Source organism: Vulpes vulpes, unplaced genomic scaffold (assembly GCF_048418805.1).
Source record: "Vulpes vulpes isolate BD-2025 unplaced genomic scaffold, VulVul3 Bu000000626, whole genome shotgun sequence".
NCBI classification, from domain to species: Eukaryota; Metazoa; Chordata; class Mammalia; order Carnivora; family Canidae; genus Vulpes; species Vulpes vulpes.
In genome coordinates this window covers 1,944,672-2,015,909 of record NW_027325669.1, presented here as the reverse complement: position 1 = coordinate 2,015,909, position 71,238 = coordinate 1,944,672, and the positions used below count along the sequence as shown (strand labels likewise).

At 51.9% G+C, this 71,238-nt stretch overlaps 2 long non-coding RNA genes across 4 annotated transcripts; one reads left to right on the top strand and one right to left on the bottom strand.

Moving 5' to 3' along the window:
- The first annotated feature begins 480 nt into the window (after positions 1-480).
- Positions 481-4,755, top strand: LOC140596447 (uncharacterized). Its single transcript, XR_011998418.1, has 2 exons — positions 481-784; positions 1,307-4,755. It is a non-coding gene; the product is annotated as an uncharacterized lncRNA (long non-coding RNA).
- An 18,803-nt stretch (positions 4,756-23,558) lies between these two features.
- On the bottom strand, positions 23,559-50,231 carry LOC112935838 (uncharacterized). Of its 3 annotated transcripts, none has more exons than XR_011998413.1 (10): positions 49,507-50,231; positions 47,685-47,828; positions 46,839-47,009; positions 44,949-45,136; positions 41,181-41,421; positions 34,080-34,841; positions 33,832-33,955; positions 33,055-33,168; positions 27,500-27,721; positions 23,559-26,653 (listed from the first exon to the last, which is right to left on the bottom strand). It is a non-coding gene; the product is annotated as an uncharacterized lncRNA (long non-coding RNA). The 3 variants fall into 3 exon arrangements; XR_011998415.1 differs by having other exon boundaries at positions 49,781-50,105; XR_011998414.1 differs by lacking the exon at positions 41,181-41,421 and having other exon boundaries at positions 49,507-50,105.
- Positions 50,232-71,238: the final 21,007 nt, after the last annotated feature.

Genomic DNA, 71,238 nt, shown 5'->3' with positions numbered 1-71,238 from the left:
GAGAAGGAGGGACAGTCCCTCCTGCCCCCACCGCATGAGGAGAAGCCGCCACACCTCCCGCGCTTGTGCATGTGAACCAACCCTTGTCCCAAACCACCCTCCCCGGTTTCCTCCTAAAATCCTGGGGAAAGCTGACTGTCCCTTTGCCTCCGGGCTTGCTTGTCTAGAATCACAGTTCCCCTGCTGTTCCCCAATAAACGCATCTTGCTGGTGAAATTACTGGTATTTTATATGAAAGCCTGACACCGTGTAGGTGGCCCCAGGCAGGTGCTCCCGGGGCGGCAGCAGGAGCAGGTGAGGCGGGCCCGGGCCCAGGGCGGGGGGGCTCGGGTCTGCCCCCCACTCCCTTCCGCACACTGACCCGGCCCAGCATGTGCAAGGATGCCACCTCGGAATATGCTTCTTTGCCATAAGGAATATTTTGAGCTGCTTATTTTAAGAAACAGCAGAAGCAAGAGAAGCTCTGAAGCCAGAGAAGCGGTTCCCTTCTGTGGGGAGATGCACGTTCACAAGGGGCCTCTCCCTTTCGGAGGCTGCCTCGTTCGGGGACAGGGAAGAGGAGGAGGACGCTCGATCTCGGCGGTTCCTGCCGGTGGGGCGGGCAGGGTGTCGCCTGCACCCAGTCTCACCGTCTCCAGCTTCTTTCCTGGTGGCCCTCCAGCGCTGGCTCCACCACCCTCAGATCCTCCTTCTGTCTTTAGCTGGAGACAAAGGTGACGGTACGAGGCCCGGGGCATTTTGCAGAGTTACTCCCTTTCCCTGGGTCTCTGCACAGATACACGAGGTATCTATATTCATAAGCTCCTGTTTCTCTTGTGTTAATCACTTTTTTTGTTATGGGGTCTGGGCATGGCGAGGGGGCCTCCACCCAGAACTCCAAAGGGCCCAGGAGAAATTATTTTTCCTGCTCTACAACGTCATGTCCCAAGCCTGACCCTAGGACATGAGTTTGGGTGGGTCAGTCGGGATTATGAAAAATAAAATGTAGGCGCCCCTGGGTGGTTCCGTTGGTGAAGCCTTGGGCTCGGGTCATGATTTCAGGGTCCTGGGATCAAGTCTCGAGTCGGGTTCCCTGCTCAGTGGGGAGTCTGGTTCTCCCTCTGCCCCTACCCCCTACACCCCTGTTCATGCTCTCTCTCTCTCTCAAATAAATAAATAAAATATTTTAATAAGAAAGATAATGTGAATGATAAAATCGACTGATTTTTTTAATCGGCTCTTGAAATAGTGATGCGCATGGCAGTGTCTAACAAAGCGGGCTACGAGCTCTGATTCACAGATTCACTAACGCACAATCTGCTTTCAGGGGTCTCCTTGCACGACCACCCCGGAAACATCGAGCTAGGACTTTGCGCTGTGAAGCAACACGGTGCGGGGCTGGAGCCCTCCCCGGACGGGGCTGGAGTTCAGTTGGCCCCTCCGCGGCTGATGCTGACCTCCGACCTCAAACTCCCACTCTGGAATAAAGAGAGCAACCTGTGCGCGGTGGCCCGGACGTCGGCGTGCAGAGGTGTGTGCACAGGGCACAGCAGGCCCCCAGGACGTGGCTCTCCCCCGGGGCTCCGGGAGCACGAGACAGAGGGCTGCGTGATCTGTCTTCCAATCTCCCCTGCATCCTGCAGAAGCAGTTTCATGAACTCCTTTCCCAGTTCTGCTGTTTTTCTTTGAAAGGGATCACGAGTAAGAGAAGAAGCACATTTACCCAACAGAGATTGTGACTCCATTCTATCAAGTATCTGTTATTTTATTAATTCCTTTGAAAGAGCCACAGGGAGGTCCCTGCTATGCCCGCTGGAGGGGTCCCTGGGGGTGGGGGTGGGGGCGTCGGGGGCCGGGTTCCAGCAGGTAGCAATGAGAAGGAGCAGAAACATCTCCATGCTGCTTCAGAGACCAGGGTGGTTTTTTTTTTTTTTTTACCTTTTTCTTTTCTTTTCTTTTCTTTTTTTTTTTTTGTTCTTTTTTCTCTTTCTTCTTTTTTTCCTCTTCTTTCTTTCTTTCTTTCTTTTTTTTTTTTTTTAGGAAATAAATCTTCAGAAGTGAGAATTATAATTGAACCAAGTTCAGGATAGCCAAGTGTAATTTTAGCAACAAAAGTAGATGGCTCCAAAAAAAGAAACTCAGGAACAGTCCGATTAAGCTGCAGGGAGATAATTGGATGAAGTTTGGTGAGGCATTGCTTTGAGTGTTAAAGGCGGAAAAAAAAAGAAAAATCATCTTTGGGCAGGAACAGATAACACGGTGCCTTAAATGGTGGGAATGAGGAAGAACCCAGACCAGGTTAATTCTGAAAGTGCGGCGCTGGGAGTTTTTATCTGAAATCTCAAATTGAGAGCCTGCAATCAGCTGAAAATTATGCACGAAAACGTGGTCCCTTTATTTTTCATTTATTTATTTATTCACAAGAGACACAGAAAGCGAGGCAGAGACACAGGCAGAGGGAGAAGCAGGCTCCCTGCAGGGAGCCCAATGTGGGACTCGATCCCGGGACCCCGGGGTCATACCCTGAGCCAATGGCAGGCACTAAACCGCTGAGCCACCCAGGGTCCCCCAAAACATGGTCCCTTTAAACCTGACACCACCTTGGAAGCTCTCCCTTGGGCACACCTGCCCCCAGTCCAGGTGGCAGGAGCAGCCCGGGGTCCTGCCCAGCAAGCTCGCAATCTCCCCCAGAACCCCCAGCTGGCCAGTCGGACCCTGGCCCCTGCCCGCATCTCGCTGCCCCCAACAGAGTCCTGGCACACAGCAAACCTTCCAAAGACACTTCACAGATGAGGGACATGGGTTTTTATCATCAGCTTTTTGTTCAAGGTATTGGAAGAGGCAGCGTATTTCTCTTTACCAGTTCTGCTGTTCTTATTTTAAGGTCCCTGGGCTTGGGGGAGGAAGAAAATTTCCATACAGAGATTATATCTATTGTTTTGCAGATTTCTTTGCAGCTAGCTGCATTCTGGAGCCAAAAATGAATACTTTGATACGTGGTGCATTCATTTCCTAAGGTTTTCGTAACGAACGGCCACAGATGGGTGGTTCCAGAAGCTGCATGTCCAAAATCAAGGTTTTCTGTGACACCGTGCCATCTGGACCCTGAAGAGAGTCTGCTCCACGTCCCTGCAGCTTCTGGTGGTGCCACCGTCCTCGAGCTCCTTGTGGTGAAGATGCAGGGCTGCAGGCTCTGCCCGCTGTCCACAGCCTCCCCCCTTCTCTCTCCTTCTTGCCTCTCCCACCACTTAGACACCTGCCATTGGCTTTAGGGCCCACCTGGATGATCCAGGATGAACTCAGCTGGAGATCCTTAACTTCGTGAAATCTGCGCAGACTCCTTCTCCCAATAGGGTCGCAGTCGTGGGTTCCAGGTGGACATACTTTCGGGGGCCCCCGCCATTTCACTCACTGCATGTGGCTGTGTCAACTCACTCATCGATTACACCACGATTTAACAAGACAACCAGAATGAGGGTCCAGGGACAGGGATTGTTTTTGGCAATCTAACCTCATCTCACTAATTCAGATTCATTGTTGAAATGATTGCTCTCAGTGACTGGAGGGTCTGAATTATCACATTTTACAAAGAAATATAATCTCATTATTTTGAGCTCCATAGAGCAGATCTGATGGGGCCCAGAGGTCATTCTTCCTGACTTGTGACCTGTTATCGTGTCATCCACATCTGCACGCTACTCTAGCGTGGCCCACAGGGAAGTGCCAGAGGATATTATCTGCTCTATGATTGCCCCAATGAGGCATCACTGATGAAAATGTTTCAGATCTGAATGCTAAGTGAGGATTTGCTTTTCTTAACACACTGGTGTGTTTTCTCCTACTAGGAAGTAAGGAAACGTAACTGGCCGCCTTTCCTTTTTCTACCAAGAAGCTCAGAATGAAATGTGTGCTTCCATTTGTTGCAGATCCAGAACTCAAGACCTAAATAGCTTCTTTCTCATCTTCCTACTGGCCTGACATCTAATTCTGATATTTCCCCAGATTCCAACATATTGGTTATTTTATTTACTACATTTTCTTCTAAGTGAGTTTAAACTTTGTGGAATGAATTAGGGACTAAAAAAGTGGCTAGCTGGCTGGATCAACAGATGGTGGATGGTTCGATGGTTGGATGAATAGATGGATGGATGAAAGGATGGATGGATGGGAGGATGGATGGGTTGATGGATGGTGAATGGATAAATAGATGGGTGAATGGATGGATGGAAAGATGGTTGGTCAGACAGATAAGAGGATGGGTGAACATACAGATGGATGGATGGGTGGGTGGCTAATTTTCCAGAATAGGATATTTTTAAACCATGTGGACATTTGATCCAATTTTAATAAATATCAATCTTAGACATAGAATTACGACTATTGGTCAAGTTTTGCCAGAACAGAATTTTTCAATCTACCATGAGCCCCCATTATTTTTTACACGATTCCGAGAAATAGTTTTGTTTTCATTTTAATTTTACTGAAATTAATTCTGTGGGAATCAATTGTTTCATGTGAATTATATAACAGATATCTGACTCAAAGATCCATTTGGCCATACAAGGTTTAGCCCATTATACCAACGATAAATACTGTTTGCTTTTCAAGTGCATAATTTCTACACCGTTCAGATTTCCCTAGTTAAATTTTGCATATTTAAATTTTGTGGAAGCGATAATAATACATTTTACTGTGTGAAGTTTTATTCCTTGTCACATTTATTTTGTGTTATTTCTACCAGCAGTGTTCAGTATGAAATAAATAAAATGGAGAGTCCATATGTCTCTTTTATTTCAAAGGAAAATTGTGAGACATTCCCCTCAGATATTCTAGATTCACTGTTTGCTTCAGGATTTCTTTACATTGTTGCCATTTTTGTGAAGACCAAGAAGCAAACAGAGGAGTTAAAATCCGTGATGTCCACACAAGAGGGTCAGAGGGCAGGTGTAGGGTCTACCCGGAGTTGGTCATGGGCTGTCCTCTGGGGCAGACTCCAGGAAGGAAGAGGGGACCCAGGAGGTCCTCGTCAAGGCCCCCACAGGAGTGGTTCTGGGAAGGTGGTGGCACCTGCAGGGCGGGAAGCGCTCGCTGCTCCGTTGGCCGTTGGCCGTCCGTGCCCTACACCCTCTCCTCATCCAGCCCCCACCCTGCAGCCCCCTCACCCACCCAGATGCCACCCGGAGGCCCGTCCACTGTCCCGGCCTCACTTCTGTGCCCTCTGTCCCCTGCCGGGGGCTGGCTGACAGCTCACCTGCCCCCTCGGCATTCCTGAAACGCATCGCGTCCCTGGGCAGCCTTAGAAATCCATTTTTCCAGGCTGAGTCTTGTCTCCAAGAACTGAATGACCAGTCACACATTGCTTGGGCGTGCACTGCGTAAGACCGTCCAGCTGGAGCGCCCCCGCACGCCAGCACCGTCGGCCAGAAGCAGCATGAGCAGGGGAGGCTCTTCCGCCCCAGCCTGTCCCCTCTTCTTGGCTCTGGCTCAGCAACTTCCTCTGCTTTCTGTTCCTCTTACCCATCCCGGCCTCCCTCCCAGAAGCCCCAGCCCTGCCAAGGACGGGGTTGCTCTGAGCCTCCACTTGCCGTGGACTCCAGAAGCTGCACTCTGGGGTCTCCCAGAGCTCACACATCATAACACACAGGCCACAGAAGTGTTTCCGGCCATGGCAGCTTCCCCCAGCCCCTGGCAACCACTGCCTAAAACCCAGTCTATTCCTCTCTGGGCTCTTCTAGAACAAGAACAGGACGTCTGGGAGGGAGGCAATCCCAGGAGAAGCTGGGGAGCGGGGAGAGGGGAAGAGGGATCGGGAAGAGACGAGGGGTGAAGGTGGCCGGTGAGGCCGTTATGTGTGTGGGTGCTGGGCACCATCGCACTGGGTACCCCCACAGAGCTGCCCTGCCCGCGGCCTGGGCCTTGACCACCCACCACAGATGGGTGTCCCCTCCACCGGGCACAGCAGGCTCCAGCGGGGGGTACGGGGGGACGTCTGCCCCGGAGACAGGTGGAGGGGAGCCCTCTGAAGCCCCCTGGAGAGTGGAGAGGAGGGAAGGGGTGTGAGTAAGAAAAACTCCTGGCTGCTGGGACAGGTGCCCTCAGCCTGGAGACAAGCAAAGCTTGTCTGGAAGAGTCCCTCAGGCAGGGGATCATGTGCACAAAGACTCACCAGGTGCAGCAGGGCACCTTCCCCACCTGCCTTGCAGTGTCACCAAAGAGACAGCCCAGCTGTCTTCGGCGATGGCCAGAGAGTGAAGATCGTAGCCTTCTGGACCCCACGGGCTCCGTTACAACTACTCATCTCCATCTCTGCAGCTCGAGAGCAGCTGCAGAGAACCAGAAAGCCAGTGGCAGGGGCCACGATGTGCCAATAAAACTTTATTTACAAAACAGGCAGGGGGCCAGACCCAGCCATAGGCCAGAGCCGTGCCGTCTCGGCTCCGGAGGGCCCTGGGGGCTTATTCAGCACAGGAGAAATGCCACCAAGGGCCCTTCTGCCTTCTGAAGGGGGAACGGGGGTAGATGGCATGTAGACGGCAGCACATCCGCCCTCCGGGGCCGCGGCAGGGAGGGCCAATGGGAAGGGCAGTTGCTCCGCGCACAAGGCTGTCTCCTGCCTCTCCCCGTGGGCCCCTGTTGTGATTATCCCCTGGATATGCTGCCCTGGGGACAGAGCCAGGGACAGCGGAGTGCTGGCACTCCGGACAGAGAGGACGGTGGGACCGGGAGACAGGAGAACGTCTCTTCCCGCGGACGGGAGGCCTGTCGGGGTGTGAACTGCGCTGCGGTGTGGCCCCTCCGATGCACGGCTTGCCTGCTCTTCCGTGGAAGGCCCTGAATGTTTCGCAGCCACTTCGACTTGGAAATGCAGCGTGTGCAGTATCCCCACTTGACCAGGGTCCCAAGCCACGTTAGAATAATGATCATCGCACATCCCGCATTTCGTTGAGAAGCATCCTGGAAATAACACCACTCACACTGGTTTCGCAGGCAGGAGTGATTTAGGAGCGAGGCTCTGATTTGGGGGGAGATGGCGGTGGGGCCTCCGTCTCCCTCCCCATAAAAGGCCCGAGGGGAAAAGAGGTTCATTTACACCACACAGCCCTGCTGTCTGGAGGGAGCCTTAATTCTCCTTTATACACTTTCAGAAACTCTGCTGTTGGCTAAATTTATGAACTGACGAGACGGGCCCTCGGCGAGCACCGAGACACGTGAGGCACAGAGCTTTCCTCGGGGGCAGGAGAGGGAGCGGGGTCCCCTCTGACATTTCACTTGGCAGGAACCGGCCCTGGGTTCCACCCGAGGCTGGCGTCGGCCTTCCAACACCTGAGACCCAAGGAGGAGCCACTGTTGATCCTGTCTTGGGCAAAAGGTGCCTGTTCATCATCGTGTCAGGCCTTCCTCCCCCGGGGGACTCGGCGAAGCTTTGCAGAGCGCTCGGATGGGCCAGGCGCACTCACTTCCAGGCCCCGGACTCCGGAGTGAATGAGCAGACCCGACACCCCTCCGGAGCCATGCAGTCCGGGAGGAGAGAGACGTGTGTGCGGATGGAGGAAGATGATGCAGGCTGCAGGATGGGCGAGGCCTGCTGGGGCATGCAGGCATGCTGGGGCACACTGGGGGCATGCTGGGGTATCCTGGGGCACACTGGGGAGTGCTGGGACATGCTGGGGCACCATGGGGGTATGCTGGGGCACGATGGCACACATTGGGGTATGCAGGGGCATGCTGCGGCATGCTGGGGCATATGGGGTATCCTGGGGCATGCTGGGGCACACTGGGGTACACTGGGGCATGCTGGGGTATGCTGGTGCACGATGGGGCACACTGGGGTATGCAGGGGCATGCTGGGGCATGCTGGGGTACACGGGGGGATTCTGGGGCTCGCTGGGGGATGCTGGGCAAGCAGGGGGGATGCTGGGGCTCACTGGGGCATATGGGGTATCCAGGAGCACACTGGGGTACACTGGGGCATGCTGGGGCATGCTGGGGTATGCTGGGGCATACTGGGGTATGATGGGGCACGCGGGGGGATGCTGGGGCATGTGGGGGAATGCTGGGGCTTGCTGGGGCACACAGGGGCATGCGAGGGGAAGCGGGACATGTGGGCAGCAGGAAAGGGGTCAGGAGCATGGGGTCAGGGGTCTGGCTCAGGGAGGACAGTCTGAGCCCCTGGGAAGGTGGGCTGACCCCTGACACAGGCCCTGACAGGGTGCGCATGGTGCTGGACCTGCAAGCTCTTTCATGGCAGAGGCACCCTCCCCCCAGGATTCGGGCTGGTGCCCCCTGAGGGCCGGCCTCACAGGGGAGGTCAGGTTGCAGCCCTTTGCCAGCCCTGGGTGAAGGCGGCCTCCCCCTGGCCGGGCAGCCGGAGGAGGCTCCGCGGCCCCACGCTGATGGCCTTCCTGGGAAGGCCTCACCTGCTCGGGTCAGGACAGGGACCGGGGAAGCGGCAGGGAGGGAGGAGGGGCAGCGCGGCTCTGGCAGGCCCTCACATCAGCAGGCTCCCCAGGGGCTCGTAGGTCCAGGGCAGGGGATGGGGAAGGGGGGGAGGCTGGGAGGGAGTGTCCCAGCCAAGCCTGTCTGCACCCTGGCTGCCCCCCAAATCCCTGGGCATTGTTCCTGTTTCTCGTCCTCCAGGCCGTGTCTGGAGGGGGTCCGCGTGTCTGCGGGCACATCTGGGGCTGGAGGGCTCCTTCCACCCGAGGCCCTGAGGCCCCCGCTGGGTTCCCCCCGCCCCACTGCCTGTGTGCCCCCAACAGCAAGGGCAGAAGTGGTTTCTAGGCGTCAGACACGGTGGCCCAGCACTGACGGGGCCTGGGCCGGTATGGCGGGAGGCCGGGGAGGCTGGGCTGCGTGGGGAAGCCCATTCCTTCCACGCCCACGCGATTCACATTCTCACGGAAGGCTTGAGGTCAGACACCAAACGGGATGTAAACCCAGCTCCCTGGGCCCTGTCACCCACCGAGGCAGTGGGGTGGGGGTCAAAGAGAGGGGGCGGCCCTGGGGCGCTGTTCCCTCACATGCAGCGGGGACGGGTGGCTGCAGTAACTCACGTCCGCAGGCTGAGTGGCTTCAAACAACACGGATTTATTGTCTCCTGGTTCTGGAGGCCCAGAGTCCAGATGGGTCAGCAGGTAGCATTCCTTCCCGAGCCCTGGGGGTGACTCTGTGACAAAAATTGACAGGCCACGGGATCCCCGGTGGCTCAGCGGTTTAGCGCTGCCTTTGGCCCAGGGCATGACCCCGGGGGTCCTGGGATCGAGTCCCACATCTCCCACATCGGGCTCCCTGCATGGAGCCTGCTTCTCCCTCTGCCTGTGTCTCTGCCTCTCGTTCTCTCTGTGTCTCTCATGAATAAATAAATAAAATCTTAAAGAAGAAAATCAACAGGCCAGTGATCCCACTGACTCCCAGGCTGGGACCAGCAGGTGGAATTGCTGGGCTTTGGTCCCTTGGGTTCCCAGGAGTAACCTGGGTCCCTGGAGCCCTGTGGAGGGTCGCGCGGGTTCTCGTCCTCCAGGTCCGGCTCTCAGAGAGCACGCGGGCAGGTGGTGTGTGATCAAACAAGAACAGGAAATCGAGGTCCATTCAAAGGCCCAAATCTGTGTGATTATAAAATCAGCAAAGCATGGAGCAAGAAGGGTTTTTACCTGAGGAAGGCTGGCCCAGCCCGGGGGGATTTCGTCTGGGAAGGAAGAGGCGTGAGCGGGAGAGCCCGTCTCCGCTGCAGGAACCCGGCCAAGGGGCTGAAAACTGAAATGCAGTTTATCACAAATGCACAGCTGGAGGTCAGAGGTCAGGCACTGCTCTGCACCCCAATCAGACCGAGCGGCGACACGCTCCTTCGGAGGCTCCAGGGAGGGCAGGTGCCGGGCTGTGCCTAGGGCATTTGTAGTGAGAACGGTGGATTTGGTTTTCCTTCGGTCCTGGCCCTGGGCTCCCCAAAGGCTGGGGTTTCCCTGGGGGATGAGGCACCAGGAGAGGAGAAAGCAGATCCTCCCCGAGGTAGGGGAAACCCCGCCCACCACACCTGAGCGCATGCTAATGAGGGGACTGGAGTCCAACCCCTAGGGCCCAGACTGGTTGCCTGGAAACCAACCACCTGGCCCAGGACCAGCTTGGGACTTTTAGCCCCCTCCTCTGACCTCTGACCTCTGACCTCCAGGGAGAGGGGAGGGGATGGGGCTTGACTGTCACCTGGGGCCAGGAGTCACGCAGGCTTGCAGAAGTCTGGGAAGGCCCTCGCGGGAGCTCCGGGGTGGACAGCAGGTGCCCCCAACCCTGCCCCGTGCGTCCCATCCGTCTGGCCGCTCCTGAGTTACGTCCTTTATAAAAACCCAGTAATCTCGTCCGTGAGGTTTTCCTGAGTCCTGGGAGCTGCTCTAGGGGCTCCTGAACCCCTGGGGAGGTCCGGGAACCCCCGATTTACACCTGGACTGCGGTGGGCCTCAGGTTGGCAGTGCTCGGGGTCAGGATTGCTGAGTGTGGAGAGCGCACCCCCCCACCGGGTGTCAGAGAGGAGCGCATGGTTCCCTCGGCTGGTATGGGGGAGGCCCTCCTGTCGGCCTGCATTTCTGGAGGGGCCCCCACATCCCCTGCCAGCACCCGTGTGGTTACCTGGGGGCCCACGGACATCACCCAGGGTGAGCCCCTTCACCTCCCGCCCTTCCTGACCCTCAGAGCCCCTGGACCATGCAGGGTACCTTGTCCGTGGGTCAGATGGGGACGGTGATTCAGCCGGGTGCCCAGGGGCGGCCTCTGCCCGGGGCGGAGGTGGTGGAGGGGTGGGGCGGTGCCCCAGGGCAAGTGGAGAGGGCACCCGGGAGCCTGGGCTGGGACGCATCTGCACAGGGCTCACCATCTCTCCCAGTTGCATTTTCCATCCTGAGAAATCCCTGAGATTTGCACGGTCGCAGAGCCAGCCCGAGTGTGACGTGTGTCCTGCACCGCGTGTGGCTCTGCGCGCTCTTCGGGCAGGTCCACCCTGCTTCCAGCTGCCTGCCGGCTCTCCCCACACCCACCAGGAGGGTGCACCCCGGTGTGGGAGGGGCGTGAGCGAGTGTGCGTGTGGGCAGCATCATGCTACACCCCTGATTGTCACCTAGAAATGTCACAATGCTCTGTGGCCACAGAAGCACCTCAGAGCTCGACTTCCTCCCCCCACAGAGCTCCATGTCCTGCATCTGCCCTCAAGCACACCCCAGAGCTCTTATCTCCGCCTTCGGCCAGGCACCCTGGACCCCTCCTGCCCACTTCCCAGGGGACCTCAGGGCCACATGAGGAAAGCAGAGATTTAACCCCCCAGAAGCCCACATGGGAGGTGCCCAGCTCCCCCCCACCCCCCCCCACCCCCGCCCCTGTGGCATCTGTGTTTGCAGCCCTCTGGCCTGTCCAAGGCCTTTTCAGGATGAGGGCAATGTGGCCTCCAAAGGGTCAGACACGTGCACTGGGGGCTAGGCCCTGGAGACAGTGGCCCCCCGCCCGCCTCCCCGGGGAGGGCCCTCTGGCACTGAGCAGGGGGGCATGTGTAAGGACACGGGGCGGCACGGACCCAGGGTGCCCGAGCCCTGAGCCACTCGCCTGGCTGGGGCAGGAGGGGAGGGCGCCCCACACCCGCCTGGGGCCCTGGCCCCAGTTCTCTGGGCCGCGGGAGGCGGGATTGCCGGGAGCCGTGGGGGAGCTGCGTGAGTGCCCACCTGTCCCCTCCCCGCGCGCCCGGGACGGAGAATCGGTGCACCCGAGGAAGGCAAACAAGAGGAACGGGCCCCCATCCGTCAGGCAGGGTAATGAGCTGGATTTATAGAAAAGGAAACACAATCTGATTCCGCGTAATGGCTGTTGACAGAGATTCAGGCTGTTTGTTCTAGGATATTAAATTGACAAACAGCGAAGGTTCGCTGGGCTCCGGTCTCCGATTTGCGGGTGTCGATCAGAGGTGCTTCCCCCGCCCATCAGGGCGCAGAGATTTGCAGGGAAGGAGGTGTGCAGGGCGAGCCTTCCCAATGCTCCCCAGAAACTGGCTCCGCAGAGGAGCTAATTCAGTAGGAAGCAGGGTGGAAATGCTACCCCGTTGTTCCAGAGAGAACAGGCCACATTTTTAAAAATTTAATTAAGGCCTTAGATCAGGTTTGCGTAATTAAATTTATGCTGCGGGTAAGCAGGATGATAGATGAGCTTCCTTCCTGGACGCCGGGCGAGGTGAGGAAGCGTCCTTGTCAGTGCCGCTGCAGCCACCCTGACGGCCCAAGTCCTGGGGCCGCGGCTCACCCGGGGAAATCGCTCCCGCCCCACGTGGTGTCCTCTGGTTTCGTCTCCTCCTTCAGCCTCTGAGGGATGCTCTCCTGGGGAGAGTGAGCCAGGCGCGGCGGGTCCTCAACCCTGCCTCCTGGCCTCATGGTCCCCGGGTGGGCCCCGACCCGCCAGGAGCCTTGCGGTTTCGGGGGCGGTGGCAGCTGGTGGCTGCTGCTGAGAAGTCAGACGCTCCCCCAGGCCCCATGCGCTGGAGAAATGGGTCATTTGCATGAAAAACCCTCCCTTGGCAGGTAACAGGTGACCAAAGAGATTCGGCAAGATGGGAAGTTATTGTTTGGTGGCAATTCACGTTGGGAAGCACCAGAGAGGGATAGACCCTGGTCGCTGTAGAGCGTTTCTTTCTTTTTTTAAAAAAGATTTTATTTATTTATGCCATGCATAATGTCATGCCCTGGCCTGAAAGTAGGTGCTCAACTGCTGGGCCACCCGGGCTGCCCTTGTCGTGTGTTTCAAATAAAATACAGGACGATGGCATCTGGTATTTTTAAAAGAAGGACACTTGTCCGTGGAAAGGGGAAGACACGGGAGGGAGGCGGGTGGGAGAGTCTGGGACCCCACGACCTGCACAGAGAATGCCCCTGAGGGGTCTGGGCTCTGTCCCCGGGGCTGTGGGCTGTGCCGGCATCGGAGCAAGCGTGACCAGCTTCGTACGGGCAGAGCTCAAGGCCATCAGGCAGAGAACAGGACCCTGCACCCTGGTGGCTTCTGCAGCTGTGGTCCCTGCCCGCAGGTGGCTGATGCCTGGCTGAGCAGGTGAAAGGCTGTGAACGGGACACACACAACTGAAAACCAGCCAGGGATGTTCTGGGGGGGCGGCTACCCCGGAAGCCCTGCCGTCCCAGCTGGACGGCTCCCGGAAGGTGACGCCCCTCACCCCGCCCAGGCCCAGCTGCGCACCTGGCTGCCCCCCCGCCCCGAGGACCCCCTCCGCCTTGAGCAGCTGCGCGGTGGGAGCAGCACCTTGGGAGCCAGGAGCACACGGGGTGGGGGCAGTCGGAACCCTTCGGTGATGACCTCCATGCCCGGACAAGGGGCCTCAGGGAGTCAGGCCCGTGGGCGACAGGGCAGGCACGCCTCACTCTGGGCTAACGCCCCCATCAGAGCCCACGTCCACGCGACTCTGGCCCGACATGTGGCAAGCCGCCCCCTCACCGAGGTCCCGCCCCGATGCCCCCACTTCCCCGTGCGCTCAGTTCCAGGGGGTGCGTGGCAGTAATAGTCATTCATAGATCTGCTCCATGATGTAAACAGGGTGATTGTGCCTTCGTGAGATACTAATATCTTAATGAGTCTGTGCCATTTGTTTATGTAAATGGATAATGGGATCTCCACGGGGGCCGGATACAACCCTGCGATCTGGTAATTCAGCGACTGCTCTCAGACACCCGCAAGTACTGTGTCTTCGGAGAAACTAAGGGCAGGGCCGTAAATGCAGCCACCGGCTCGGGGGCCATCCGCGCGTGGCTCCCAGGGCAGAGCGGCGCCGGAGGTGACCGGCCACGGATGGAGTCCCCAGCTGCAGGGGCCCGTGCCCTCACCTGCACCGTCCTGCTCTGGCTCCTTCCCAGCTCCCGGCCCACCGAGCGGGCATGACCCGCATCCTGCTCCTGGGGACACCACCCGTCCCAGCACCGTCTGGTTCAGGTCCAGCTAGGGGGTGAACTGTGTCCCCCAGAATCCCCTGTTGGCATCCTCACCCCCCCGGGACCTGATGGCACCTGTCTCTGGAGCGGCCCTAGGAACGCCAAGATCCTTGGCACCATCTGTGGGGCGTCCCTGTGAGAGCAGAGCTCAAGACACAAACGCATGCAGCGGGATGACGGCCTGAGGACATGGGGACAGCAGGTGGGGAGGCCGTGGGGAGATGCCAGCTAGGCTCCACTCCCCCCCCCCCCCCCCCCCCCGGATCTGGACTCAGCCTCTGGAGCTGACAGGGCCGTGACCCCACGTGCCGAGCTGTGTGAGCGCAGCCCTACGGACCCAGACGGCCCCCCACCATACCCAGCCTCGGCAGCCCCGGGGTGGTGCCTCGCTCCTGGCACCCCCACCACCCCCAGGAGGCAGAATGAAGGCCGTGCACGGAGCCACATCCCCCCTGACTCCAGGGTCAGGCAGAGGTCACGAGCAGGGCCGCCCTGGGCCTCAGCGGCCTCACCGACCTGCGCCACCCACGGACCCACATCAGCCGGATGGGCTGGGTCCGGCCACAGCGTGGGAACTGGGTCCTGCCGCGGGACTCCCACCAGTCTGGCCGCCGGCGTGGCACGTGGGCTGTGGGAACCATCAGGCCGGACGGCCGGCCCCCAGGACGCCTGGAGCAGCAAGAGACGTCTCGCCACGGTGGAGCCCAGGACTGCGGAAACCTGATGCTCCCAGCGCCCTCCCTGGCCTGTGGGGCCCCTGCGTCCCTTCCGCTCCCCGGGCAGGAGGTTCTCAGCCCTGTGCCCCCTCAGCAGCTCCCCTGCTCCTGCCCATCCATCCCACCCCTTGCTCTGCCCCTCAGGGAGGAGGGTCCCACCACCCCCACCCCAACCCGGCCCTCCCGGGCCCCAGCGGTCACGGGGTGATGGCTTCCATCAGTGGCAATCATCTGAAGTTAAAAAGAGAAAGAAAAAAACCCAAAACACCTGCTTTGCCATTAATCTGAGGACGACAGGACTCGTAATTAAACTCTGGAGATGTGCAATCCTTCACCGAGCAATCCTGTCACTCAGGTATGTGCAGAGGGGCTGCACTGTCTGGGCGATGACGGGTCCCTCCTGGCCGCACCCCGCTGCCCCCCAGGGTCCCAGCTCCCCCCCAGGTGACGGCTGTCACTCGCACTACTGACCTCGGAGCTGGGGTGCTACTTGCCCCGCAGGGTGTCATTTGCCCAGGAACACCCCCCACTGAGACCTAAGGACCAAAAATGCTCCCTGGCATTGCCAAGGGTCCCCGAGGGCAACATGCCCAGGTCCCCAGGCATCCTGTCCCCGCCTGTCTCTGGTCCCTCCCTCTCCTGGCCTCGTGAGCCGGGTGTCACATCCGTGGTGAGGCTAACTCAGGTCACACGCATGCACCCGCATGCACACACACAGGGGTGCACATGCAGCGCTTCACCCCCGAGCCTCGGTGTCCAGAACGACCCGCTTTACAGAGTTCAGACGCAGGTTAGCAGGTAGGCCCATGGGGACTCGAGAATGGCTGTGCCCCAAGTTCAGAGGTTTCGGCTCTAAGGCCCCCAGGGGGCGTGGCTCAGGAGGCAGGGCCTTGGGGAGATGAGGTCCTGCTGGTGGAGCTCCGTGATGGGGTCAGCACCTCGGGTCCAATGGGGGAAGGGAGCCTCCCCGGACCCCGCATTGTGGGCTCCGGCATCTAGACAGCAGCAGCCACTGGGGCTCCTGGGCTGACCGGGACGCGGACCTAGCGGGGTGGGCATCCTGGGTGTGACCCCTCCTCACTCAGGCCCTGGGAGCGCCCGGTGGTTACTGGTGGTCCAGCTGCACCAGGACCAGCTCTAGGGTGACTTACGTTGCCTTCCTTCCCCTCTGGGCTCTCGGGCTCTGTAAGCCAGGCAGCGCGGTGGGGCCCTGGGCTGGGGCGCCCACCTCGGCTCCACACGCCCCTCACTCGGCATGTCCCGTGCTGGCCTCTCTGGGCACGGCCTCCTCCCCCCCTTTCTCCGGACCACCCGCCTGTGTGACAACCCCGGGGCTCGTCATCTTTGAGAATTTCTGTTGTGTTGTCTTTCCGTGTTTATTTGTGAGCTACAGTGTGAAACGGTTACTAATTCAGATTTTTACTGTGGATAAACAAATACAGAAAATTAACAGATGTGTTTTGCAGATGTACTTCACAAAAATAACATCCCTCGTGACGAGGAGAAGCATCCTCCGGGGCTGAGCCACGGGGAGGCTCTGAGCGCCTCTGGACGCCCTTCCTGACTCTCACCGTGAGAGCCTGAGGGCTCACCTGAGACCCCAGGGAGGCTGGCAGGGCGGCACCGGGGGTGCGGAGGAGTGCAGCCCCCCCCAGGGGCCCCGGCTGGAGGGAAGGAAGCAGGAGGCCCCTGGAGTGGATTGGGAGGTCCCACGGAGCACGGATTGCAGGACGCACCAGGGAGGACGAGGCCCCGGGGGGTTCACTTCCAGGAGTGGAAAGAACATGACGCCCAACACTGCACCTCCATTCAAGGAGCCCGATGATCGTGGGGTGAGATGATGCTTCCCAGGGAAGGAGGCCAGGGAAGAGGAGCGACAGGTGTGTCCCCGCGCTGTCCTTGGCCAACGCCTCTGCCCCGCACTTGATCGGGTCTGGGTCCCTGTCTGGCCCCCGCAGCCGGAAGGGGCCTGCCCAGGACCGCTGGCCCCATGAGGGGGCTGCCGGGCGCCCCCCTCCCTCGTCCTGGCGGGAGAGCGGTGTGCTGACAACCGCTGCGGCACCAGCACCCAATGCTGCGGGGCGCAGGCCCGTGGGGAGGACACAGGTCCGTGGGGAGGACGCAGGCCCATGGGGACGCAGGTCCGCGTCCACCCCGCGTCCACAGGCGGCTCTCCCATGGAGCCCCGGGTGCAGCCCTGCAGGCGCTCGCCCGCCGCGGTGATGACACCCGTCCCTTCGTGGATGTGGGGGTTTGCACGTGGACGTTTCCGTTTCACGTATTTATTCTATTTATAGAATAATGTGTTTATTCCGTTTTTTAAAAAAGTGCTAGAATCTGCGAACTTTAACACGTGGGATTTGTCTGTTCTTCTGTTAAACAGGAAGCACAAAGCTTGTGCCATTGAAGCTTCTTCTCCGGGTCTGTTTTCCACAGACATCGGGTCTCTCCCCATCCTGCCCGAGGTGGCCGAGCCCCTCCACGGGAACACTCGCACACACCTACACACTCGCACATGCACACACATGCACAATCACAGGTGCACGCATGCACCAATGCACACACATGTGCGGTGTGCATGTTCCCACAGGCACACACACGTGCAGTGCACACAATCCCCCTACACGTGCCATATACACACCCCTTGCACACACACGTGCAGTGCACACACTCTCCCCCACACACGCCATGCACACACTCCTTGCACCTACACATGTGGTGTGCACGCTCCTACAGGCATACATATGCAGTGCACACACTCCTTGCACACACATGTGTAGTGCTCAGGCTCCTACACACACATGCAGTGCACACACTCCTCGGACACACACCTGTGCGGTGTGCACACTCCTACAGGCATACACGTGCAGTGCACACACTCCTTGCACACACATGTGCAGTGCGCACACTCCTAGAATACACCCGTGTGGTGTGCAGGCTCCTACACGCACACACGTGCGGTGCACACACTCCATGTGCGGTGTACACGCTCCTACATGCACACACCTTTCTCCCCGGGCCCAGGCAGCCGTCCATCCACACCTGCAGTGAATGAGCAAAAGGCCTTTCTTCCTCAGCATGCCAGGCTGGTCCCGGGGAGGCAACGCTCTGTACAAATTTTATTTCTTCTTACGTGAAAGGAGACACACTCCCATAGGAATAATTTAATTTGCCTTTTCTTCAGAAGTGACTGTTGCACAGAGGAAGCTTTCTTCTCATCGAATTTTACTCAAAAATAAAATAAAAGACTCAAAGAATATTAGAGTTAAAAGGGAATGGTGTAGTTCAACCCCATCTGATACTTGGGGGAGGGATGGAGACAGTCAGGTTCAGGGCTGCCTTCAGAACTGGGTGGGGGCCTGGGAGAGGGGTGGGGACCTGGGAATGGGGTGAAGGCCTAGGAGAGAGGTGAGGGGTCCAGGGAATGGAGTGGGGGCCTGGGAGAGGGGTGAGGGCTCGGGAATGGAGTGGGGACCTGGGAACGGGGTGGGGACCTGGGAATGGGGTGAGGGCCTGGGAGAGGGGTGGATGTCAGGGACAGATCAGGTCCCAGTGTGCTGGGTGGCATTCCAAGGTGGGGGGGGGCAATGACGAGTGAACAAATGTGTGCACAAGGGACTAGACTGTGAGTGATTAATCTTCAGCGGAGATAACACAGCCTCCTGTGATAAACGGAGGGCAATTAGGCCATGTTTCCCTACCAAGTATTGGTGGCGTCACTATCTCTGCTGCGAGGAAATCTCTGAGTGCATCTCAGATCACGTTCTGAAGACCGAGCCCCAGGCATGAATTCCTGGCTCAGAGGCAGGAGCATCTGCCGCTCTTCCCGCACAGTGTTCAGGCAACTCTCGCCCCGTCCTGCGCCCTGGAGATGGCCGCGGGTAAGGGACACGCTCCCCAGAACCGGCTTCCCTGTTTCCATGTGTCCTCAGGATTCCCCGCACCTCATTGCCCACACGGAGCTGAACCTTCCACCGTGGACGCTGCAGCACGAGTTCGACTTCACCCTCTCTGCAGACAGGCTGTTCTCCCTGGGGGAGCAAGCAGGGAGGGGCCTCGAGGACGAGGCCTCACATTGACTGGCAGGTGCTCTGGGGGAGGGGGAGGAGGGGAGGAAGGAGAGATGGGGAGGAGGGGGGAGGAAGAAGGAGATAGGGGAGGAGGGAGGGGAGGAGGAGAGGGGAGGAGGGAGGGCATCTACAAGCCACTTCCACGGACCTCGTGCTTGAACACTTGCCTCCTCTACTTCGTTGGCTCATTGACTCTTTCTGACCATCCTGGACAATAATATTCTTACTCCCATTTATTTCTTATTTTTAAAATGTTTTTTATTTATTTTTTTCTTCTCATTCCCATTTCAACTTGGAAGAAACTGAGGCCCAGCTGGTGACAACGGCCCAGGTGTCCCCAGGCCACACAGGTGCCACGGGAAACTCCCATGGCTACACAACTCGGCTCTAGACCCACGCTGGGCAGGACTCGTGTGGGCAGAAGGACAAACAGCGGAGCGCCCACCAGTGGGAAGCCGTCACAGACCACCCCACGCTGCCTCCGTGGGACCCGCTTGTCCCCTCCTGCCCTCCCCATGCTGGGTCCTCCCAGCTCCTGAGGAAGGTTCCCTCCTGTGACTGCAGGGGGTGGGGGTGGGGGATGGAGGAGGGGAAGGGGAGGGCAGGGGCTCAGTGGCTGCCCTCGGAGTCCTACTCTGTTTTGAGAAGAAGATGGGCTCAGGTTGGCTCAGGACGACCCGAGCGACATCATCATGTCCTGGGGAGAGCCTGTGTCCAAGGCAGTCCCGCTCCGCATCCACACAGGAACAGGGGACACGCCGCTCAGCCCCTGGCCCCCAGTCCTCCCATAAGCTCGTGCCCGGACGATGAAGGGTCCCGTCTCAGATGACTGGACTTTGGGCAGAAAGCGGGGGGGGCCGGTGGGGGAGGACAGTCAGGGGCGGCCTAGGGAACACGGGGTGCAAAGGGGTCCACACTGAGACCCCAGCTTCCTGTGCTAGGTGATGTCATTCTCAGAACCGCTTTTGGGCAGAAAACGTGCATCGGGGTCCACGCACAGCAGCGGAGGGCCAGCCCCATCTTGCTCCATCCTCTCCCGTCATCGCTGACCACCCCACGGCCCCGCGAACGCAGCAGGTACCCCCTGGGCCCCCGCACGGCACCCCAGCCGCCGCGCCTCCACGAGCCGTCTGTAGGCCCCGTTCCGAATCCTGGCTCAGGCCCTCCCAGTCCCGAATCGTCCTGCGGGGATGAAGGGTTCACTTTCCACGCGACAGACCGGCGTCGTCCTCAGCTTCCTGTTTTTATAACATCGCTAAACTGCCTATTCCCCGTCTCTCATCGCCGGCGTCGCTGTGAGGTACCCGATCCCACCAGCGTTAAGGTCTACAGGGGAACCCGAGTCCCGTCACCCGGGTCACAGAGCGACACCTCTGTTCCGATCGCTCCGCACTGCGGCCGACACAGCTTTATTGGCGTGATCGAGGGAGGCGCATAATTCATCACGCAGTCTTCCAAAAGTGGCTTTTGAGAGTAAAATAGATGCGCTTTACGTGGAGTCGCATCCCCCACTGTGACTGACGTGCACAGACGGCAGCATCGCCTCTCCGCGGCGGCCTTATAAAGGGGTCCCGGGGCTAGTGCATCACCGGGGTCCCCAAAGAACATACAAATGAGCGTGTGATGAAACCAGCCGCAGCGTCCCCGCCTGCACCCCCATCCCCAGTGCTGTCTCTTCTGGCTCATCCGCTCAGTTTCCACAGGGTGTTCATGGGACACGCGTCCCGCTTGGCCCCACTGCGGCCCCTCTCATCAGCCCCACGTCCCCTCCCCACCCCGTCCCCCTGTAGCCCTTCCTCGGGCGCTCTGCTAATGGCATCATTAGGTCATTTCCACCTGCTGCTGCCCCCAACCTTGGTCACCGGTGCCCCGAGGGCAAGACCCCATGCTTGGCACCAGCCATTCCCACCTGTGTCCCCCCAGGTGACAGCGGGGTTCCCTGCCCACCCCTAGCAGCTGCCCGGCTCATCAGCCTCCCGTGTCTGCATAGACGTGTCCCACTGGACCCCTCCAGCCGTCCCCTGGGCTCCCAGGGAGGAAGGGCCCTCACCAAGCTGGGGTCACAGCAAAGCGGGAAAAGTCTCAGCCCCCTGGCACGTGCACCTGCATGGGCTCCATAATAATATAACGTCCCCGTACTATTTTATTGATAGATAAGATTGTCATGCTCTATCAATACCCATCACCAATGACCGGCGCCATTACCCTATGACAGCAGAGACACAGATCACCGCCGTGCCACGTAAGCAGGGGGCATCCTTCTCTCTGTCTCCCAGATGCGAAAGCCACGCCAGTGGAGGCCAGGCAGCTTCCCGGGTCATACAGGAGAGGGCACAGCCCAGGGGATGGCCAGGGTGGCCCCATTCAGCTCCATCCTCCCAACCCCGGCCAAGCCTGGAGAGAGAGGACACTGCCCCGCAGCCTGGGGCCCGGGTCCTGAGCCCTGCAGTCCCTGTGCTGAGGCGCAGCCGGCGACACCTGCAAGGGAAATCCGCTCGCGTGCTTCACATACAACCCTCACCTGTTCCCCATTTTTCCCCATGGTGAGTGCAATGGCCACCCCCATTTTATTCACTTCTTTCTTGATTTGATTTTAAAGTAATGCCTATGTCTACGAGCATGGGGCTCGAATGCCCAAGCCCGAGGTCATGAGTCACAGGCTCCACCTGCTGTGCCAGCTGGGTGCCCCCTGTGACCACCCCACCTAAGGACGACTAAGGGGCAGGCCTCGGCGTGGTTTCCAGGCCCAGCTCTGGCACGTGGCCTGGAAGGGAGGAGTGTTCATCCCTCCTTCCTCGTACTGGCCGCTGGACCCAGGATGCGTGTGTCCCCCGAGCACAGGGGAAGGTGGGGAGCACTGGGGGCGGGGCTTTGTGTTCTGTTCCCAGGTGCATCCTCCGTAAAAGAGCGACATGAAGCTCCCTTCGTGGCGGCTCCGGGCTGAGTTAAGACTGTCCCACCGCGTCCCTGAGCCTGGCTGGTGCCCGCCACGGACTGGGAACCGTGACCGGAGGGACGGGTGCACACGCCGCGAGGGACAGGTTACCTCTGACTGCGTGACATCGTGGTGGAGGGACCTTTTGTTCCTGCCTGTTTCCCCAGGACTCAGAGGAAGGCCTGAGGGACATGACATTAGGACAGGAAACAAGTAACCACAGGGAAGGAAAGGAGGGGAGAGGAAGGGTGGAGAGGGAGGAGGGGGGGGGGCGGGCTCAGTGGCCGCCCTTGGGGAGCCCCCTGCCTGCACAGGGAAGGGCATCTGGCCAAGCATCCTCCCCCCGCCCCCACCCCCCGCCTCTGTCACCAGCCTCATCCTCCCCCTTCGGCCCCTCCGGGGTCCTGCGTGTGGACAGGACGCTGTGATGTGTCTGGTGCCAGGGCGATGGGAGCAGTGGCCGTTGGTAGCTCAGCTCTATTTAAATTTTTTCCGTGTAAATAACTGATAGTCATAAAAAGGAAAATTGCATTTGCTTCAAGTGGGCGGAGGATACATTTAAGTCAGAATGAGGAATGTTCTGGGAGCGCTGCTTCAGCCCATGAATAACAAAGCTGTGTTGCTTCTCTCCGTGGTCTTGCGGGTTGGCAGCTGTTGGGCCTCGCCTGCCCGCCGGGGCAGCACGGCCTGTTATCGCCCCGCCGATGACCCAGCCCCGCCCCTGATGCAGCCCCTCTACCAGTGGGGCTGTCCCGGGCCCGTCCTCGCCCCTGCAGCCCAGCGCCCAGTCCTCCCTGATCATGGATCTCAGAGAGGATTGCGGGAACCAGAGGCAGGGTCCTGGGCGGTCGGCGAGCCCGGGCGCCTCCTCTCCTTTACGTACTTACTCCGGCGACACACCATGAAGACCTGGCACAGTTGGGCGCTCTTCAGGGCAGCGGCCTGCGGGGTGCGGGGGGCACGGACAGGAACGCGTGCAGAAGGGGACTGCCGAGTGCCCGGGATCGGGGACCTTCAGGTGTCAGACAAGCAAAGCCCGGGATGCGCTGAGGCAGGTTGGCCGTCCTGACGCGGGAGCTCGTGAGACACGAAGGGTCCAAGGCGATGGGAGTCGAGCTGCAGTCCTACGCCAAAGAGCGAACACAGCCCCCTGACCACGGAGACCGACCGTGGCTGCGGGAGGCACCCCCGGGGCCCCAGCTGAGCTGGGACCCCGCTCCGAGCACAGAGGTGCCGGGGTCCTGGGCCGTGCGGGGCAGGAAAGGGGCCGGGGCAGCCGAGCAGGAGCACGTGGCCTTCTGCAGCAAAGACGCTCCGAGGCCCCGGCCCGCCCGGCCCCCGGGGGCAGCTCGAGGTTGGGGGACTTCGTGGAAATGAGGAATGGGGGAGCCTACGTCTCCCAGCCCCCACCACGGCGCTGCCTGTCTCCGGCCCCGCTGGCCCACAGGCTCCTTAGAGCCCCAGCCGCACCCACATCCCTTTCACCCGCAGCATCGGGGCGGGAGGGGGGCGACCGGGACCCGCGGCCAGCAACTCGGAGGCTCCCAGAGGGCGCTCGGCGTCCCTGAGCCTCTCCCGGGCTGGGAGACTTCACACACCTCTGGCAGCTCCATGTCGGGTCCTAAAAATTTACACAGTTGTTCATAAATTTCCACCACAGATTTTTTTTTTCTTAAATAAGCTCTCAAATTTATGGGTGATCATGAAAATCTCTCATCAGATGTGAGTCAGAGCCGCACAAATGATTAAGCAGAAACTCTAATTTTTAATGAAATAGCTGACCCAGGCTGAGTAATAAAATCAGACGCTGACCCATCGCGGGTCTCGTGACACCGTCTCTGCCTCTCTCTCTCTCTCTCTCTCTCTCTCTCTCTGTGTCTCTCATGAATAAATAAATAAAATCTTTTTTTTTTTTTCTTTTAAAAAGGTTTATTATAAGAATTGGCTCATGTGAGTATGGAGGCCGAGACCTCATCCCAGGAGATGACGCCTGCCCAGGGGGAACCCAGGGGAGCTGATGGTGTGAGTCTCAGTCTGGGGCAGAAGACGAGGGCCCAGCATATTGATCAGGAATAGACAGACAGACAGCACACATCTCCCCCCTCCGCCTTTTTATTGTATATGGGATCTCAGTGGACGGCAGGCCGGGGTGGGGGAAGCACCTGCTTCAATCAGTCACCATCCACATGCTCGTCTCACCCAGAAACACCCCACAGAGACACCCCAAGTATCTGGCACCAAGCGACACATAGAATCGACCCAAGCAGCATGCATAGCCACCGGGCCGGGCGCTGCACCAGACACAGAGCATGTGCCCATGCACACCACAAGGGGTGATGGTGGGACTTTCTCTGCCTGGGCCACCCCAGCCACCCCGCGTCCTACCACAAGGACTCGCCTTACCCCTCTGAGACCGCATCTCCTCCCCCGAGGGGCCAGGCTGGCCTGGGATGCTGCAAGATGGCAGCAGGTATGAGCAAGGCCGTGTGTGTCCGGGACCGGCCTGGCACGGCCGCGGGGGTAGGGCTTTGAGGACGCGCGAGCATCCTCCCTCACGTTTGCCCACGTGCAGGTACAAGGTGCATGCGAGCGTGTTCCTCCACCCGGATAATCCAACCCCAGTGCCCCACGCTGCGTGCCGAGGGTCACGTGCTCCCTCAACCCCACTGGTGGGAGCTCAGACGCCCGCCAGGCACGCCTGCCGACCACGTAAAGGAACAGAAGCAGATCCGAATGTAGTGACTGGCTATGGGGCTGAGCCGCACCTGCACACAGGTGAGAGGCTGGCTCCGGAGATCTGCTCACCAGCCTGAGACGGCTAGGGGCAGCCGGGGGTGCAGCCAGGCCGGCCCAGCCCAGGTACCTGTGCCCCCACCGGGCCCCTCACCTGGGGCGACCAACGTCAGAAGGGTGTGAGCACTGCACCATCCCTCTCAGGCACTCAGCCACACAGCCTGCTCCTCACCCATCCTTCCGAGGTTGCTCTGTCCTCCCGTGTGGTCTGGGGTAGCTTACAGGGACCTGGCGTCTGCTTGTTCGCGTCCTTGCCGGGAGGACAGACACAGAGACAGTGGAGGGGCAGGGGCCGAGCTTCCATCCTGGCTTTGCCGCACGCTGGCTGTGTCCCGCGGCACGTCCTAGAGCCTCAGGTGGCTTCTCTGTAGACTCAGAGGCCCACAGGCCCCAGAGAGTGGGACAGGCCAGAGAATGCACCCAGGGGAGGCAGGGCGGGGGCACAACCCAGTGCAGCGCTGAGCAGCGGCCACGTGGTCTCCACAGCTGCTCGCGGGGTTGAAGGACCAGGCTGGCTGGCTGACCACGTGCAGAGGCAGAGAGCAGGTGTAGGCGCCTGGCAAGGGGGCTCCTACACCGCATCCTGGGGTGCAGAACCAGGAGCCGCACAGGGACCACGAGACAGGGCAGAAGGTGCACGGAGGAGGAGGGTGCATGCCTGTGGGTGCACGAGACGTTTGGGGGCCGGGGGCTGCAAGTGTGAGCAGGGGTGGGTCTACGGCTCAAGGGGGCAACTGCGCTGGAAATAGCCATACCTGAGGGCCCTCAGCAGAGAAGCCAGGGACGGGGCTGCCGAGGAGGACGAAGGCCTGGGGATTACGCCCCACTCGGGCCACCTGGGCCACCAGCACACTCTGCCAGGGGAGGGGGCTTGTAGCTGCAGATAGGAGCATGGGGGGCAGTGGTCCTGCCCTGGGAGGCCCGGCCCCCACGCCCGGCTCTGGGCAGCTAGCTCCCACCCTGCGGAAGCCACCTGGGCTCTCAGCCGCGGGGACCTTGAGACAATCCAGGTGGCCACCCTGCCAACACCGCTGAGGCCCACCCGCCCCTCGAGGGCCCGGGGACAGCTGTCCCGTGTGCAGGAAGGAGCCAGGAGGTACGCGGTGACAGAGCTGGGCTTGCGGCCACCTCCCCGCCGGGTGTGGGGCTTGTGGCCGCCCACACCCCTTGCCGCCCAGGCTGCCTCCGCGGCCGTGGCTAGTGGCTCAGCACCACGTCCCGGAGCCTCATCATCCGTCACGCTTGTGTTTGTCTTCTCAATCTATTTTGGGCAGCAGACTCTTAGATCGGCAATTAGAAATGTCACTTGTACTTTGGGGAGGATGGGGAGGGGGTTGCAAAGTCTATAATTCAGAATAGTAATCAAACTCGTTGACAACTTCAATGGTATGAAGATGGTAATTAATTGTAAATCTTTGATGGAATGTATAATATTTATCTATTTTTGAACTTTTTACTGATCAGCAACAAGCTCTGGTGTTTTATTTCCCTTTTTATCTGATTTCTATAGTTAGAATCCTTTCCCCCCCCCCCCCCCCCCCCGTTAAAAGTTTCCATGGGGAAGGAAGAAGCTCCTTAAGAATGAATGTCCGGGTCAGCAAAGCCTTCAGTGTATAAGGAGCGGGACATGGACGTGAAAGGGGCACCCTCGCTGTCCTGGGCCTCAGGCTCTGCGGGGAGCAGGTGAGAGGTGGGAAGGCAGGCGGGAGGCACACCTGCTGGTGCTGGGGCGCACCTGCTTCCCAGCCCATGAGCCACCTGCTCTGGCCCTGACACACCTAACAGCTGTTCCAAGCAGGTCACTGCGTGGGTGACAAAACCACGTTGGAGGTGGTGGTGCAAACGACGGCCACAGGCCAGGCGGCTTGACCAAAGCGGTTCGTTGTCTCCAGCTCCTGGAGGCTGGAGTCCGAAGATCCAGGGGCTGGCCGGGCTGGCTCCTCCCAGGGCTGCTCTCCTGGGCATGGAGACGCCGTCCCCTCCCCGTGTCCTCATGTGGTCAGCCCCTTGAGTGTGTCCGTGTCCTGACCCCCCCTTCTTCTAGGGACCCCAGTCATTTTGGATCTTGTGACCTCATGTTACCTCAGTCACCTGAGTAAGGATCGTGTCTTCAAGGTTGAGGATGTGGACATGTGAACCTGGGGTGCCGTGGCAGGGGGCCACACGAGGTCAGACACCTGTGTCCTTCGAGGCAGCTGTGGGAACCTGGTGGGTGTACCAGAGACAGGTGCTGCGGGGGGACCGTCCCCAGGGCTGCAGGCCACTCCCGGGGGAGGCTGGAGGCTGTGCCCCGGCTCCAGGGCAGCTCTGGGCTGGAATGCTTGGTTTTCACTAGTTTCCCTCATCGTAGGCACAATGTTCCATGCGGGGGTCAGAAGGAAGGAGGAGAGAGCCTCTGGCCGGGGCTTGCCAGCCTGGGGGGCGGGGGGGGGGCAAGCTGGACGGTCCCGTGCAGCTCCCGCGGTGGTTCACACTCAGGGGTCCTGGACGGTACCATGGATCCCCCCACCTCATGGTCCAGGAACCCGAGTGGGGGCCTGATTGCCACCCCGACGGGGCAACTGATCCACCAGGAGAACCGCAGGAGCCTGGGGCATCGCAGTGCATGTCAGTGTGGCAAAGCACCTGCTCCTCCCTTAGGGCCCCCGGGTCTCTGACCCACATCAGGTTGACCCTCCACCCTCCAGCATCTTCCTCATGCCCCCCCCACCCAGGATCCCTGCTTGGCACCTGCCCGACCTCAGCAGGGATGGGGTTGCAGGAGCGGCAACCTCAGCCCCTCTGGAGATTGTCCCAGCTTCCTTTGCCGGCAGCATCCCTCCAGGCTGGGACACGCCAGGGCCTGAGCCCCCGCCCGGCAGCCTGGACCCAAGCGCCCATGTGCAGTGACTGCAGGCAGCAGGTCAGGCCGCCTGGTGCACAACCCCAGCCCTCAGCCCAGGGTTCCCGTTCCCCAACCAGCCCAAGGCACCCTCCCGTCCCCGCCCCCCAGCCGGGACTCTCCACCTTCCCACTCACACCCCTGGAGCCCCAAAGCCCGTCTTCACAGACCTCTGTCCAGGGCCACCTGATGGTCTTCAAAAAGTAACAGGCAAGGGGATCCCTGGGTGGCTCAGTAGTGGAGTGTCTGCCTGCAGCTCAGGGCGTGACCCCGGGGTCCTGGGATCGAGTCCCACGTCGGGCTCCCTGCATGGAGCCTGCTTCTCCCTCTGCCTGTGTCTCTGCCCCTCTCTCTCTCTCTGTGTGTGTCTCTCATGAATAAATACATAAAATCTTAAAAAAAAATAAAAAAGAAAAGAAAAGTAACAGGCAAGTCACACAGATCGGTTGTCCCCAGGCAGGAAAGCCGCACGTGTGTCCACGCACACACGGGCACGTAGATGGCAGGGCGCGCTCGCCGGCCACAGCCCGTAAGGGATCTGTATTGTGCTTTATAAATTAAGAATGTTCCTCAGTCGAATTTTTAATTACGCCCTCCAATCCTGTCTGTGCCTCCCCCATGAGTCAGCAGACACAGACGCCACCTTGTAGCACCCGGCTCCCAATCTGCTGGCGTCGTCAGCCCACAGATCACCCACAGCACTCACAACGCCTCCCGCAAAGGCGTTCGGCAGAGGAATCGAAACAGAACGGTGAATGAGCTTTAAGAAATTTGGAATCGCAGGTTTTTCAGGCTGAAAACACATCTATTTGCACTTAATCAAGATACGCCATTACGGCAAGTAACGAGGACAACGTGTCCACAGCCCCAAGTGGCGCCTGGTGGGGGTTTGGAGGACACTCTCTTCTGGGGAAGATGCAGCCAAGAGCCAGATCCCAGGCCCCCGGGAGCCTTGTGAGACGGCCGGGAAGGCAGCCGCTCTGTAGACGCTCCTCCTTTCTCCCCCAGGAGCCTCCGGGCCGTGGTCCTCAGGCCCCAGTCCGGCCTGGCTGCAGGGAGTAGCCCCGCTCGGGCCAGGCCCCCATCACCCAGTGCCTGGGCTGGGGAGCACCCTGGAGGTTCGGGGGGAAGCAGGTGGTGCAGCACCCCGACTCCGGCTGAGTCCCGTGGTGAGCGGGACAAGTGGGGGGCCCGAGAGACGGAGCACCTGTGCACCCCAGAGGCTGAGCAGCGGGGCTGGGCAGCGGAACTGGGGCCTGGCTCCCTGCATCTCCGATGTCCACGGGGACATGGCATCAGAGACCCCAGGGACACGGCTCCCCCGTGAGCCTCCGGGGTCGGCTGGAGCCCGGCACCGTCACAGGCACGGAGAGGGGCAACCAGAGCCGAGCAGTGAGGCAGCGGCAAGACCCTGTGCACTTGGACCCCAGAAACAGCTCAGCAGGCTTATGGAAACAGGCAACAGGGCTCTGCGTGAGCAGGTGAAGCAGGATCGGGGGACATTCAGGTCCTTCCTCCTATAGGAACCCAGCCCCATACCCATCACTGCTCCCGCCGCTGCCGGGCGAGCATCACAAGGGCCCACAAGTGGCTCACCCCCACTCCCAACCCCCAACCCCACCCCAGGGCTGGGCGCGACTGATGTGGACATGCCGGACCGTCCGTATCCCAGGGCTGCTGACGCCTGAGCCCCTGCAGAGGCCCTAGGTCTCCCTGGCCCCGGGGTCCCTGACCCCACGCAGGGTGCACGCCCTGACAGCCATGCGTCCGCCAGCCGCGCCACTAATCACTGTGAACAGACCTCACGCTCGCTGCCGCAGCACAAACACATTCTAAATCCAATTGATAAGATGTAAAACATTGCCTCCCCCACTTCTGTGCGCAGCCAGGTCAAAAATAGGTGACGTTCATTGCATTACTTGGCATAAACATGATTTTAATAATTACCGTGGGCCAGAACCCGTGCCTGCACTTGAATAATGAGCACTGAATTCTATTATAGTTCCGTATTAAATATCTTCCAGTTCAGCTCCTTGGGCAGCCGGCGAGGAGACGTCCGTGGCACAGAGCGTCCCTCCAAAACGCACACAGTCGATGATGAAAAATCTCTGCTGTTACGCCGAGACCTTAATAACATATCATTTTGCAGCCAGAGAAAACCGCGTCTGAATCGTATCTGTATTTTGTAATCAAGGGGATTTGCTCGCATTTGTTATCATTTTAGGTAGTTTTCTTGTTCACTGAAGATTATGATTATTCTCTACCCAAGGATGCGTGTTGGTCCTAGGACGACATCCACACGTTCGAGACGGTTCACTTGTGGTTCTCGTTTGCCCCCCGGGTGAGCCGGGCCCGGCCCCGGAGCACGAAAGGACGGACCAGACCCTCATGCACTCTGCCCGATGGATCAGGCCACGGGGCCCGCGAGGTGCATCGACTGGCCCAGGGCTGCCTGGCGGACTGCGGCCCCCTGCTAACGCGAATTCACCTGCCTTTCAGGGGTCTAAGGCCCCGAGTGTATGTGACCGGTCAGCTCAATGCACCGGCCGCCTGTCCCGGGGTGGGGAGGGTGGCGCGGGCTGCCGGCCTGTGCAGGACGCTCGGGCGCGGACACATCGGGGCCGCCTGCACGCTGTGGTTTCGGCAAAGCACGCAGTGCTCTCCGCGGAGATGCTGACGGAGGCTTATCAGCTGAGAAGCTCCTGGCGTGAAGAATGTCCGCACCAAGGGCGAAGGGACGTCGCTCTGTCCCATGCTGCGGCCTGGTGCTGGGGCTACAGTCAGATCCCACAGCGACGGATCCCAGAGGATCCCTGAAAAACCCGAACCGGTGGAGAGACAGCTGGAATGATGACCAGTTTTCAGGGAAAAAAAGGAAACTGAAGCCTGTGGAGTTTTAAGGAAGTTGCTGCAAAGTCCAGGAGCAGGGGCCCCTCACGGGGATCAGAGGTGCATCTCCCACTGAGACTCTGGGTGCACTGGGGGTACCTCCCGTTAAGCCCCGCCCCACCCCGGGGGCCTTCTGGAATGATCCTCGGCCCAAATGTCTGCCTGCCTGGGTGCCCAATACAAGGACATGAGATGTCCACTTCTATTTTACATTTATATGCATGTTACGTATTCAACATATATATTATATAAAACATATATGTCATATAGTTTATATTAAAAAACCATATGTGGAGCACCGGGGGGGGCTCAGTTGGTAGGGTGCTTGCCTCCGGCTCAGGTCCTGACCTCAGGGTCCTGGGATCGAGTGCCAGGTCGGGCTCCCTGCTCATCGAGGAGTCTGCTTCTCCCTCTGCCCCTGTCGCCCACTCGTGTGCTCTCTCTCTCATTCACTCTGTTCTCTCTCTCAAATAAATAAATAAAATCTTTAAAAAAATGCATATTTACATAGCTTATGTAAAAATGCACATGTAACATATAATATGAAAATATATGTAATATATTATGTAAAATACGTACATAATATATATTATATAAAATATATACACATTATTAGAATTATTTCAACTCCAAGACAGGAATACAGAGGGAAACAACAAACATCCTTGTACCCTCCACCTAGCTTTAGCAAATCAAAATATGATATTTGTAAGATCTCTCTTAGGGGCACCTGGGTGGCCCAGTTGGTTACATGTCATATTATTTTTTTTTAATTTTTTAAAGATTTTATTTATTTATTTATTTATTTATTTATTTATTTATTTATTTATTCACGAAAGACAGAGAGAGAGAGGCAGAGACACAGGCAGAGGGAGAAGCAGGCCCCATGCAGGGAGCCCGACGTGGGACTCGATCCCGGGACCCCAGGATCGCACCCTGGGTCAAAGGCAGGCGCTAACCCGCTGAGCCACCCAGGGTCCCTACATGTCATATTCTTGATCTCAGGTCTTGATCTCAGGGTTGTGAGTTCGAGCCCCACGTTGGGCTCTACACTGGGGATGGAGACTACTTAAAAAGAAAAAAAGAAAAAGAAGAAATAAAATCTCTCTCCACAACTTCTTGCTGCCCAAGATGTCAAAAGGGTCACACACTCATGTGACCAAAACACAAATCCCGAGTCAGGGCGGGATCCTCCCCCAAGGCCCCGGGGCTCCTGACAAGCAAACGCCCCATTCCGCTCAGAGGTGCCACCATCCCGCCTGTAACCGCAGAGACTCCCTTCACCCGTTTTTCACTGTATGTAAATAGAGTCCAGCGTACGTGTGCTCCACGTCCAGCTTTCTTTGCTTAATGTAACGGTTGCGAGATTCTCCATACCCTGTTGCGCAAAGCCGAGTCTCAGCCATCCTGGCAGCTGAGGAGGGTCCCGCTGCGGGACGACCTCGCCATTCCTGGGGGCCGTCAGGACGCGTGCTCCTCCGAATCCCTCCGTCGAGGCTGCTGGTGAAGATGTCGTTTCAATCAGGTCTACACTGGCTCTGCGGCAGCACATGTGGGGCTGGGGCCTAGCTGCTGGCCGTCTTCCCCGAGCGGCAGTGAGGTTCTCTGCTGGGTCGTCCCCATCCTGCTGGAGGTGGACGTGTGCGTGGGCCGCGTGCAAGTCCCTGTGGGGAAGTGTTTATTCCAACCGGCTGCCCTGTGTTCTGGAGGATTGTCTTTCCCTCCTCATTAATTTGAAGTTCTTTCCGTATTTGGCTATGAGGCCAGCGTGGGACACCCGGGTGGTGAACATCTCTTCCTTCTGTGTCCCTTGCCTTCTGGCTCTCTTCACGGTGGCTTCTGACAAACGGGGGTCCTGAATTTTGATATAATCCAATTTATCGGTTTTCCAGCTTAGGTCTTGTTTTAAAAAAAACTTGCCTTCACTAAGACCTCAGAGATATGCTCCTGCGCTTCCTTCTAAAAGCCCTCTTGTTTTCACGTGTAGACCACTAATCCATCTGAAATTGATTTTTATGTAAGGTGGAACGTAGGGATCAAGATGATTTTTTTTCCATACAGACACCCAATTGATCTCGCCCCATTTACTGGAGAGCCTGTCCTCTCCCTGCGTCCTGCCGGTGATGTTTCGGATCCTCTTTTAAATGAAACTCCAGCTCATTCCCCGTTTCCCCACTAACGTCCCCTTTCTCTCCTTGGTTCTGACCCAGCATCGCACGTCATACTGAGCTCTCACATCTCCCCGTCTGTCCACCAATGTCTCAGTCCTCCTCACTTCGCCATGACCTTGAACGGCCCGAAGCACGTAGCTCCATGCATCCTATAGAATGTCCCTGAGTCAAGGTCTTCCTGCGGTTCCTTTCGTGATGGGACCGGGGTGACTGGGTTCGGGAAATCATAGCACAGAGAAAAAGGCCCTTATCAACACAGCGTGTCAGGGGCACGTGACGGCCATGTGCTCGACACCCCCACACCTGACCTCCATCCGTGTGCTCATCATCCCCGCACCTGACCCCTGTCCACGTGCCCGTCACCCCCGCACCTGACCTCCATCCACGTGCCCGTCACCCCCGCACCTGACCTCCGTCCACGTGCTTATCATCCCTGCACCTGACCTCCATCCACGTGCCCGTCACCCCCGCACCTGACCTCCATCTTGCGGTCCTGTGGCCTTGGCCAGTTTCAGCCTCCCCAGCCCACTCCTTGGAGACCAGCCCCGTGCCCAGCCCACCGTGGGCCCGACTCTGCGTCCTGAAGGGAGGAGCATTTGCACCCCGTGTTTGGGATTTCTTTCCATTGCCCCCCCGCCCCAACCCGTGTCCACAGAGACTCACACCTGCTCATCCTACATGTTGTCAAATCATCTTCAAACTTCAGGGTCAGACACGGAGCAGATGTTCGCTTCTGACCGGGATCGAGTGAAGGTGCCAGATGAACCTCTCACCTAAACCTGTAGCCACAAAGAGTAAAAAAAATGAAAACAATTTTGAAGACACCGGGCACAAAGGCCAGGGAACCCTGAGAAGGAGCGGACTCTCCAGGAGCCCCGCAGGGGAGCAGCCATGGCCTCATTCTGCCCCCAGAGCGACACCAATGAGGACAGAGTTCTGTTCAAACAGAGATGTCCTCGGAACAGTCTAGGGCGTCCAGAATGGACCCAAACACATACAAAGTCCTGGGTTTTTTTTTTGACAAGCACGCCAAGGAGATGCCGTGAAGGAGAGTCTTTGTATTTTAACTGCATAGAAATGGACTTTTTTTTTTCCCCAAAACTAAAAAAGTCAGAAAGAACCACAAAACATAAATGAAAGAGAAGTAAATGTTTTTCACTATATATGATCGGCTGCCCCTTTAATTTATAAGTGTGTCCAAGCCGAAAGTAAAAGATGAACAACCCAAAAAGAAAACCAGGCAGAGAGCCACGGGACATTTTCAGATGAAGGAAATACGCACGTCCTCTGAACACGTGCAAAGATTTGCTTAACAGTATTTGTAATTAATGGGATTCAAATAAAAATTTTAAAAACGCCATACTACCTTTCACTGCTCGGATTGCGGGTCACTTGCACGTTTGCTTACGCTATGAGGATGAGGAGGGATAGGACTCTCATACCTTGGGGGGTGGAGATATAAATGTGAATCGGTGCCACCTCAGATGCAGAAGGGTCCCTGGTCGGTGCTGAGAGTTGAGGTGTCCAAGAAACACCAGTCCTGGGAAAGCACCACTCACTTACCATCTAAATAAAAAAATTGGAATATCGTTGCCGATTTTTTCAAAGTCTAATTTGGGTTTTATCATTAAGGATGATAAAGATTTATCATTAAGGATGTGTATAGACCACGGACACAATTTTATGTTACCTTTTGCACAGTGAAGTTTGCAAGGCAAGCTCGTCCCCATTGCCCAAAGGAACAATAAAGAATCCAGGTGCTGATCGGGGGTCTTCCCGAGTGGTTCTTCTCCACAAACCCCGGGATGCTACGCGGAGACTCCTCTCCCATCATTTCAGAGCAGGAACGCAGTTGACGTCTTGTGCCATGTTTGGAGCCTTCCTCGGTTTCCCCAAGGGCTCTCCTGACCTGCGCCACCACCGCCCGCGCCCCATGACCCCTGCCCTGCATTTGCGCTCCCTCCCGCTGGGCCGCCCTGCCAGGCCTGCGGGGCGCCAGCGTCTCCTGCATCAACTCTGCCAAAGCCCTGCCTCCTCGGAGATCTGCAAGGTCACCTCATGTCTGATCCACTCCCTCGCTCTGTCCACTTGTCAGGCTCTTTGACATTTCATCCGTGCGTAGGCTTTTCATTTTATTGTTACAGTTTTCATCTCCAGTGATTAATTCGTTTTTTTTTTCTCTTTACTAAACTCTCCTTTTTAATAGTGGCCTAGTTCCTATCCACGCTTTACATCCCCTCTTACCTTTAAATGCAGGACATGGGTGTTTAGAACCCACATGTGCCAACCCAAGATGGGAGGCACCCGCGGGAACACGGTGCAGCTGCGCCTGGTTGCCCAGTGGGAGGCACTGCATCAGGTCACGCTCTGGGCAGGCTCAGGACGGGTTTGTGGGTGTAAAATCACAGAGGACATTGCATTCCCTTCAACCGGGATCTTCATGCCTGGGAACCTGGGTGTAAAATAATGTGTCTGAGAGAGCGTTTGGGGGAGGACGCAGGACATACAAATATGAGCCCCAAACCTGCAGATTTGCAGATACGGGCCATCAAAGGGATCTACGTCCAGCCCTCTACCCAGAATCAGAGCTGATGAGACAACTGTCTGTCTGGCGTCCTGTCTTTCTGAGCGTGCAGCTCTCCCCGTCTGGGTCCTGCCTCCTGCACGACTGCTCAGCCCCGGGAGCCACGTTACTGTAACCACCAGGAGCTGAACGGGTGACGATGTGTACAGAGCCTGGTCTTGGATTTTCCCTGGTACTCTGTATTTCTGAAGGTTTCACTTAACTATTTCTGAGTAAAGATGAACATGTTCAAGCACATACTTTGTACTTTACCCACCATTCTGAGAAGCATTGGAATAGACCGTGTCACCCATTACATTGCTATCAATGCTCCGGTCTCTCCTAAAACATGTGAAATTTTACTTTTTAATATTTAATGTTCAATCCGCCCGGATATTATTTTTGAGTATGGTATATAACAATGATATGGTTTTTCAATATTGATGAACAATTGTCCAAACAGCATTTATTAGAAAGAAAAGAAAGCTGTATTTTTCTCACTGAGGCTGTACTGATTCTGCTACATATTGATTCCATCATCGTGGGTCTGTTCTGGACGATTTCCTTCTGGTTGATTTGTCTATCACATCATCCTCTCCCTATGGCTTTCCAATATATATTGATAAATAGAGGAACAATTTCTCTTTGTCCTTCTCTAATATGTCATCATCAACTTGTCATGCTTCCTGCAAAATGCTAATACATTTACCCACTAATTTAAGGAGGATCATCTTGTTTCTACTACTAAGACATTCAATTCAAAACTATCTCATCATTTATTTAAATTTATATGTCCTTAGAGGCGTACGATCACCATAAACACCTGGTCGATCCTTGACACGTTAGAGTGTGTTTTGGGACATAAATGGAAACTCTGTCCTGTGGTATTTTCTCTTTATTTCATTGTTTAGGAATGCCACTGACATATTTTTAAGTTGTGTATCCAGAAAATTTCTTGGCAGTTTTGTTTCTCTGACTGTCCGTGTATATAATCACATCTTCTGCAAATACATGTAATTCTATCTTATATTATTATATATGTAATATATATATATATATATATATATATATATATATAATTTCTGAATCCAGTTTTTTTCTTGCCTTATTGCATTGGCTTGAATTCAGTTTGAAGGTTTGAAGAGAAGTAGTGGCAGGTGGCTTCTAGCTTGTTCCCAACTTCAAAAATAATGGTTTTAAGGCATTATCAGTTATCACTAATTAAGATTCTTATTTATATTTCTGGTAAATGCTCTAGGCTAAGAAGTTCCTTTTGATTCTTAGTTGGCAAGAAGTTTTTAATCCTGAATAGACCTTGATTTTTTTTTCAGTACTTTTTATTGAAACTCTTGTGGTGATCTTTTTTTTTTATGGGTTTAATTCCAGTGTAGTTAACATACAGTATTTTATTAGTTTCAGGTGTATGATATAGTGATTCCTCACTTCCATGCATTACTCAGTGAATTAGATACATGGGATCAAGACTACACTTAACATGAAGAGCTCGGAGCAATCTGTAGATGATCTTTTTTTAAACTTTAATTTCCTAATGAAGTGGACAGTTGTCAAAGTGGGGAATTTTAAGGCACTGATAGGTCTCTTCAAAAATTGTCCTCTATCAGCCTCTACTTCCCTGACCTTACATGGTCTTGATACTTGTGATGCTTTTAAGAATCAGGCCACCAGTTCTTGACCATTGAGTTTGAAATTTCTGCGTAGTGGTCTCCATTTGAAACATAGAATTTACTGTCATTGTGTCTAAGCTAAAACTGAAGCAAGCTTATTTCAGCATGTGGCTGCAACTCTGCTGAATTTTGGAGGATTTCCTTCCAATCCACAACTTTTGGCCTGACTGCATTTGGGCAAGCTAGAGTTTAACTCACTTTGCTTTTATACAAGAATGTATTTCAGTGACTCCTTTTTAATTTAAATTTAAGATTTCCAACCAGTTCTTTTTCCCAAAGAAGAGTCCCCATAGCAGTTAGCATTTCCCCCTCAAGTGTTTTATTCATTTGTAAATGAAACTGTAACTTCAGTTATCTCTTTAGACACAGCAACATATTTATTTTGAAGCTTGGTCTTTACGTGAGGGCATGAATGATTTTCACTGAAAGTCAATTCATATTCCAGGAGGTTATAGTCCTGAGAATTATATTTTTGTAAGCATTTCTCCGTTTCGACCTCTAAGCCAGATGAGTGGGAGGAGTTGGGTTTTTCCCCAGATTTCTGTGTCCCCCTCTCACTCACTTGCCTTTTCCTCTCGGTGCTCACCTCCCTGACTGAGGACGGCATGTCCACACCAACAGTGGCACATCTAGATCTGGGTCTTGTCACAGGAATCACGTGATGTCCTGGAAGGGACACTGGAGAAGTTGCTGGGTGACCCATGATGCCGGCAGGACTGGCTTGCATCCTGGTCACAGGGTCGTGTCTGTCTCCACTGGCTTCCCAGGGCTTGCGCTCCCCTCAAGCTACAGAGCCTGGATTCTACAGCAAGTTGTTTCCAGTCTTATTTCGTGAGGTCAGGGCTCCACGTCACCCCATGGCTGTAGGTGGTAAGCCTGGCTCTCGCCTTCAGTCTGATATTCTGGTCACCATTACCTTGCGCCCCTCGTCCACCTGTGCTTACCCCTGGCCCAGAGAGCAGCTGGCCTTGGAGCTCACCTGGCTCAACTGTTGTGCATCCTTCTCCACTCCTGGCCTTGGAGACACGAATCCCAATTTCTGAGCCTGACACCGTCTCTGCCTTTCCTCTGCTCCTATGCTGTTCGTCATCCCCAGGAGTGTGGGGCAAAGGGCATTATTGTGACACACACTTGCTGTGCTATCTCGGCAGGAAATCATGCAATTGTTTTTAAGTGATAGGAGTCTAAATAATTCCTAGTTTTGCCTGTTATTCAGAATATTTCAAACAAAGACACATCACAAAGAATGGTTATTTTGCAGAAAGAAGTAGAAAAGAATACAGAATTAATGTGGGATAGGAGGGGAATAGACATGTCTGCGGTCAAGGCCTGAGACAGAACTTAGAGATTTAGATATTCCATTTGTGGCTGTGATGGCTTCTGGATACATTTCTCTTTGATTCTTATTTTGACTAATGTTACAATAATCAAGAGTTTATAATAGTTTGGTAGGTTGAAGAGAGAGAAGAACAAAGTAATAATTGTATTTAATGACTAGGTGATTTTTCTTAACTGCAAGAGATAAGTCAAGTCTACAGGCAGTTGGGATACCAATTAGAAGAATCTTAGCATTTATAATAAAAAAAAAGTAAATTAAAACATTAGCATTTGAAAGAGAAAAAAAAAGAAGCTTTCTGAACAAAACAGTGGGTGAAGCCACAGAGTTCTTTTTTTTAACCAGTTTTTTTTTTTTTTTTTAAGGTTTACTTATTTACTTGAGAGAAAGTGAGTACATGCACACGTAGAGGGGAGGGGCAGAGAATCCCAAGCAGACTCCTCACTGAGCACAGAGCACAACGCAAGGCTCCATCTCGCGACCCTGAGATCACGACTGGAGCCAAAGCCAAGAGTCACACGCTTCACCAACTGCACCACCAGGCGCCCCAAGCCACGTGCAGAAGCTACAGAGGAGGCAGTGTGGTCTTGTACCCAGGAAAGAGACAGCAACACTAGGTCCCAATGGGGACCGAGAGCCCGGGAGCAGGGAGCTCGGAGTGATATGAACGCATGGGCAAGGCAGGAAGCCATCCTGGAGGAGGTGAGACCCACATTGTCATAAACGGCAGCAGAAAAGTCAAGACAAGGTCTCGGGACATTGAGCCATTAGAGGACAGAACTCTACTTTTCACAATAATACAATAATAGAGGCTTCTTTCTGCCAAGGGGCAGACCTCAGGATTCTATCTTGTATGTTTTAGATAATATTCTTGGGAGGCAAGGTGGCCAGAATGCAGTTCTGACAGCGGCGGGTCAGGCCTTCCCTCTGTAACCAACTGAATTAGCCCTGCCTTTCCCCCCATGATGCTCTGACCACACTGGAAATTGGACAGACTGAGTCCTAGGAGGGCAGGTGGGGGCACCTGGGTCAGGAAACTCTGCAGAGAGACGTCCCAAAAGGTGCTTTTGCAGGTCATCCACCGGAGGGAAAGCAATGCTGGGGTGGAGGGGACGTAGGTGCTCTGCACACGCCGCTCACAGGCCTTCACTTTTCCCCTTGCAACCATCCAGAGGGTGTTCCCCCCACCTCACCCCCCCCCGCTGGAAGGAGCACCCTGGCTTTGAGCATAACAAATGGTGCAGCCGTTTCAGGCCACGGCCTGGGAGCGAAGGCAAGCGGTGGAACCTGGCTCCCGGCCCTGCTGCCCGCATCCTGGAGGGTCACCTTGCACTCAGGCGGCCGCACCAGCCTGGGCCTCAGCCCCGCTGTTGGATGAGTGGATGTGGCCCCGGCTGGGGACCCTGCGGCTTTGGTTTAGCCAGTCCCGGGTGGGCAGGTGGCGCCCACAGCCCCCACGACCCACCGCAGATGGATGGACCCCACACCCATTCTGCAAATGTTTTCCTGAATGAGGCTGGCCAGGTATTTCATGTGAAGGACCCTGATGAAGAATCCGTTCTCTTAGGGCACCTTCCAACGCCCCAACACGGCACTAAGGCTTTTACCCTTATTTACAAAGGAAATGGGTTGTAAGTAAAAGACCCCCTACAATTTATCCACACAATGAAAAATTAACGAGCATTAGTAAATTCCTTTTTAGTGTAAGGAAAAAAAAAAAAAGAAGAAGTAGAAGATGCAACCTGTGATTTAATGAAAGATTTTGCTCTCAATGCTATTCTCCACCACAAGGAAGGGGACGCTCCTTATTATTCACAAAGCAGTGGGGCTGAGAAGAGAAGGTTCTATAAACAGCCATTAGCATCTTAATTACACGATAATTCAAAAGACAGCTCCCCTGAAAAAGACTTCGGCCCATAAATCTCTGGGTCTCAAAGTCTGAGAAGGGAAACAGACTCTGGAGAAGGTGTTGCAGGCCAAGTGGGGAGTGAGCAGGGTCCTCGGATACTGGGCCTGGGGTCCCTCTGCCGCGCTGCGTGACTGTCTGCCTGGCGGGACGCGGCCCCACTCTGGGGTGGTCACTCCTCCAGCCTGGACACCTCGCCGTGCTCGGGGCGGGACGTCACAGCCCAGGGGCGGCTCCCAGGGCCGCGGTGCCCGCGGGGCAGAGGCTCAGCAGCAAAGACCACGCCCCATGAGTGAGGGGCAGGCCGTGGGGTTTTCTCTTGCCACGGGTTGGAGCAAATACTGGGACCAGTGACTTTGTCGAGGTTGGAATCATTTCCTGGGAGGGAAGGACCTCACTCAGACCCACTTCCTCCTAAAGAGAAATGTATTTGCACAGTTGGAAAAAAAAAAAAAGGTATCCCAGAGGATGATGAGTCTGACTTCAGAGGCCAAAGGTCAACCTCTTTGACCACCTCGCTGACCCAGGGCTCTGGTTCTGGGTGACCCAAGCCTCAGGCAGGAACTTGGCATGACGGCCTCTCAATAGCTCAGGGTGTGTGTCCCGCATGTGCTGACGCTTCTTTCCGAGTAGTTTCTGCAAGAAGCTCTGAGCTGGTTCCAGGCGGGGGTCCTGCTAACTGGGTGAGCAGATGGACTAGCCCCTCCCCAAACATGCAGGCAAAGAAGGGGGCTCAGTTCCCTGCGGGAGGATCCAGTCGCGGCGGGAACCGGGGCAGGGCAGCCAGGGGACGGACGTCTGCTGCAGAGTGGCCGAGGCCTCAAAGAGGCACCCGGACCTGTGGCTTTGGGATTTTCTACAAGGAAAGTCTCACGGGGAAGCTCAGTGCTCCAAGCAAACAGAAGATGCCCTCCAGACAAGAGGGTATGGTGCTCAGACCCCGAATCCACCTCTCCTTCCCCTCCCTGGAGGCCACAACCCCCAGGGCTCCGAGGAACAGGGTGAAACCCGGTAATATTCTCCTCTGTTAACGGCCATGCGAAGGAACCATCACGGAGCAGTGGTCACCCCAAAGTCAGTGTCTGGATGAAAGCACCTGGGGACTCTCATCTGAAGACCACCCCCAGAGCAATCCACTGAAGCTCCCCACCACCCCCCGACCTGGGGCCGATCTCAGCCCACCACATCCAAAGAAAACCCCGCCAATCTGCTCCCTGTCTCTGTGAGCCTGGTTTTTCTTTGTTTGTTTTAAGTTCCACATATAAGCGAGATCACACAGCGTTTGTCTTTCTCTGACTTACATCACAGAGCAAATGCCCTGAAGGTCCATCCATGTTGTCACAAAAGGCAGGATCCCCTGTCCCGTGGCCGAGCGATCCCCCGCTGGACACACACATCGCAAGTGCACCCGGTCTCTGTATCCATTCATCCATCATGTGCAAGGGGCTGCTCCCACGTCTTGGCCGCGGTGGGTGAGGCCGCAGTGAACGTGGGGGTGCAAACATCTCTGGGACCCGGATTTCACTTCCTTGGGATACATGCCTAGGAGTGGAATTTCTGGATCATAGGCCAGTTCTATTTTAATTTTTTGAGAAAACCCCATATTGACACACCTTGCTGTGGTGATCGTTTTGCAGCAGATTCATATGTAAAATCAGTGCACCGTTTACCATAAGCTCATGCATATTATACATCAGTTATGTCTCATATGGGACGCCCGGGTGGCTCAGCGGTTGAGCGTCCACCTTCGGCCCAGGGCATGACCCTGGGGTCCTGGGATCGAGTTCCGCATTGGGGTCCCCGCAGGGAGCCTGCTTCTCTCTCTGCCTGTGTCTCTGCCTCTCTGTGTGTGTCTCTCATGAATAAATTAAAATCTTTTAAAAAATTGTGTCTCATAAGGCAGGAGAAAGGCCAGCGGGGAATATAATTTCCCCCACAAGAAGGTGGTCCTGCCTCTCTGGACTGTTGGCCAGCTGTGATTTCCCCGGGGCTACCCTAACTCGGGGTGTCCCCCAGCTGCTCTGCTGTGCAGACAGCACAAGAGATGGGTGAAAATGTAATTTAAAAATACCTAATAAGAGCAGTAAGGAGAAATGTCCTGCACTGGGGAGAGAACGCCAAACGGATGCAGGGACCGGCCGACAGAGCTCCCGGTGGCCGGCGACGGCGGGGACAGCGGGGCAGCAGGACAAATCACACGGCATTTCATTACAACCCCGAGTGTAAATAAATACCCATGAATCCATGCTAACACAATTACATGATTGAATCAATCGATAAATAGGAAGAAGAGACAGATCTCTCAGGCAGAAACAGCCTGGATACTTTGTAGTCGCTTAATGCAGGCTTTGCAGAGCAACTTCCTTCCAAGGAGGATGGGGTGGACGGGGGGACGGGGCACAGGGTAGATGGGGTGGTTGGGGTGGATGGGGTGGACAGAGGGACGGGGTGGACAGTGGGATGGGGTGGACGGTGTGGATGGATTGGATGGGGGACAGGGTAGACAGGGTGATGGGGGGACAGGGGGATGGGGTGGACTGGGGACGGGGTGGACAGGGTGGATGGAGCACAGGGTAGATGGGGTGGTCAGGGTGGAGAGGGGGATGGAAGGACGGGGTGGATGGGGGGATGGAGTGATGCTGTCATGGGGGAACAGGGTGGTCGGGGTGGATAGGGGGACAGGGTGGACAGGGGGATGGGGTGGACGGGGGATGGGGGGATGGGGTGGATGGGGTGGACGGGGCACAGGGTAGATGGGGTGGTCGGGGTGGACGGGGGACAGGGTGGACAAGGGGATAGGGTGGACGGGTGGACAGAGTAGACAAGGTAGATGGGGTAGACAAGGTGGACGGGGGAACAGGGTGGATGGGGGATGGGGTGGATGGATTGGATGGATTGGATGGGGGACAGGGTAGACGGGGTGATGGAGGATGGGGGTACGGGGGTACGGGGGTACGGGGTGGACGGGGGTATGGGGTGGATGGATTGGACGGGGGACAGGGTAGACGGCATGATGGGGAAGGGAGTGGATGGGGGACAAGAGGACAGGGTGGACCGGAGGACGGAGGGACAGGATGGATGGGGAGATAGGGGGATGGGGTGGCCGGGGGGAAGGGGCAGGAGGGGTATGTGACAGAAGCTGGCGTGCACATATGAGCCCCGAGATCAAGGTCAACGCCGAGATGGCAGGTCATGTCGACACCCGTGCCCCTGACAGGACGTGATGGGGGCACTGCACCCCCAGAACCCATGACTTCAGTCTCCGCGGAGCCCTGCCGGGTTCCCGCCCAGGCCTCCTCGAAGTCGCCAAGGTGGGCAGAGGCAAGAAGTACCAAAAGGAGCCGCAGGAACACGAGGACTGAACGCGACAGGCTGTCCCGGGGAACGAAGGAGAAAACCAGGAAGCAGAAGGTGCCAGGTGAAAACCAGGGAGATCTGAAGAAAATATGGATTTGGGCTCAAAATAAAAAAATAACTACTAGTAAAAAAATGAAATCGTCAAAAATAGGCGTTCAAGCCAAGGGAGAGTGGGTGCGAGGTATACGCCGACCGTGCGCTATCACTGGGATTTTCCCGTAAACCTAGAACCTTCTAACATTAAAAGCTGGTTTTTTAAAAGTAAATGCAATTTTGGGGTGAACATCCCTGCAGAACCGGCCACCCCTCAAGGGCAGGGCCTGCTGGCCTGCGGCTCCCGGCACCATCTTCACACCTTGGCAGCTGGGTGGGGCCCCGGGTGCCCGAGCCGCCCCGTCACGGCCCCGCAGAGCCTGCTCCCCTGTTAGGGCCGTTTCCGGAAAGTGTGTGATGGGTCTTAGGGGAGGTGGAGGCACCACACGGAGCAAGAATCCGCGGTGGCCCAGGGCCTGCCCTGCTGCCCGCACCTGTAAGCGCAGCTTGTCTAAATGCTCCACTTAACCCCCGGGACTGCTGGGTTGGGTAAAATAGTGAGGCCCAAGGGCATGCCGTTTGGAAGTAATTCACCTCAAATGTAAAGACACAAATGGCCCAAGAGTAAGAAGGTGGGAAAAACTACACGATATTAAATGGAGCAGATGTGTCGTTTTTAGGCAAAGTGCATCCCATCGCCAAGTGTTACCAGGAAGAGCTATGGTCATTTTCTAATGATAGAAGGACCGATTTGTCAGGGGGACACGATGATCCTAAGTGGTCACGTCCTTCAAGGCTAAATTTCAACACACTCACAGCCAAACCGGACAGACCTGCAGGATCAAGAGACAAACCCACAAGGTGCACCGGGGGCCGCAGTGACTCAGTCCGTGTAATGCAGAGTAGAGAGAGGATCGCGGGGCACTGACGAGGGGGTGCTGTCCACGAAGTTGACAGAGCACCCCTCCCTCCCTCCCAATGGCAGCGGGGGTGCACACGTCTCCCCAGCACCCAAAACGCAGGCCACAAGAGACCACGTTCTGGGCCTGAAGCACGTCTCAGGTTCAAGCCAGGCCTGAGCTCCCGTGATGTGAAATTACGGTAGAAATAAGGAGAAAATAATGGGGAAATGGGACTCAGCTGAGGGAGTCGTGGGGGAAGGGCAGGATTATCTCAGGAGACGCAGAAGAAGCATTTGGAAAAGTTGGTATCTGTTTCTAATAAACCTCCCCCAAAAGCTACGCATGGAAGGGGACCTTGTAAGCTGGAAGGGCCACCGTGCGAATCCTCCAACTGACATCACACGTCACCAGAAATGGATGGACGGTCTCCCTTTCTAAATCAGAAGTGAGGCAGGGGGACCCACTCCCCACACTCCCATTCCACCCCATCCTGGAGGTTTTAGCCCGTGAGGTCGGCCGCAAGACAAAATAAGTCATCCAGATGTGATTCTGTCTTTAATCACAGATGTTAGGAAATCTGGTGAAATCAAGGAAAAAGTTGCTAAATGTAAAACTGGGTTCATCAAGGGTGCGAGATACGAGATCCACATAAAAACCGTGTGGGGTTCACACCATTGGAGCAGATCTTCAGACCTCAAATAAAAGCGTTTAAAATAATACCCGAATTGCCTTACAAAATAGAGCCAGAGATACGATAAATATGAGGAAGACACGTACCCTGGAAACTATGAAATGTTGCTCAGAGAAATAAGTCATAGGGGGAGAGGCGTGCAGAGTCCGTGGGTCAGAAGACACGAAACTTCTAGGATGTGAATTGTCTCCAGCCGATCTCCGCGTTACGTGGGATCGCAGCTAAAAACCCAGCAGTCTTCTTCGTGTAAGTTGACAAACTGATCCTAAGATTCCTGTGGAAATGCAAATGATTTGGGAAAGTCAAAACACTTTTTTTTTTTCAAAGCAATGAAGTAGTGGAAAAACACCATCAGGTTTCCTGACTTCATATGCAATCAAGACAGTGCGCATCAAGGTGGATGAAGAGATCAGAGGGGCTGCACAGGGAGTCTAGGGTTGGCGCAGCGAACCCCGACAGTGTATTTTGGACAAAGTTGCATAAAACAGTGAGTGGAGAGGGGATAACCCTTCATGCAAACAGGTGCCAGAATGACTGAATGTCCATATTCAGAAAGATTACATTTGTATCTATGACTCAGACCATGTACAAAAATTAACTCCAAATAAATCATAGATGGAAACATAAAGCCTAACACTGTAAAACTTTTAGGAGAGGGACACTTGGGGGGCTCAGTGGTTGAGCATCTGCCTTCAGCTCAGGTCGTGACCCTGGGGTCCTGGAATCGAGTCCCGTATCCAGTTCCCTGCAGGGAGCCTGCTTCTCCCTCTGCCTGTGTCTCTGCCTCTCTCTGTGTCTCTCATGGATAAATAAATAAAATCTTAAAAAAAATTCTAGAAGAAAACACACCTGCAAAAATAATGATTTGGGGCTCGGTGGAGATGGCTTAACTATAACAGCAGAAGACGTAACAGTCATCAGAACTAAAAGCCCCTGCTGTTCAGATGACCTTATTGGGAAAAAGAAAAGATAAGCCATAGCCTGGGAGAGAGTATTTGCAAATTACACGTCTGATTTAAAAAACAAACAAAACAAAACAAAACCTCGTATCTATAATATATAAAGAACTCTCAAATATCAAAAAAATCAACAACCACATAAAAAATATCGGGGGCACATCGCCATAGAAGCGTCCACTTGCACCGAGGCAAGGAAGCCCAGGAAAAGGTTCTGACATCGTGAGTCATCAGGGAAGGGCAAATTAAAACCTCCTAAGATACCACTTCCCGGTTAGGATGACGGCGATAAAGGCGGCAGCGTACCAAGGCGCTGGGAGAAGATGGAGCGAGCGGGATGCTCACCCGCTGCCGGTGCAGATATAAAATGTGAAAATCATGCTGGAAAACGGTTTGACCCTCTCACAGAAAACTAAGGGTACAGCTCCGATATGATCCAGACACGCTCCAGGCTGGTATCTGTGCACGAGACACGGAGGCGCGAGCCCACGTGCATAGACGTCGGCCCGGATGCATGTAGCAGCTATATTTGCACAAATCCAAACCATAAACAACCCATGTGCACATCAGCCGGCGAAGTCACAAAAAGCCCACAGTAGCCGTGCCATGGGTCCACCTTTGGCAGGAGCGAAAAATGAACGATTTACTGATATGTATGGTAGCAGGGATGACCCTCAAGAAAATTAAACTGGCAAGTGCCCCCCTCAGTGTACTTGGCAGGATGAGCACTGGGTGTTATGCTATATGTTGGCAAATAGAACTCCAATAAAAAAATTTTTTAAATTAAAAAATAAATAAATAATAAATTAAAAAAAAGAAAATTAAACTGGGTAAGACAAGCCAGATATAAAAGGAGACGGTGCTGTACGATTCCATGCTTATAGGCTTGTAGGAAATGCAAATAAATGCACAGTGATAAAAGAAACCAGAGGTTGGCCAGGAGCTGGAGGGGGCAGGGAGGTACAGGTGGAAGGGTTACGGAGGCCCCTGGGAACATTCCGGGACGCTCATTATCTTTACCTCGGTGATGGTTTCAGGGGCACACGCAGACATCAAACCGTCAGACGTCCCACTTCAAATACGTATCGTTAATCATATGCCAATTACGTCTCCTGCGTCGGTTTGCTGTTTGCCTCCATTTGGCTGGGCCATGGTACCTGGTTGCTTAGCTAAACATCAGCCCAGATGTGGCTGCAAAAAGATATATATATATATATATTTTTAGATGTGATTAGCATCTGAATCAGCCGACTTTGAGTAAAGTAGATTGCCCTCCATAGTGTGGGTGGGCCTTGTCCAATCAATTGAAGGCCTTAAAAAGAAAACAGACTGAGGTTCCTAGGGGGAACGGATTCTGCTTCCAGAGCTCAGAAAGCAACTCTTTGCTCGGTCCTTAGCCTGTCGGCCTGCCTGGAAAATTCTGGAATTGCCGGGCCACCCCCACGACTGCACAAGCCAGTCCCTTCAAGTGATTTTCTCTCTCTCTCTCTCTCTCCCCGCTATTGGCTCTGTTTCTCTGGAGAACCCTGCTAACGCAGCTCCGTAAAGCTGTAAGGAATATCAAAGTTTCAAAGCAGGATGAGAACCCTCCCCCAGATCGCACTGACAACATATTAAAATTAAATAAGTTTGCAAAAGGCAAACTTGGCACACGGGGCCTGCCGCAAAGACAGTTTGCTGATGACGTGGGACAGACCCAAAAGGTTGTCGACACCTGTCGTCTTATTTCTGCTCTCTTCAAATTTCCGAAAAGTTTAAAAGGAATTGACTTCCAACCTGCAAAGTTCTGAATAACCAAGAATAAGGAGGCAAACCCGCGAGGAGAAAACTCAGCAGAGGTTGAAGACGCGAATGCAACGTACTCACAGAAATCGTAACCGCTGTGAGGTCATGGGCCGCAGACGGAAAGACAGTAACGGTGTTTGTCACCAGAGCAGCTGGCCGTGGCTCTCGTGTCGGGGACGATGCCTGGGCCAGTGGTGGTCGCCTGTAGCATTGCTCCCAGGAGCCCTTGGGATTCATGTGAACAGTAATTAAATCAATGTTTACCTTAATTAATGTAAATTAATGTCCCGTTTTCTGGACGCTGACTTGGCAAATGTAGAGGAAAGTCTCAAAGTTGGGTCCTTGTTTGGACCCAAGCATTCTAGGTTGTCTTACAAATAGGCACAGCCACAGAGAACAAGGGAAGGACACGCATTCGCTGCAGGAACGTTTGAAAGAGCAGAACTCTAGGAAACAGTCTAAACGCCCAAATAAATTATGGATTAAATAAGGGGTGGTGTTTATGCACGATGGAATTTCCCACCACCGTGAGAACGGTGTTCCAGAACTTGTCCTGGCAGGAAATAACGCTTGCCACATGGGAAAGGACTGTTCACGACAGACCTGCAGCACGATGAGCAGAGAAAACGAGCGACGTTACCAAAAGAAACGCTCAGAGTGGGTCACTGCGAGGGGCAGAGCAGAGCCACGTTTCCTTTCTCTGTCTCATCCCCCATTTTACAAAACTGTCTTTAAACAAACACAGGTCAGTAGCTTCGGAGGGCGCTGCGTGGAGCCGGGCACTTAGGCACCGGTGTCCAGTGCTCCGTCGTCCTAGGCAAAGCACTTGGAATGGTGCCTGGAACATACTATGGAACAGAAAAATATGACTTATCATTGTTGACACCCAGGGAACGAAATGGGTAATCACTCCTAAAAATAACGCCGGGATTTCATCTACCGACTCTGTGAAAGGCTGTTTTAGGGGCTGCATTTCATCCAGGCCCCTCTTTCGTCATGGGGCTTGCAGTCCGTGGTCCGCACCTGCTGAGCTGCTGCCCCATCACGGCTCCCACCTGCCGGGCTGCAGCTCTTCGATCGGCCTGCTCGCCCACCGAGAGAAGTGGCTGGCCTCAGACCCCATCGTCCGTCCCCGCACCTGGCCCCACCTGGCCCCACCTTGTCATGGCCTATCTCCCCCAGGGCTTCTACACCTGCTGCCGACTCCCTCCGAGCTTGTCCATCCCTCAGCACTCAGGGGTGGCTCTGCAGAGTGCACGTTGCATGTGTGTGGCAGGTGGTAGGCCCTCAAAGGAAAACTCACAACTATTTCCGCAGGACTGTCCACCAGGCGCAGGACAGTCCACCCCCTTAGTGGCCGACCATCCCCAGACCGCTGTATCTCCTCCCCAGAAACATGCCTACCTTTCCATAAAATATGCTTCCCTCCCCGCTGCCCCAGTGGGCGTCCCCCAAGTTCACCCAGTTGAATAAACATCCACCTTGAAATGCCCCGGTCAGTCTGGCAGCCCATGACTAAAGTGACAAATGTCCCACGGCCAGTTCAGAGGGGTGGAGGACAGGAACCACACCCCGCATCCCTGTGTTTGGAAGCAGAGCAGCAACAGTGGAGGGACAACGTCCCCGCGTGTCCCGTGGAGGGGACGTTGCCCTTCCCTGCCCAGACCTGGAGTGAGCACCCCAGTCATCTGCCCTCAGATGCCACCCATCCCCCAGGGGCAGCACCACATTTCTGGGGCTCTCGGGGCCACCCGAGCCATCGGGAGGCAGGACGCCCCCCTCTGTGGGCCAGGCCGTGGCTTGGGGGGTGGGGAGACCCAGGACCTGCCCAAGGCTGCAGGACCACATCCTCCATTAACGAGGAGGGCAGCGAGGGTGGACACTGAGTCTCCGGTCAACTTACTCGGTTTCAGAACTGTCCGTTCCGGCCAGTCCCCAGCACCAGCCAGTCAATAACAACACTCGGTCACTTGGCAGCGCTTTGGGATCTGGAGCTGCGCTTTTGGTTTCCTAGCAACGGAACTCAGCGCTCTGCTCAGCCCCCACCCTCCGTTCCCATCGTGGTCTCTCCCCAGGCCCGGAGCCACCAGCACCTGGCCTGCCTCCGGCCTGCGTCCCACATCCCGGCTGTGCCTTGTCATGACTCTGGCCTCCCCTGGTCAGGAGCCTGCACTCACGTCCCGTTGCCCCGGCCCTCTCCGGCTCGCTGGCTTCCAGACTCTCCAGCACCCTCAGATTCCAAGCTATAGGCAGCGCGGGCTCTGCTCCCTTTCCTCTTCCTCGTGGGATCATTGGTGTCAGCGGCAGCCTCCAGGAACTTGGTCAACACCCGCCACATTCACGACGTACGTGCTCCTGTCTGACAAAGATTCTGCGCTTGGCCAAACTCTGGTCAGGCTCCCGACCCTTCTCCGAGGCACACCTGTGCACCTCCTTGTACGATCCGGTTTCAGCAAGAACCTGCTAAGTCAGTTCAACCGGAGCCCCCCACCCTCCATATGTGCCCCGGGCGCCCCATCCTCCACTGGGGTCTTGTCACCTGGCCGGCCTTTAGCCACAATCCTGCCCCGTCCCCACGACACTTCCTCTCACCAATTTTCCTCCCACTGCCCCACCTACCCCTCGTCTAGAAACCCCCACTGGCCCACGCTCTGGTCCCCGGTGGTGCACAGCCCCTTCGCATCACATGGGCCCCAGGCCCATCCCCATGGCTCTGTACCAGGTCTGCTTCACTGTCTTTATTTATTTTTTTTTGAGATTTTATTTATTTATTCATGAGAGACACAGAGAGAGAGAGAGTTAGAGACACAGGCAGAGGGAGAATTAGGCTCCCTGCAGGGGGCCCAATGTGGGACTCGATCCGGGGACCCCAGGGTCACGACCTGAGCCGAAGGCAGATGGTCCACCGCTGAGCCACCCAGGCCCCCCTGCCTCACCGTCTCTAACAAGTGTCTTTGAAGATTTTTTCCTTTAACATGTCAACCTCCTAATGTCACAGCCACAGAAATCTCGGGGTGCACGCTCCAAGAGAAAGCTGACCAGGCCACTCACCTCGCTGCCCCCCTGCTCCGGGCGCTCCCCACTGCCCACCATCGCCGTGCCCTCCGACCTCTGGTGTGACAGCTCCAATTTATCCTCCCAAATTCAACACAGACCACGTCTCTCCTGGAACAGTGCTTGTCAAGCAGAGAAAATGACAGTAAACACAACCATCGGTAGGCAACCGGTACTTTAAGCAATGAATTAGGACAAAATGGGAAACACAACAGAGTGTTGAGAGTGTAAGTATTGTTTTGTGAAACCGTTGTTTTGTGTGTGTGTGCGTGTGTGTGCATGCGCTTGTCTTAAGGATGGCACTAAATAGGTTGTAAAAGCACTCTGCTGGAAGCTTCCCTGGCCTCCCACCCTGGGCCTTGTCCTCCGGCACCAGGCACCTGCCAGCCAGGCCTGCAGCCCCACCCCCTGCACCCTGCACCCCTGCCCTCCCCGTACCCCATTCCCCGCACCTGCCAACCAAGCCCGCACCCTGCCCTCCCTGCACCCCATTCCCTGCACCTGCCAACCAGGCCTGCACCGCTGCCCTCCCTGCAACCCGCCCCCCCCTGCACCTGCAAGTTAGGGCTGCACCCCTGCCCTCCCTGCACCCCACCCCCTGCACCTGCCAGCCAGGCCTGTACCCATGCCCTCCCCTCATCGCACCCCCTGCACCTGCCAGCCAGGCCTGCATCCCTGCTCCATTGCCGCAGCCGCCACAGGGCGCTGTAAGTGCTGGTTTCCTCATCCATCTCCCAAACCAAGCACACACAGCCAAGGGACAGAAAGCATGTGTCCTGTTTAATTCCCCTCCTCCAGCAGTGGCATCTAGAAGGTGCTCGAGAATTAGATGCAGGATGAAGGAATGTCCAGAACATAACAGGAGTTCAGAATGGACAGGATGAAACGGGATGTGTCACGTTTTAAAAAGTCACATCCTTTTTAGCAAGATAAAAGGCTCCCGTCAAAGGAGGGAACTTGGAGCCAGAGAGGCAGGCCAGCTGGGGGGGGGGGGGGGGGGGGGCGCGGGGGGGGTGGGATGCGGGGACTCTGAGTGAGGGAGCCCCTACCCAGGCCAGCACACTGGAGACCGGGGTGCCTGCCCATCCACCCTCAGGGTCTCTGGAGCCCCGGCCCTGCAGCGCCTCCAGGCCAGCAAAGGGAACCTGGAGGCCACACTGGGAAGATACCTCGAAGGAAGTCAGACGGTTTTAATTAAACAAACAGGAATAGACAATTTATGAAAAAAAAAACATCCTGGACACAATCACATTACAGCGGGAGTCCTGCCGAGCCTCTGGTGTGGGCTCCTCATGCAGACACCCACTGGGACTGGGTGAGGTGGTGGCCTGGCCTGGGCCTGCCTCTGCCTGCCGTGGTTTCCTCTGCGCGGTGTCTGTGTGTGTACCAGGGAGAGAAAGGATGTGTGTGTGCTTTGTCAGTATCATGTGTGCATGAGTGTATGTATACATATGTGTCATGTGTGTATTGTGAGTGTGGTGCACATGTGTTGTGTGTTCATAGTGCACAGATGTGGATGGTGCACATGTGTGGTGCATGTGTGTATATGGTGCCTGTGTGTATGGCCTGTGTGTATGGTATGTGTATGGTACAAACACATAGTGTATTGTGTGTGGAGCGTGTGTATATGGTACACACGTATGTGGTGCACATATGTGTTGCATGTGCACATGGTGCGTGTATGTACCATGCACATATGTAGTGTGTGTTGGGTGTGTGTGTATGATGCATGTGTGTTGTGTGTGCGGTGCGTGTGGTGTGTGTGCAGGCCCCTGGAGCCCAGAGCAGGTTCTGGGTGGCGGCGATCACAGGCTCTGTGGTCTCCTTACAGACCCAGCAGCCAGGACCTGAGGTGAAGGGGTGATGCGGTGACCATCTTTGCTTCAGGCCCTCTAGTGGCTCCTGGGAAAGAGCCTCCAGTTCCAAGAAGACCTCAGACCTCATGGGGTCCCGGGTGCGCCCCCTCCCCGTGCAGGATCAGAAGGTCCTCTGGATCTGGAAGGATGAGCTCATAGTAGGACGTCCACCGGCCCGCAGGAAGCCGGGGTTTGGGGTGGGCAGTGTGGCCCGGTCTTTCTGATAATGCATTAGAAATTTTGTGTCCTGTGCGGGGGCCACAGCCTCCCTGGGCGGCAGGGCCATCTGGTGAGCATCTGGCCTTGGGAGCTTGTCTTGCTGAGGGGACGCCAGAGGGTGGAGTGGGGCTGGGGAATGTGCCCCCACGGGGTCCTGGCTCCAGTCCGCTCCCGAGTGTGGGGCCTGGTGGGCTCTGCGGCTGCTGGTTCCGCACGCGCCCCCGAGCACCCGGCTCACCGCCTCCCCCGCCAGTCCCGGCCACCCTAAAGTTAGTTAACATATTATTCATCTCATGTAATTACCATTTTTTTGTGTTATGGCAAGCTATTAAAGCTCTCTTCTTACTTTCAAGTGTATAATATAGCATTATTATTTTTTAAAGATTATTTATTTATTTATTCATGAGAGACAGAGAGAGAGAGGCAGAGACAGAGGCAGAGAGGGAAGCAAGCACCATGCAGGGAGCCCGACATGGGACTCGATCCAGGGTCTCCAGGATCACGCCCTGGACCAAAGGTGGCGCCAAACCACTACACCACCCGGGCTGCCCCGCTACAGTATTATTAAGCACAGTTGCCATGTGGTACCTTAGATGCCCAGTATTTATAACTGGAAGTTTGTACCTTTTGACTAATATTTTTCCATTTTCCCTACCTCCAGCTCCTGGCTCTTTTGTCATGTAATTTATGGATCTACTCTGTTTCTGTAAATTTGGCTGTTTTAAGATTTCACATATAAGTGATATCATATAGTATTTGTCATTCTCTGGCTTATTTCACTTAGCATAATGCCCTCAACATTCATCTGTGTATTCCAAATGGCAGGAGTTCCTCCTTTCTTACGACTGAATGACATTCCATTCTGTATCTATACCTACAAATATATACTACATTTTCCTCATCCATTTATCTATCAATGGATTCTCAGGTATAAATTTAGTCTGTTTGAGTTCTTTTACTTTTTTAAAAAATACTTTACAATGTTGTCAATTATACCTCAATAAATCCAGAAAAAAACATTATTTGGTAAATTCTTAGGAGAATTAATTAAGGATAATAATCTCATGATGCCTGCTACTTAATCTCAAATGATTTAGGAAAAAAATGGAAATTATGGAGACAGAGAAGGAAAATGGGAAGAGGAGGGTAAAGGAATAAAAACAGAATGCAACCAGTGAACCATTGACATTAGTTCTAGCTCAAAAATACACAGGAATTAATTGTATTATTCTTCCAGCTTTTCTGTAAAGATGATTCCAGATGATCACATTGAAATTGAGTGCTCTATAATCTTATCCAAAATTGTTACATTTTATGCAATTTTGGATCAGTGATTTTAATACATTAGCTTTAGTTTATACCAGCCTGTTTTAAAATTTCAAAGGTCGAAACACTGGTATAGATAAACACATTTAGAACCATTTACAGTTGTAAACATAATTGGAAAAAAAAAAGATTGTCAACAAAGGAAATAAATATTCTGCATAATAAAGTTAAAAAAAAAAAACAAATCTGCCATTTATCAGCTGTGAGCTTTTGGACAATTTACTCAGCATCTCTGGTTCTCAATTTCTTCATCTATAAAGAGGGAATAGTAAAGACACCTACATTATAGTACTATGGTGAAGATTAAATTAGATAATCCATGTAACACACATAGTAATTTCTGACGCATCATAAACGTTTAAAATAATGATAGCCTATGGCAGAAAAAAATATCTCTGGGCAAAAGTCATCCTTCTGCATTCTGCACTTTTCAGAATAAATCTGTAATACATCCACCCTACCCCCAGTTCTTTGTTGTTGTTGTTTTAACGTAGGTATTTATTGTCATAAACTTCCTTTTTAGAACTGCTTTTGTTTCATCCCATAAATTTTGGGTGTTGTACTTCGACAGAAATGGCTATTGGTTACCTCAGTGACAAAACCTGCCTGTGCCCTCTGCTGCTGCTGAGGCCCATGCCGACAAACACTATGAAGCCCTCTGCTGTGAAAGCTTCAGGAAATCTGTGACTTCCACAGGGCCTGTTCAGGTCCTTAGTAACAATGTTGCAGGGGTCCTGCCCCCACCTGCTGCATGGTTGATCCTGATAATTCCTGTTCTTCATTGTCCCTCACTGTCTGCACTCATCTCAGCTAAGCCAAGCCCCCTAGCAATTTTCCTGTGCAGTTACCCTGTTTTTTGCTCCACTATATTGCTATAGATTCATAAATGTTCTTGTATTATTTTCCTGATTTCATAAAATTGTTTATCGGTTTTCTTGTAGCTCTCTGAGAACTTAGAGGACAACTGTTTTGAATTTTTTGTCACGTAATTGATGAATCTAAATTTCTATAGAGTCACTTACTGGAAGTTTTCTGCCTTCATTTAGTAGTCTCATGTTTCCCTGTTTCTTCCTGATCCCTGTAGCCTTGCATGTGTGTCTTTTAGGTAGAAGCTAAATATGAGCAATGGAAGGAACTCCCTAAGGCAGAGTCCGAAGTTCTTGAGGGAGGAATGATAGAGACATGAGCTAAGGCAAGAATGGTCATAAATAAACTACACATTAAAAGCCTGGGGGCAAAACTATCCTTACCTTGTGGCTTCTAAGGCCACAGGGCTTGGAAGGGTCTGATATAGATCAAGAGCCACAGGTGGAGAGCATGCCTTCTTCTCCTCTTCCACCTCTACCTCAGGGTAACTCCTAGACTCATTACAATGCATTCGCATTGCTGGTAGAGCGCCCCCCTCCCCCCACAATGGAGAAAGACTGCCATGAGGGTTCAAGTACAAATCTTATAAAGCCAAAAACTTCTCTCCCAACCTGTGGGAGGAGTTTCCCAAATAACTGGAGGCTGCCCCTGTTAGAGATCAACCCACTGTACTTCATAGCTTCTCTCAGCCAAGAGACACTAAACAATATCCAATCCCAAAACAATCTAGGGGCCAGTTCACTTTGCAGAACCTGCCTGTTATCCCACCTTGAGAATGTATTTTGCTTTAATAAAGTCTAGCCTAGTGATGCACAACACCAAGTATAGAGGCATGTTGAGGTTGAAGGGCATGTGGTGTCTTGTTGGCTCAGGCATCTGGAGTCTACAACATGGACAACTCTGTGATCTTTAGTGGAAGCTATAGGGGCTTACATTAGATCCACAGGCTGTTGGGGTCTTCAGCGATGCCTTCAAGTCCGGCTGCTAGGGATCAGAGTAGGCTGTAATGGTGGCCAGAGCTGGTTCTAGGTACACACATGGCTCTGGGGGCTGGCTGCCTACGCCTTCATGGTGGTTGTGGCAAGCATCCATGGTAAGAGCTGAGGCCAACTGCAAGCACACAAGCAGCTGCTGGGGCACGGGCTGTCCATGTGTACTTGAGTTAGAGCCAGTAGTATGCAGGTGCCTGAGTACAGGGGCTAGCAGCAGGCCTATTCAGCAGTGAAGGCCAGTCTCTGGAGTAGGGATCCAGATCCATTGCAGCTGTGGGTTTCTCGGCTCTCCATTCCCAGTTGGGTGACTATAGATGTTAACTTCCAGCCTGTGCACAATGGGGGGGTGGGCGGTTGTTGGAACCTATGCAACCATATTATACCTGCACAGGTACAGAGGCTGGGGCTTGTCTTTAGGTATGGATCCTATACTCCAGCAGAAGGTGGGAGGGCTAAAGAAGGGATAAAGAAGGATAAACTCAGGCATCTAGCTTCTGCTAATGCAAAAACCTATGACTTGAACGCTGTCAGGGTCCTCTGCAGAGCAGATTATTGGGGTCCAAGAGGAAGTGGTCAGTGATGAAAGCTGAGGGATCTGTAGCATCCAAAAGGGCTATTGTAGTCCTCAGCAGTGAAGGCAGCTGTGATTCGTGGCATTGCAGACCACTGGGACCACTGGGAACCATGTTAATCCCCACCACCTGGATGATACTGGTAATGTGAAAGAAGATTCCAAATTGAAGTAAGAATTGCAAAGACAGTCATTTAAAACAGGGTGAAGGAAATTAAGAAAGCAAGGCCTATACTTGTTTCCTGTTTCAATTTTTTGGAATATTATGGACTTTGAACTTTGTCAATTGCAATTAGTTGCATCTGGACCACTTTTTGTAACACATCTTTCTACTTTGGATTGAAATGGAGACACATATCTAACTAAATAGCTGATCATTTATTAGGTAGCCAGTTTAACTGGGTCAACATGCATCATAATTCCTTCAGAATAAGTTATGTAAATTTGTGTTTTTTACCTTTCTAAATCTACAGTCCACTTGCAATTTGGAAAATACCTTCGATTTCAGTTCACTGAAAATGTGATCCCTAAGACTGCAAATAAATGCTTTTGTTTGCCTTATAGCTTCTTCTTGGTGGACAATAGCATCTGCCTTTTTTCCTTATTCCTAGCCATCTTTAGACATCTCAGCTTTGCTAATCTTTGAGTAGGGGGAAACAGAGGCAGATCCTTCATGCAGTGCCCCAAAATGCTAGGGAAGCCAGTTGCTCACTTCATTCTTCTTTTCCCTGAGGAGAACTCGTGGCTCTGAGCAGTACCTGGAGGATGGAACGATGCAGGCAAAGTAAAACTGTTCTTCCTACCCTTTTGTGTGGTTATTTAGGATTTTTGTTCCACTGTGTTGCTGAACCTTGTTGAGCAAATATGAGCTTTTTCTTTTCTTTTCTTTTCTTTTCTTTTCTTTTCTTTTCTTTTCTTTCTTTTCTTTTCTTTTCTTTTCTTTTCTTTTTTTTTTTTGTGCATAGCTATCTAATTGTTCTTTGTTGGGGGATTAGAGGCTGGGTTCTCCTATTCCATCACCTTAGTGACATTTTATAGGTTCTTTTTTTTTTTTTTTCCTATACGTTCTTAATTAGACTCATGAGCACCTTCAGGTCTATTTTCATTTATGAATTGCTGTCTAAGTCCTGTTTTTTGTGGAGAGATAAAGGTTAATATCTTATACTCCACCATCTTACTGATGTCACCCACAGTTTGATTTCTTATCACATCGTATGACTTGGATACTTTCTTTATTCCTCTTTCTTCCACATGAAACTTTTGATTATATTGGATCTATCTAGATAATTTAAGATAAAGTCACTATTTTATAGTCAGTTGATTACAACCTTAATTCCATCTGAAATCATAATTCCCCTTTCTCATGTAAAGGAACAGATTCACAGACTTCAAGGATTAGGATGTAAATATCTTTTGGCAGGAGTGGGGCATTATTCTTACTACCACATCAGTACTGGGCTTTACTTTTAGACTTACGAGGCTTTTAAAAGTACAATCTGAGATTTTTTTTTAATGAAAACATCCAGCACACCAAATTTATGAAGGTCAATATGCTAAATTGCTATTGCTTTCCTCCTGGAAATAATTAATCCCAATCAAATGAGTCCTCTCTTATTTTGTAATCAAGAATAATATTTCTTGGAATGCCTGTGTGGCTCAGTGGTTAAGCATCTGCCTTCAGCTAGGAGCATGATCCCAGGTTCGGGGATGGAGTCCTGCATTGGGCTCCCTGAGAGGAGTCTGCTTCTCCCTCTGCCTGTGTCTCTGCCTCTCTCTCTGTGTCTCTCAGGAATAAATAAGTAAAATCTTTATTTTTTTTTAAATTTTTATTTATTTATGATAGTCACAGAGAGATAGAGAGAGGCAGAGACACAGGCAGAGAGAGAAGCAGGCTCCATGCACCGGGAGCCGGATGTGGGACTCAATCCAGGGTCTCCAGGATCACACCCTGGACCAAAGGTGGCGCCAAACCACTACACCACCCGGGCTGCCCCGCTACAGTATTATTAAGCACAGTTGCCATGTGGTACCTTAGATGCCCAGTATTTATAACTGGAAGTTTGTACCTTTTGACTAATATTTTTCCATTTTCCCTACCTCCAGCTCCTGGCTCTTTTGTCATGTAATTTATGGATCTACTCTGTTTCTGTAAATTTGGCTGTTTTAAGATTTCACATATAAGTGATATCATATAGTATTTGTCATTCTCTGGCTTATTTCACTTAGCATAATGCCCTCAACATTCATCTGTGTATTCCAAATGGCAGGAGTTCCTCCTTTCTTACGACTGAATGACATTCCATTCTGTATCTATACCTACAAATATATACTACATTTTCCTCATCCATTTATCTATCAATGGATTCTCAGGTATAAATTTAGTCTGTTTGAGTTCTTTTACTTTTTTAAAAAATACTTTACAATGTTGTCAATTATACCTCAATAAATCCAGAAAAAAACATTATTTGGTAAATTCTTAGGAGAATTAATTAAGGATAATAATCTCATGATGCCTGCTACTTAATCTCAAATGATTTAGGAAAAAAATGGAAATTATGGAGACAGAGAAGGGAAATGGGAAGAGGAGGGTAAAGGAATAAAAACAGAATGCAACCAGTGAACCATTGACATTAGTTCTAGCTCAAAAATACACAGGAATTAATTGTATTATTCTTCCAGCTTTTCTGTAAAGATGGTTCCAGATGATCACATTGAAATTGAGTGCTCTATAATCTTATCCAAAATTGTTACATTTTATGCAATTTTGGGATCAGTGATTTTAATACATTAGCTTTAGTTTATACCAGCCTGTTTTAAAATTTCAAAGGTCGAAACACTGGTATAGATAAACACATTTAGAACCATTTACAGTTGTAAACATAATTGGAAAAAAAAAAGATTGTCAACAAAGGAAATAAATATTCTGCATAATAAAGTTAAAAAAAAAAAAACAAATCTGCCATTTATCAGCTGTGAGCTTTTGGACAATTTACTCAGCATCTCCGGTTCTCAATTTCTTCATCTATAAAGAGGGAATAGTAAAGACACCTACATTATAGTACTATGGTGAAGATTAAATTAGATAATCCATGTAACACACATAGTAATTTCTGACGCATCATAAACGTTTAAAATAATGATAGCCTATGGCAGAAAAAAATATCTCTGGGCAAAAGTCATCCTTCTGCATTCTGCACTTTTCAGAATAAATCTGTAATACATCCACCCTACCCCCAGTTCTTTGTTGTTGTTGTTTTAATGTAGGTATTTATTGTCATAAACTTCCTTTTTAGAACTGCTTTTGTTTCATCCCATAAATTTTGGGTGTTGTACTTCGACAGAAATGGCTATTGGTTACCTCAGTGACAAAACCTGCCTGTGCCCTCTGCTGCTGCTGAGGCCCATGCCGACAAACACTATGAAGCCCTCTGCTGTGAAAGCTTCAGGAAATCTGTGACTTCCACAGGGCCTGTTCAGGTCCTTAGTAACAATGTTGCAGGGGTCCTGCCCCCACCTGCTGCATGGTTGATCCTGATAATTCCTGTTCTTCATTGTCCCTCACTGTCTGCACTCATCTCAGCTAAGCCAAGCCCCCTAGCAATTTTCCTGTGCAGTTACCCTGTTTTTTGCTCCACTATATTGCTATAGATTCATAAATGTTCTTGTATTATTTTCCTGATTTCATAAAATTGTTTATCGGTTTTCTTGTAGCTCTCTGAGAACTTAGAGGACAACTGTTTTGAATTTTTTGTCACGTAATTGATGAATCTAAATTTCTATAGAGTCACTTACTGGAAGTTTTCTGCCTTCATTTAGTAGTCTCATGTTTCCCTGTTTCTTCCTGATCCCTGTAGCCTTGCATGTGTGTCTTTTAGGTAGAAGCTAAATATGAGCAATGGAAGGAACTCCCTAAGGCAGAGTCCGAAGTTCTTGAGGGAGGAATGATAGAGACATGAGCTAAGGCAAGAATGGTCATAAATAAACTACACATTAAAAGCCTGGGGGCAAAACTATCCTTACCTTGTGGCTTCTAAGGCCACAGGGCTTGGAAGGGTCTGATATAGATCAAGAGCCACAGGTGGAGAGCATGCCTTCTTCTCCTCTTCCACCTCTACCTCAGGGTAACTCCTAGACTCATTACAATGCATTCGCATTGCTGGTAGAGCGCCCCCCTCCCCCCACAATGGAGAAAGACTGCCATGAGGGTTCAAGTACAAATCTTATAAAGCCAAAAACTTCTCTCCCAACCTGTGGGAGGAGTTTCCCAAATAACTGGAGGCTGCCCCTGTTAGAGATCAACCCACTGTACTTCATAGCTTCTCTCAGCCAAGAGACAACTAAACAATATCCAATCCCAAAACAATCTAGGGGCCAGTTCACTTTGCAGAACCTGCCTGTTATCCCACCTTGAGAATGTATTTTGCTTTAATAAAGTCTAGCCTAGTGATGCACAACACCAAGTATAGAGGCATGTTGAGGTTGAAGGGTATGTGGTGTCTTGTTGGCTCAGGCATCTGGAGTCTACAACATGGACAACTCTGTGATCTTTAGTGGAAGCTATAGGGGCTTACATTAGATCCACAGGCTGTTGGGGTCTTCAGCGATGCCTTCAAGTCCGGCTGCTAGGGATCAGAGTAGGCTGTAATGGTGGCCAGAGCTGGTTCTAGGTACACACATGGCTCTGGGGGCTGGCTGCCTACGCCTTCATGGTGGTTGTGGCAAGCATCCATGGTAAGAGCTGAGGCCAACTGCAAGCACACAAGCAGCTGCCGGGGCACGGGCTGTCCATGTGTACTTGAGTTAGAGCCAGTAGTATGCAGGTGCCTGAGTACAGGGGCTAGCAGCAGGCCTATTCAGCAGTGAAGGCCAGTCTCTGGAGTAGGGATCCAGATCCATTGCGGCTGTGGGTTTCTCGGCTCTCCATTCCCAGTTGGGTGACTATAGATGTTAACTTCCAGCCTGTGCACAATGGGGGGGTGGGCGGTTGTTGGAACCTATGCAACCATATTATACCTGCACAGGTACAGAGGCTGGGGCTTGTCTTTAGGTATGGATCCTATACTCCAGCAGAAGGTGGGAGGGCTAAAGAAGGGATAAAGAAGGATAAACTCAGGCATCTAGCTTCTGCTAATGCAAAAACCTATGACTTGAACGCTGTCAGGGTCCTCTGCAGAGCAGATTATTGGGGTCCAAGAGGAAGTGGTCAGTGATGAAAGCTGAGGGATCTGTAGCATCCAAAAGGGCTATTGTAGTCCTCAGCAGTGAAGGCAGCTGTGATTCGTGGCATTGCAGACCACTGGGACCACTGGGAACCATGTTAATCCCCACCACCTGGATGATACTGGTAATGTGAAAGAAGATTCCAAATTGAAGTAAGAATTGCAAAGACAGTCATTTAAAACAGGGTGAAGGAAATTAAGAAAGCAAGGCCTATACTTGTTTCCTGTTTCAATTTTTTGGAATATTATGGACTTTGAACTTTGTCAATTGCAATTAGTTGCATCTGGACCACTTTTTGTAACACATCTTTCTACTTTGGATTGAAATGGAGACACATATCTAACTAAATAGCTGATCATTTATTAGGTAGCCAGTTTAACTGGGTCAACATGCATCATAATTCCTTCAGAATAAGTTATGTAAATTTGTGTTTTTTACCTTTCTAAATCTACAGTCCACTTGCAATTTGGAAAATACCTTCGATTTCAGTTCACTGAAAATGTGATCCCTAAGACTGCAAATAAATGCTTTTGTTTGCCTTATAGCTTCTTCTTGGTGGACAATAGCATCTGCCTTTTTTCCTTATTCCTAGCCATCTTTAGACATCTCAGCTTTGCTAATCTTTGAGTAGGGGGAAACAGAGGCAGATCCTTCATGCAGTGCCCCAAAATGCTAGGGAAGCCAGTTGCTCACTTCATTCTTCTTTTCCCTGAGGAGAACTCGTGGCTCTGAGCAGTACCTGGAGGATGGAACGATGCAGGCAAAGTAAAACTGTTCTTCCTACCCTTTTGTGTGGTTATTTAGGATTTTTGTTCCACTGTGTTGCTGAACCTTGTTGAGCAAATATGAGCTTTTTCTTTTCTTTTCTTTTCTTTTCTTTTCTTTTCTTTTCTTTTCTTTTCTTTCTTTTCTTTTCTTTTCTTTTCTTTTCTTTTTTTTTTTGTGCATAGCTATCTAATTGTTCTTTGTTGGGGGATTAGAGGCTGGGTTCTCCTATTCCATCACCTTAGTGACATTTTATAGGTTCTTTTTTTTTTTTTTTTCCTATACGTTCTTAATTAGACTCATGAGCACCTTCAGGTCTATTTTCATTTATGAATTGCTGTCTAAGTCCTGTTTTTTGTGGAGAGATAAAGGTTAATATCTTATACTCCACCATCTTACTGATGTCACCCACAGTTTGATTTCTTATCACATCGTATGACTTGGATACTTTCTTTATTCCTCTTTCTTCCACATGAAACTTTTGATTATATTGGATCTATCTAGATAATTTAAGATAAAGTCACTATTTTATAGTCAGTTGATTACAACCTTAATTCCATCTGAAATCATAATTCCCCTTTCTCATGTAAAGGAACAGATTCACAGACTTCAAGGATTAGGATGTAAATATCTTTTGGCAGGAGTGGGGCATTATTCTTACTACCACATCAGTACTGGGCTTTACTTTTAGACTTACGAGGCTTTTAAAAGTACAATCTGAGATTTTTTTTTAATGAAAACATCCAGCACACCAAATTTATGAAGGTCAATATGCTAAATTGCTATTGCTTTCCTCCTGGAAATAATTAATCCCAATCAAATGAGTCCTCTCTTATTTTGTAATCAAGAATAATATTTCTTGGAATGCCTGTGTGGCTCAGTGGTTAAGCATCTGCCTTCAGCTAGGAGCATGATCCCAGGTTCGGGGATGGAGTCCTGCATTGGGCTCCCTGAGAGGAGTCTGCTTCTCCCTCTGCCTGTGTCTCTGCCTCTCTCTCTGTGTCTCTCAGGAATAAATAAGTAAAATCTTTATTTTTTTTTAAATTTTTATTTATTTATGATAGTCACAGAGAGATAGAGAGAGGCAGAGACACAGGCAGAGAGAGAAGCAGGCTCCATGCACCGGGAGCCGGATGTGGGACTCAATCCAGGGTCTCCAGGATCACACCCTGGACCAAAGGTGGCGCCAAACCACTACACCACCCGGGCTGCCCCGCTACAGTATTATTAAGCACAGTTGCCATGTGGTACCTTAGATGCCCAGTATTTATAACTGGAAGTTTGTACCTTTTGACTAATATTTTTCCATTTTCCCTACCTCCAGCTCCTGGCTCTTTTGTCATGTAATTTATGGATCTACTCTGTTTCTGTAAATTTGGCTGTTTTAAGATTTCACATATAAGTGATATCATATAGTATTTGTCATTCTCTGGCTTATTTCACTTAGCATAATGCCCTCAACATTCATCTGTGTATTCCAAATGGCAGGAGTTCCTCCTTTCTTACGACTGAATGACATTCCATTCTGTATCTATACCTACAAATATATACTACATTTTCCTCATCCATTTATCTATCAATGGATTCTCAGGTATAAATTTAGTCTGTTTGAGTTCTTTTACTTTTTTAAAAAATACTTTACAATGTTGTCAATTATACCTCAATAAATCCAGAAAAAAACATTATTTGGTAAATTCTTAGGAGAATTAATTAAGGATAATAATCTCATGATGCCTGCTACTTAATCTCAAATGATTTAGGAAAAAAATGGAAATTATGGAGACAGAGAAGGAAAATGGGAAGAGGAGGGTAAAGGAATAAAAACAGAATGCAACCAGTGAACCATTGACATTAGTTCTAGCTCAAAAATACACAGGAATTAATTGTATTATTCTTCCAGCTTTTCTGTAAAGATGGTTCCAGATGATCACATTGAAATTGAGTGCTCTATAATCTTATCCAAAATTGTTACATTTTATGCAATTTTGGGATCAGTGATTTTAATACATTAGCTTTAGTTTATACCAGCCTGTTTTAAAATTTCAAAGGTCGAAACACTGGTATAGATAAACACATTTAGAACCATTTACAGTTGTAAACATAATTGGAAAAAAAAAAGATTGTCAACAAAGGAAATAAATATTCTGCATAATAAAGTTAAAAAAAAAAAAACAAATCTGCCATTTATCAGCTGTGAGCTTTTGGACAATTTACTCAGCATCTCCGGTTCTCAATTTCTTCATCTATAAAGAGGGAATAGTAAAGACACCTACATTATAGTACTATGGTGAAGATTAAATTAGATAATCCATGTAACACACATAGTAATTTCTGACGCATCATAAACGTTTAAAATAATGATAGCCTATGGCAGAAAAAAATATCTCTGGGCAAAAGTCATCCTTCTGCATTCTGCACTTTTCAGAATAAATCTGTAATACATCCACCCTACCCCCAGTTCTTTGTTGTTGTTGTTTTAACGTAGGTATTTATTGTCATAAACTTCCTTTTTAGAACTGCTTTTGTTTCATCCCATAAATTTTGGGTGTTGTACTTCGACAGAAATGGCTATTGGTTACCTCAGTGACAAAACCTGCCTGTGCCCTCTGCTGCTGCTGAGGCCCATGCCGACAAACACTATGAAGCCCTCTGCTGTGAAAGCTTCAGGAAATCTGTGACTTCCACAGGGCCTGTTCAGGTCCTTAGTAACAATGTTGCAGGGGTCCTGCCCCCACCTGCTGCATGGTTGATCCTGATAATTCCTGTTCTTCATTGTCCCTCACTGTCTGCACTCATCTCAGCTAAGCCAAGCCCCCTAGCAATTTTCCTGTGCAGTTACCCTGTTTTTTGCTCCACTATATTGCTATAGATTCATAAATGTTCTTGTATTATTTTCCTGATTTCATAAAATTGTTTATCGGTTTTCTTGTAGCTCTCTGAGAACTTAGAGGACAACTGTTTTGAATTTTTTGTCACGTAATTGATGAATCTAAATTTCTATAGAGTCACTTACTGGAAGTTTTCTGCCTTCATTTAGTAGTCTCATGTTTCCCTGTTTCTTCCTGATCCCTGTAGCCTTGCATGTGTGTCTTTTAGGTAGAAGCTAAATATGAGCAATGGAAGGAACTCCCTAAGGCAGAGTCCGAAGTTCTTGAGGGAGGAATGATAGAGACATGAGCTAAGGCAAGAATGGTCATAAATAAACTACACATTAAAAGCCTGGGGGCAAAACTATCCTTACCTTGTGGCTTCTAAGGCCACAGGGCTTGGAAGGGTCTGATATAGATCAAGAGCCACAGGTGGAGAGCATGCCTTCTTCTCCTCTTCCACCTCTACCTCAGGGTAACTCCTAGACTCATTACAATGCATTCGCATTGCTGGTAGAGCGCCCCCCTCCCCCCACAATGGAGAAAGACTGCCATGAGGGTTCAAGTACAAATCTTATAAAGCCAAAAACTTCTCTCCCAACCTGTGGGAGGAGTTTCCCAAATAACTGGAGGCTGCCCCTGTTAGAGATCAACCCACTGTACTTCATAGCTTCTCTCAGCCAAGAGACACTAAACAATATCCAATCCCAAAACAATCTAGGGGCCAGTTCACTTTGCAGAACCTGCCTGTTATCCCACCTTGAGAATGTATTTTGCTTTAATAAAGTCTAGCCTAGTGATGCACAACACCAAGTATAGAGGCATGTTGAGGTTGAAGGGCATGTGGTGTCTTGTTGGCTCAGGCATCTGGAGTCTACAACATGGACAACTCTGTGATCTTTAGTGGAAGCTATAGGGGCTTACATTAGATCCACAGGCTGTTGGGGTCTTCAGCGATGCCTTCAAGTCCGGCTGCTAGGGATCAGAGTAGGCTGTAATGGTGGCCAGAGCTGGTTCTAGGTACACACATGGCTCTGGGGGCTGGCTGCCTACGCCTTCATGGTGGTTGTGGCAAGCATCCATGGTAAGAGCTGAGGCCAACTGCAAGCACACAAGCAGCTGCTGGGGCACGGGCTGTCCATGTGTACTTGAGTTAGAGCCAGTAGTATGCAGGTGCCTGAGTACAGGGGCTAGCAGCAGGCCTATTCAGCAGTGAAGGCCAGTCTCTGGAGTAGGGATCCAGATCCATTGCAGCTGTGGGTTTCTCGGCTCTCCATTCCCAGTTGGGTGACTATAGATGTTAACTTCCAGCCTGTGCACAATGGGGGGGTGGGCGGTTGTTGGAACCTATGCAACCATATTATACCTGCACAGGTACAGAGGCTGGGGCTTGTCTTTAGGTATGGATCCTATACTCCAGCAGAAGGTGGGAGGGCTAAAGAAGGGATAAAGAAGGATAAACTCAGGCATCTAGCTTCTGCTAATGCAAAAACCTATGACTTGAACGCTGTCAGGGTCCTCTGCAGAGCAGATTATTGGGGTCCAAGAGGAAGTGGTCAGTGATGAAAGCTGAGGGATCTGTAGCATCCAAAAGGGCTATTGTAGTCCTCAGCAGTGAAGGCAGCTGTGATTCGTGGCATTGCAGACCACTGGGACCACTGGGAACCATGTTAATCCCCACCACCTGGATGATACTGGTAATGTGAAAGAAGATTCCAAATTGAAGTAAGAATTGCAAAGACAGTCATTTAAAACAGGGTGAAGGAAATTAAGAAAGCAAGGCCTATACTTGTTTCCTGTTTCAATTTTTTGGAATATTATGGACTTTGAACTTTGTCAATTGCAATTAGTTGCATCTGGACCACTTTTTGTAACACATCTTTCTACTTTGGATTGAAATGGAGACACATATCTAACTAAATAGCTGATCATTTATTAGGTAGCCAGTTTAACTGGGTCAACATGCATCATAATTCCTTCAGAATAAGTTATGTAAATTTGTGTTTTTTACCTTTCTAAATCTACAGTCCACTTGCAATTTGGAAAATACCTTCGATTTCAGTTCACTGAAAATGTGATCCCTAAGACTGCAAATAAATGCTTTTGTTTGCCTTATAGCTTCTTCTTGGTGGACAATAGCATCTGCCTTTTTTCCTTATTCCTAGCCATCTTTAGACATCTCAGCTTTGCTAATCTTTGAGTAGGGGGAAACAGAGGCAGATCCTTCATGCAGTGCCCCAAAATGCTAGGGAAGCCAGTTGCTCACTTCATTCTTCTTTTCCCTGAGGAGAACTCGTGGCTCTGAGCAGTACCTGGAGGATGGAACGATGCAGGCAAAGTAAAACTGTTCTTCCTACCCTTTTGTGTGGTTATTTAGGATTTTTGTTCCACTGTGTTGCTGAACCTTGTTGAGCAAATATGAGCTTTTTCTTTTCTTTTCTTTTCTTTTCTTTTCTTTTCTTTTCTTTTCTTTTCTTTCTTTTCTTTTCTTTTCTTTTCTTTTCTTTTTTTTTTTGTGCATAGCTATCTAATTGTTCTTTGTTGGGGGATTAGAGGCTGGGTTCTCCTATTCCATCACCTTAGTGACATTTTATAGGTTCTTTTTTTTTTTTTTTTCCTATACGTTCTTAATTAGACTCATGAGCACCTTCAGGTCTATTTTCATTTATGAATTGCTGTCTAAGTCCTGTTTTTTGTGGAGAGATAAAGGTTAATATCTTATACTCCACCATCTTACTGATGTCACCCACAGTTTGATTTCTTATCACATCGTATGACTTGGATACTTTCTTTATTCCTCTTTCTTCCACATGAAACTTTTGATTATATTGGATCTATCTAGATAATTTAAGATAAAGTCACTATTTTATAGTCAGTTGATTACAACCTTAATTCCATCTGAAATCATAATTCCCCTTTCTCATGTAAAGGAACAGATTCACAGACTTCAAGGATTAGGATGTAAATATCTTTTGGCAGGAGTGGGGCATTATTCTTACTACCACATCAGTACTGGGCTTTACTTTTAGACTTACGAGGCTTTTAAAAGTACAATCTGAGATTTTTTTTTAATGAAAACATCCAGCACACCAAATTTATGAAGGTCAATATGCTAAATTGCTATTGCTTTCCTCCTGGAAATAATTAATCCCAATCAAATGAGTCCTCTCTTATTTTGTAATCAAGAATAATATTTCTTGGAATGCCTGTGTGGCTCAGTGGTTAAGCATCTGCCTTCAGCTAGGAGCATGATCCCAGGTTCGGGGATGGAGTCCTGCATTGGGCTCCCTGAGAGGAGTCTGCTTCTCCCTCTGCCTGTGTCTCTGCCTCTCTCTCTGTGTCTCTCAGGAATAAATAAGTAAAATCTTTATTTTTTTTTAAATTTTTATTTATTTATGATAGTCACAGAGAGATAGAGAGAGGCAGAGACACAGGCAGAGAGAGAAGCAGGCTCCATGCACCGGGAGCCGGATGTGGGACTCAATCCAGGGTCTCCAGGATCACACCCTGGACCAAAGGTGGCGCCAAACCACTACACCACCCGGGCTGCCCCGCTACAGTATTATTAAGCACAGTTGCCATGTGGTACCTTAGATGCCCAGTATTTATAACTGGAAGTTTGTACCTTTTGACTAATATTTTTCCATTTTCCCTACCTCCAGCTCCTGGCTCTTTTGTCATGTAATTTATGGATCTACTCTGTTTCTGTAAATTTGGCTGTTTTAAGATTTCACATATAAGTGATATCATATAGTATTTGTCATTCTCTGGCTTATTTCACTTAGCATAATGCCCTCAACATTCATCTGTGTATTCCAAATGGCAGGAGTTCCTCCTTTCTTACGACTGAATGACATTCCATTCTGTATCTATACCTACAAATATATACTACATTTTCCTCATCCATTTATCTATCAATGGATTCTCAGGTATAAATTTAGTCTGTTTGAGTTCTTTTACTTTTTTAAAAAATACTTTACAATGTTGTCAATTATACCTCAATAAATCCAGAAAAAAACATTATTTGGTAAATTCTTAGGAGAATTAATTAAGGATAATAATCTCATGATGCCTGCTACTTAATCTCAAATGATTTAGGAAAAAAATGGAAATTATGGAGACAGAGAAGGAAAATGGGAAGAGGAGGGTAAAGGAATAAAAACAGAATGCAACCAGTGAACCATTGACATTAGTTCTAGCTCAAAAATACACAGGAATTAATTGTATTATTCTTCCAGCTTTTCTGTAAAGATGATTCCAGATGATCACATTGAAATTGAGTGCTCTATAATCTTATCCAAAATTGTTACATTTTATGCAATTTTGGATCAGTGATTTTAATACATTAGCTTTAGTTTATACCAGCCTGTTTTAAAATTTCAAAGGTCGAAACACTGGTATAGATAAACACATTTAGAACCATTTACAGTTGTAAACATAATTGGAAAAAAAAAAGATTGTCAACAAAGGAAATAAATATTCTGCATAATAAAGTTAAAAAAAAAAACAAATCTGCCATTTATCAGCTGTGAGCTTTTGGACAATTTACTCAGCATCTCTGGTTCTCAATTTCTTCATCTATAAAGAGGGAATAGTAAAGACACCTACATTATAGTACTATGGTGAAGATTAAATTAGATAATCCATGTAACACACATAGTAATTTCTGACGCATCATAAACGTTTAAAATAATGATAGCCTATGGCAGAAAAAAATATCTCTGGGCAAAAGTCATCCTTCTGCATTCTGCACTTTTCAGAATAAATCTGTAATACATCCACCCTACCCCCAGTTCTTTGTTGTTGTTGTTTTAACGTAGGTATTTATTGTCATAAACTTCCTTTTTAGAACTGCTTTTGTTTCATCCCATAAATTTTGGGTGTTGTACTTCGACAGAAATGGCTATTGGTTACCTCAGTGACAAAACCTGCCTGTGCCCTCTGCTGCTGCTGAGGCCCATGCCGACAAACACTATGAAGCCCTCTGCTGTGAAAGCTTCAGGAAATCTGTGACTTCCACAGGGCCTGTTCAGGTCCTTAGTAACAATGTTGCAGGGGTCCTGCCCCCACCTGCTGCATGGTTGATCCTGATAATTCCTGTTCTTCATTGTCCCTCACTGTCTGCACTCATCTCAGCTAAGCCAAGCCCCCTAGCAATTTTCCTGTGCAGTTACCCTGTTTTTTGCTCCACTATATTGCTATAGATTCATAAATGTTCTTGTATTATTTTCCTGATTTCATAAAATTGTTTATCGGTTTTCTTGTAGCTCTCTGAGAACTTAGAGGACAACTGTTTTGAATTTTTTGTCACGTAATTGATGAATCTAAATTTCTATAGAGTCACTTACTGGAAGTTTTCTGCCTTCATTTAGTAGTCTCATGTTTCCCTGTTTCTTCCTGATCCCTGTAGCCTTGCATGTGTGTCTTTTAGGTAGAAGCTAAATATGAGCAATGGAAGGAACTCCCTAAGGCAGAGTCCGAAGTTCTTGAGGGAGGAATGATAGAGACATGAGCTAAGGCAAGAATGGTCATAAATAAACTACACATTAAAAGCCTGGGGGCAAAACTATCCTTACCTTGTGGCTTCTAAGGCCACAGGGCTTGGAAGGGTCTGATATAGATCAAGAGCCACAGGTGGAGAGCATGCCTTCTTCTCCTCTTCCACCTCTACCTCAGGGTAACTCCTAGACTCATTACAATGCATTCGCATTGCTGGTAGAGCGCCCCCCTCCCCCCACAATGGAGAAAGACTGCCATGAGGGTTCAAGTACAAATCTTATAAAGCCAAAAACTTCTCTCCCAACCTGTGGGAGGAGTTTCCCAAATAACTGGAGGCTGCCCCTGTTAGAGATCAACCCACTGTACTTCATAGCTTCTCTCAGCCAAGAGACACTAAAC